This window comes from Nicotiana tabacum, chromosome 17 (assembly GCF_000715075.1).
Source record: "Nicotiana tabacum cultivar K326 chromosome 17, ASM71507v2, whole genome shotgun sequence".
Lineage (NCBI taxonomy): Eukaryota > Viridiplantae > Streptophyta > Magnoliopsida > Solanales > Solanaceae > Nicotiana > Nicotiana tabacum.
In genome coordinates, this window is record NC_134096.1 from 128,748,820 (window position 1) to 128,820,497 (window position 71,678).

The window sequence follows — 71,678 nt, forward strand, 5'->3', positions numbered from 1 at the left end:
TTTTTTTAACTTTTCTGTAAGGTTTGTTCTCTCTCTTAGATTGCTTCTTATTCAGACCATTGTTTTGTTTCTCTGTTTTGATGATTATTTTAAACATCTTGAGATAACTTTTTGCAGGCTATAATATACCTCTCAATTGGGTACACTGAAGAAGAAGCTAAAAAATTCTGGTGGGAGTTCAAAGGAATTAGAGAACATATGAAAAGATCACGCAATAAACAAGATGTACAACTTTTTGAGATCACGACAGATTTCGACAAATTTATGTGCATTGTTAAATCTCTCGGGGAAGATATCAAGCGGGCTAAAGCGAAAACCAACAAAAATAAATAAATGATATTCCGATTCAGTTACACCGCGATAAAGTATTTGTGTTCTCTTTTACCTTTCAGTTTGATTGTATAATGTTTATGTTCAACAACTCTTGCACTGCAGGTCATATCTGAGATTTCAGGCATATTGTGAATATATCTAACAAAAATCATCATTAATGTTTAAAGCTTCTTATCCAATCCAATTTCGAGTACCATCTTACCATTTTTCCCTCCCTTTGTTATATGTAGTGGTAGCATGCTTCTTCTACTTAGTAGCACATGGTTAATCTTTCACTAATAGTCTGTTTGGCCAAGTTTCTTCAAACCTAAAAGCACTCTTTTTTTTCCATTCAAAAAAGTACTTTTTTTTTAGGTTGTTTTTTTTTTAGGTTGAAGAGTTTGGCTAAGCTTTTGGAAGAAAAAAAGTGTTTTTGAGAAGAATGAGAAGCAGTTTTGGAGAAACAGAAAAAAGTAACATTCTTCCCAAAAGTACTTTTGAGAAAAGTACACTTATAAGCATTTTTTAAAAGTTTGGTCAAACATTATTACTACTCAAAAGTATTTTTCAAATTAATTAGTCAAACACAAATTGTTTCTCACCAAAAGTACTTTGAGAAAAACACTTTTGAGAAAAAACACTTCTCAAAATAAGCTGATTTTAGAAGCTTGGCCAAACATGCTATATAAGTTGTATATATAGACTTGTGAAAGTAAAAGCACAAATCATTAGCATTTAAAATAATATCAAGCAAAAAGTAATCGAAGAATTCAAACCCATATGACACCATTCAATCAGTAAGCAAAATAGCAAGTGAAAGAATAACACATAAAAAGATGAAAATAGAGAAGAAATTCACATCACCCTAATTTAAGTAGATAATGACTTTGAAGTCTGAATTTTTCATGTCATCCCTCTGCATGTTCCTAATTTTCACGGCAGATTTTCTGGCGGAGGGGCAACAAGAGCGCGCCTCAATCCTCTGCAGTGAAGGCATGCTCCCAAAACTCGAAGGTATCTCCTCAAGTATACCGCACCAACGCAACACCAATTGCTCGAGACAGGGAAATGAATCCACTGACATGTTCCAATGTTTGATCGAATTATGTTCGATCTTCAAGAACCTTAGATTAAGGAAACCCCCAACACCAACTGTCCATTTTCTCCCAATGAAGGCAGAAAGTAAGTTTAGCACCTCAAGGTTTGGTAATGCACCAATTCTTGAAATTTCATCCCACGAGAAGCCACAACAAGATAAAGTTAACTCTTTTAGGCTTTGAGGGAAGATCATGCTAATTCCACTCATTGGAAACTCGCTACGGTGATAGATAGCTAGTGTTTCAAGATATATTAGACACATGAGAGAGCTGAACAAAGAGCCCCAATGCTCCAAAGTCATAAGTTCAAGTTGGACTAAATTTGGTGCTCTGTTGCACATTTCACTTATATCATCCTCATTTACTAAAACTACTTTTGAAAAGCTCTCTAATTTCTCTAACTCGAAGACATCTTCTTTTTCTGCCCCAACACCGTTGAAATGAACTTCCCCTTCACTTTTATCGACATGCTTTAAGTTTATCATGTCCCACATAGACCCCGGAAGAGTTAAGGTGCCATTTTTTGGTCTCGCGGCTAAAGTTTCCAGGTTTGTAAGGTTCGATATGGCTGGTGGAATTTCGCAAAAATTTCCAAAAATTGACAAGTACCTTAAAGGAATCAAGGATGTTATGTCCTCGAGAGCTGAAGCCTCGATCTCAACGTTCTTCAAGTCCAGTACTGTAAGTGATGATTTGAACAAGTCTGAACTAAATGCTCCACTTGGTATGACTTTGTTCATTTCATTAGTGTGGGGATATAACCTCAAACTATGGATGCGCTGAGTCGGACGAAGCCACTTGATGAAGTGATGCAGTTTAGAGCAAACTAGGACCCGTTGTATACCACTAGATGAATTAGTAGTAGAAGATCTAACAATGAGAAAACATACCCAATTAATATAAAGGCAAGTCAAAATAAAACAAAATTAAAGGGTACTGCTGCATACCTATCAACTTTCAACAAAAAGTTCTCTTCTTTAGCTTTACTCAAACAAAAATCTAGTACCAAATCATGAAGACGAACAGATTTTATGCCACCAAGGGGAAATCTTTGCGCAACCATAACTAGATTACTTGCAATTAGATCAATCAAATAGTCCATCGCAATATGTTCTGCGATCTTCACCTCATTACTTTGTACAAAACCTTCAGCAACCCACATCCGTATCAACTTCTTAACTGATACTTCCTCATCTTCAAGAAACAAACCAAAGTAAAGAAAGCACGGCTTTAAATGATGTGGTAAATGCTTGTAATTTGACTCTATTATGTCCATGTACCACTCTGCCTCACCAGCCACTTTTGCACTTGCACTTAACCTTTTAGCAACTTTAGTCCAATAGCCTCTTTTCTTGTCCAATCTTGCAAGAAGACTACCTATTAAAATAATTGCAATTGGCAGTCCTGCACAATTTTTTGCTATCTCCTTCCCTATTTCCTCAAGTTCTTGAGGGCAGCTAATTTCTTCCTTAAATACTGTCTTCTGTAATAACAACCAACTTTTGTCTTCCGTGAGAAACGAAAGATGATGAGTATAGCAAAACATTTTTACAGAAGAAGAAAGCAGTTCGTGATCAAGCCTAGTAGTAACAATAATTCTACTCTTTTTGTTGTTATCTGGGAAAAAACTGACTAAGTCATCCCATATAGCAGTGCTCCATACATCATCTATAACTATTAAATATCTCCTTTTCTCAAGACATTTTTGTACTTGTAGGACTAATTCATCTTCACTCCTCTCAATCTCAACATGGCGTTCAAATTCATAGCCCAATAATTCAAGCAATAATCTTTTCTTGTCATAGATTTGAGAGACACAACACCATGAACGAACATCAAAGCGATTGACTATATTTTCATGGGTATATAACTTTTTGGCTAGAGTTGTCTTACCAAGTCCGGGTATGCCAATAATCGAGATAACGCCTAGTTGATCTGTTCCGCCAAGAATATTGTCCATCGCCACTTGTTCCTCTTTTTCAATGCCCACCATTGACAGTGATGACAACTCAATTGTGGTAGGTAACATCTTGGACTCAAATTAATGGACAAGTTGAATGCTACTGGAGATGAAGCTCAATATCTAGGAATGAGGGAAATCATACAAACAAAAAAGAAATTTTCAGGTAGAAAATACAAGAAGGTAATTAAAGGGGGAATTAAGATCAAAACACGGGGGTAGTTGGGGACAGAGAGGTAGCAAGTCAACTGTAGCTTAATTTCAAGATTTTAAATTAGAGCAAATGTAAAATATTCCAAGAAGTGTCGCCAGCTCATATTGTTTGGATTATTCACATGGTTATTGCACTACACGATCGTCCAATTATATAAGTTCAGACGAAATAGATTGAGTTTGTTTCACGCTTCAAGACTTGCTAAATTGTCAGATATTATGTGTTAGCAATTGAGTATGATGTTTGCATTTTGTTGCGGATGTTGATTTGGGTGCTGGAAGTGAATTGGAGATAGTTTGGGATTGATTTTGGAGCTTAGAAGTTGAACATGTGATGCCTATAAATAATATTATATTAACTTTATAAAATATATACATAAAATAACTAATTTAACGTGAAATAATGGGTTCACGCACTTTTATTTTGGGCTAAATCCGCCCCGACCACAAATGGGTCATGTCATAGCATGCCCATCGCGTAAAGCATGATTTTAGGTGAGAAATTTGGAAGCTAGCCAAGTCACAACGAGGCCTGACTAGCCGTCTGAGCAGGGCGCATGATAGGCGCGCCATGATCCCATCCTTCAACTCTCAAACAAGGGTACGAGAAGACTTATTCCAACTTCATCCGGATTAAAGAGTATTTTCAAGTGAAGTTGAAAAGGATTATTGGAAGTTGTAAGTAAACTTTGGAGGGTATTTAATTAAAGTTTAACAAAAAACTATTTAAGAGCGAGAGACAAAAAAAGTATTTAATTTAAAATTGTATATTTTAAAACTGTTATAAAATTTTGAATTATGGTGGATGTCCATAACCACCAAATGAGTAATGCTCACTACTCTTCTCCATTATCTCCATAACTTTCACTAATATAATACTTATGGAGTTATGATTGTAACTCCATAACCTCCCCATGATCTTCCTCTATGATCTCAAATGCTTAATGACATATTTCTTCATTTTTCATGTCTATATAAAGGCCTTGTAATAGATGGAAAGATCACGCTAATGAAGAAGAAATAAGAATTTCTCCTCTCTTTCTCTCTATAATGCTTAGCTTATTTTTTCTTGTTCTATATTGTTACTTTGAGCTATATTTCATAACACGTTATCAGTACGAGTCAGTCTCTATGGTTGCCTTCAAATTGAATTTGATTTTCTCCTTGAGATTGAACTGTTTGACGATGCTGCTCATTGAAGTAAATCAGGTGATATGTTCCTATATAACTTTATCCCCTTTTTGGTTTGCTAACTCTTTTTAAGTTGTATTTTTTCTTTTCGGAATAAGGTACTTATTTTTGAAATTGTGCATTTTTATGTGAAATCTGCTTTAAGTTTTATTTGTGATTATAATCGCTTCTATATAACCATACAAAGCAGAATGATCATTTGTTTCGTATATAAAGCAGAATCCAATCATAATATTTGGTTGATGCCTTAATGGTTTTAATTTATCAAACAGAAATTGCTTTAAGTTTTATTTGTGATTATAATCACTTCTATATAACCATACAAAGCAGAATGATCATTTGTTTCGTATATAAAGCAGAATCCAATCATAATATTTGGTTGATGCCTTAATGGTTTTAATTTATCAAACAGAAAGTGACCCCATTTTGGTATGATATGTTTATATATATATATATATATATATATATATATATATATATATATATATATATATTTACATGACTCTCTGACCAATAAAATTTTATGTATTGCCTACATGTTTTGTTTCTAACATTCACTAAGCATACGTTAGAGAATGTTTAATTATTTGCAAAGGAATTGATTGATACATTAGTTAGTTCTATTAGTTCATAAAGGATATTGCTAATATTGAGCTTAATAGCTATTGAGACACGTTAACCGGTAAGAATTAAGTCCAATTACCAAGTATTTTGTCACTATGAGTTTGACGTAACATTTAGTGTGATGATTAGTGCTTATTGAAACTTACTTTCTGAATTGTTTAAAACGGTTAGAAAATTTTCTTACCGTTCTAATATTTAAGATTACTTGTCTTCCCGGCTTCAATGCAATATTTGTTACATATTTTCTTGTTTTGACATATATATCTCTTTTAATTATGTTATTCATCTAGATTAATGTTTTCACTGCTTGTGAAGAAGAATAAAAAAAATAAAAAAATAAAAAAATTAAAATCTCCCGGTCACGGGCCACGAATGAAGATAACATTTGATTTTGATAAGTTTACATATAGTATATTAGTACACAAATATGTATTGGATCAAAAGTTTCATTGATAATATTTTTTATTATTTTTAATTCACTTATTTATTACAATATTGTTTACTATGTTGAACTTACTAAAGTTTGAATTTATGACTATGTAAAATTATGTTCCATTTCCTGAAGTGAACGAGATAATTTGTGATAAACGTTATATTAGGATAAGACGGTGGGTTCATTTCCCAGTGCACCATGAGGGTAAGACATCGGGAGCAAGTCCTGATGCTCCATGATGATAAGAGTTGGGTTTGAGTCTCAATTCATTATGGCCTAACATGCCTTTATATGGGTAAGGCATTGAGTTTGAGTCACAATGCACCATATTGATGATATAACGATGACTAAAAAAATAATATACTTTTCATGAAAAGGCATGAAGTGCGTCCCACTTGATTTTCTCCATTCTTGAAGTGAATGTGGTAGCGGCGCATAATAAGTCTAAATGAAGACAAGTGGTTAACCAATGAACATGGGCGTTCCAAAGAACAAAATAATAATAGTCATCACTATGATTATAAAAGGAGAACAATAAGGGTTCTGATCACGCCCAACTATGCCTTGTAAAAAGGACTAAGCGGTCGCTGCAAATATAATCTGGTTCAAGTCCGGAATCGAATCCCACAGGAAACTAACCTATTTACTACAACTTTTAACAATGCTAATGATAAGCTCAGACAATTTACGGATGCAAGATTTTTAATAGAGCATAAGTGGAATTTATTTATCTAATGAAAAATGATAACAAAATTAGCAATAATCAAGAATAAGGTTGAATTCAAAGGTAAAAGGATCTAGGGCTATTGATTTCCCCAATTGTCGGACTAATTCCTGATACATTAGCTATAATCTCGCCGTAATACTCTATGAGGATTATGAGTTCCGGGCTACCATAATTATCTCTCGATCAATTACGATAATTTACTAGAAGCATTCTCTCGAACTACTCAAGTTAACAATTTATACAACTCAGAATTATCCCATCAAAGCTTTGTTATCTCTAACCCCGCTTTTAAATTCAAGTAATTAATCTCTTAACTTACCCGAAAGTGGTATTGTTCAACAACAATCTAACCAAGTGTTCTTTCTCAAGCAACATAAGGTAACTAGACACGATTAATCAAAGGCCCTTTCAATTAATCACAACACAACACATAGTTGAACAATCATAGAATAAGAACGACTTAATTATATCTAAACATAGTCAAAACTTCATCCAATAATTGGTTCCATCAACACTAGATGATGGGTTTAGATATTCATACTAATGGATAAAAATTCACTATAACAATTCATAATCAACAATGGAAGTAAGAAGAAGAAGATGAAAACTCTTAGAAAATTCTCCGTCTTCTCTCTCTTGTTCTTGCCTCCAAAATCTCCTAGATACCGCTCTCCTTCTCTTCTGTATGAATTAGGCTTCATATAGGTTTAGGTTAGTTGCCTTAGAAATTACATAATTGCCCCTGAGTTGTTGGCCTCCGTCCGCCCGTCCGCGGCCGTGAATTTCAGCCAGTGTTCTGCCTCCAATGCGCGGTCCAATTCGCGGTCAACTTCGCAGCCGCGCACCTGGAAGGGACCTCCCCGCTTGCTTTTCTCGCTCCTATTTGACCGGGCTAACCTTCGATTGTCCTTTCACACTCCATATTGACTCCAAAACACTCTATAGCTTCCTCCTAGCTCGGAGTGGCTCCTGCAAAGCATAAAATTCTTAATTAGAATATTTTTATTTTCTTTTAGCATTCAAATATCAATAAAGTGCGGCTAAATTAGAGTATAAATAGTGTCTAAATTGTATAAATATAGCCTACTATCAACACCCCACACTTAAACCATTGCTCGTCCCCAAGCAATCAAACCACACTCTACATAGGCCTAACTTCACTTAGCGACTTACCTAACTCGTCACACCAAGAATATTTTACATAGTTTGAGTATACATTAGTGTAACATCTACATCTCAAGAGTAGGCTCCCGCGAGCCACGCAATATTCCTAACCGGCTTACATACTCTATTTAGAGGTCCAGATTTACCTCTCCTTCGTGAAACAAGTGTCTGCTCACTATAAAAGAGACTCATTCCACAATCAATAAAATTCACGCACACTGAGGAACTTCAAAATAAACAAAATTCAACCACCATCAGAAATGATATTCTTGTGCCACAGAAAACGCTCCATAGGCTTGCCCGTAGTGTACTACTCTACTAATTGAGCTTGTTCAGTCTAGGATCAAGTAGGACTTTATTTGGCTGTAATGTAGGTTACAGGTCGGATAGGATATATTTGGATATAATAGTGACTACACCTCCCCCAAGCACTTTAATACTTATATTTTATAATCAAGCCCATGCTTAAGTTAAACCAACATTTCCACCTTCAACACCACGTAAATTACCCCACACTTCTTTGAGCACAATCACCTTAAAATCCACCACAGAATATTACTAATCAACATGATACACTATTAACACATGATACATTTTTTTATCTTTTTTTTTTTTAGAATAAGGTGCACCTTTCTCCTGATTTCCCTAGTTCCACTCAAAAGCCCCACCAACTACCCCACACTTTATCCTTTATAGATTCATAGTAATTCAAGTGCTTACGAGAGGTAAAGGGTTCAAAAAGATGGTCAATTCAGATAAGGGATAAAGCTTGTAATGTGGTTGCCAAGGAAACAGGATTACAGGCTCAACGGGGTTAACTACGGTACATAACAAATAGGTGGGTGGAATATGTATATATATGGTTCAACAAAGAAATACCTATATCACTTCCCAGACTAAACAAGACTATTATTTCGTTTTGCAGACATACAGGGCAAGTTCTAGGCATCAAATGTAGTGCACAGAACACAACAAGCCTCACACACACACATGGCACATGACTCACTCCAAATCGGATCATCAAACACTTAGATAAGAGTACTTAAGCCAAATTAAGAACATACAGTTTAAGGCATTCTTACAAGAGTCAACAAATGAGCCTAAGCGTCACACTAAATACCCGCTATATTCAAGGCATTATGAAGTTAAGAGATCATATTCTAATCCTACCCATAGCCCATAAGTTCCTAACTAAAAAATAAAAACTAACTACACCTGGTTCAAATGAAACCCTTGAAAAAGAACCGTGGTTTAAAGAAAAACCAAGGGGGAATTGATACACTACTACAAAAGAAAATGCATGCTCACCGCACCATTTTTTAATTTTAACAAAAAAAAAAAAAATCTTTCAACTTTAGTCCCTCAAGAAACCCGTTGAATGGTATCTATCGTCGGGATAAGTCAAAACTATTCTACATACTACATACAACATACAACAAAGTATCCCCCACCCCACACTTAAAAAGATGGCATGTCCCCATGTCATACAAAATAAAGTAATGCGAGGTAAAGGAGCTTCCCTGGTGGATCAGTCTTGATCGGAGACAGTGTCAGGGTCGAGATGACACGCCCTTCCTAGCACACGCAGCCAGCCCATGATTTTCTTCTCTGACTTCGCATTTTGGGTGGCCAATGCATCAACTCTAACCCCCAATTCCGTGATGGAAGTGTGCAGCCCTGCCATATCCTGTTCTAAGGCTGTCATCCGTGTACTCCGTCTGACCTAAGATGGTCTTTCAGCCATTGTAGCTTGTTCCTGTGGGGGTGATGCAGGTCCAACCTCTTTTTGCCCTTCATCGCCTTCCTCCGGTGCATTAGAATCGTCACTATGAGTTGCCCCAGGTGCCACCGGGTCTTTCCCGATGGTCACTTTATCTGCCCGAAACTTTGCTTCTTTCTTCACCATGCCATCCGCATTTGGGTTCTCAGGCACCTTTGCTGCCCGGCACAATCTAGTGACCAGAGAGGGGAAAAAGAACCCATATCTCTTCAGTGGTGAACGGACAAATACCTCAGACTGAATAACCTTGGCCACATCAAAATCGTGGCCATTCACGAAGCACCAGATCAAGGCAGCTCTCGGACCATTTACCTCTGTGGTGTTGTGGGATGGTAGCAAGCGATTGTTGATGATGTGTAACCAGCACTTTCCTTCAAAAGTGAGTGAGGCAGAGTGTAGCTTCGATCCCGGCACAACCCATACTACCTCTTTGTCTGGTAAACAGATAGTTCTGAAAAACATGTTCCATGCGATGGGTTCTCGCTTGTAAGTATCATAGAAATCCTCCTCCCCATTGAATACAGGCAATCGATACACTCTCCTGATGGCTTCTATCTAGGCATCCACCCTCGTGTGTCGTACAATGCATATTCTATCTTCATGTTCGGGGCAGTTGGCAGAGAACTCCCGGACAAGCATCAAGTTACCCTCCTCCGGCTCTTCGAAAAAGTTGTCCAATCTGTGCCTGATCAACTCCCGATACATATTAGGGCACTTATCCTAGAGGGATGCCCTATCAATACCCCTTTCCGGTACAGGTTTTTTAGTGGCCTTCAAACTGAAATGGTCTTGGGCAGCTCTGGAGACAAATCCGGTACGATCAAACTGCGCTGCACTGGCTGGTGCCCGTGCCCGGGATGAACCTCCATGACCACTTGACGAGGCTCCGGTGGTGCGTCTCTTCTTTGAAGGTGTCATGGTACCTACACAACAAACACTACTGTCAGTAATCGGCAGAATATGGGAACCAATGGCGGTTACTGAGACTTCACTCGCACAATTGGTCACAATTTACATTCAAACTCATTGTGGCAATTCAACAAACACTTAAGGTGCATATACACCCCAAGTTACCCAAAGCCCCAATTAAACTTCCATTCCTCACAAGCTCAACAATGTTTTCCCCCAATTCAACCAAATCTATTAGCCTCACATGCCACATATATACTATAATCCTAAACCAAGTCAAGAGTATCCATGATTCTACTATCCTACACATACAATAGCAAAGGAAAAGAATGGGGAAAATAAAAATTTGAAAACAAAAAAAAATACTAAGAAAGAGGAATAGAATCATGTTATTTACTTAGAGATCTTGGGAGGAACAGAGATTGGGGATTGGTTGAGTGGAGAAGAGGATGAAGGAGAAGAAGCTTTGTTGATGAGAGAAATTTTGAGGGAGAGGGAGAGGGGCGTGTGGTTTGTTTTAGGGGAAGGGGGAAGGGTTTTAGATTTTGTTAAGGGGGAGGGAAAGAAGAAGTGGGGGAGTGGGCGGTTGGGGGAGGGGGGGATTAAGTAAAAAAAACTACTTAATAGGAAAGAAAAGAAGAGAAGAGAAAATAAAAAATAAAAAATAATAATAACAAATTCTGAACCTAGTACCGCCTCATCCGCGGTCGATCGCGTCCAATCCGCGGTCGTGGATGAGAAACAGTGAGGGGGACAAAATCTGCGCTCGACTCTGCAGTCCAATCCGCGGGTGCAGACGGGGAGGCAGTGGTTTGTGTAAAATCCGCGGCGTACTCCGCGGTCCAATCCGTGATCGCGGATATCGATCTGCAGCAAATTTTTGTCTTTTTCGCACTTTTACCTATCTCCGGGTTAATTTCGTCCCCCGAATCCTGTCGATGCGCATAATTTTATCCCTGCACATTAGTAGATCGGTCAATGTCATTTCAAATCAATTACAAAAACAAGAGTAAAGAAAAATAATAGCTTGCCTCCTAAAAAGCGCCTGAGTTAACGTCGCGGCACGACGATTTACAACAAACCATGGGTTGCCTCCCAGGAAGCGTCTGATTTAACGTCGCGGCATGACGCAGGCTTTCATTATTACTCTTCGCTCACGTATTGGGGCTCTTCCAAATAAATCACCACTCTATCCCCCTTTTCTTCGACCATTCCAAGGTAATGTTTCAATATTTGCCCATTCACTGTGAACTTATTTGTCCCATCTTCGAATTCAATTTCTACATCTCCACTTGAGAACACTTGCACCACTCTGAAGGGTCCTGACCATCGGGACTTCAACTTACCCGGAAACAATCTCAATCTTGAGTTGTATAACAACACTAGATCTCCGGGTTTGATGTTCCGATCTAGAATGTGCTTATCATGCATCATTTTCATCCTTTCTTTGTACAATCTTGCATTGTCAAATGCATGGAACCTGAATTCCTCGAGTTCATGTAACTCAGTGACTCTGCTGGTGCTTGCGGTCTCTATATCCAAATTAAACTTCCGCAGTGCCCAAAGGGCTTTATGTTCGAGCTCTACCGGAAGATGGCATATTTTTCCAAATACCAACTTGTATGGTGACATACCAATTGGAGTTTTAAATGTTGTGCGGTACGCCCATAATGCATCATCGAGCTTCTTTGCCCAATCAGTCCTTGACGCATTCACTGTCTTGGTCAGGACACTTTTGATTTCTCTGTTGGACACTTCAACTTGCCCGCTCGTCTGTGGGTGGTAAGGTGTGGCTACCTTATGGCGAACTCCATACTTTTCCAACAGCCGTGTGAATGCTCTATTGCAAAAATGGGTTCCACCATCACTGATTATAGCTCTCGGGGTGCCAAAACGTGTGAAAATGTTTTTCTTTAGGAAGATTGTCACCCTTTTTGCATCATTGGTTGGGAGATCCACCGCTTCGACCCATTTGGAGACATAGTCAACTGCTACCAATATGTATTTGTTACCATACGAGTTGACGAAAGGCCCCATAAAGTCAATCCCCTGCATGTCAAAAACCTCCACCTCTTGAATTGTGGTGAACAGAATTGTGGGCATCCTTGAACAGAGTTGGCCAATACAACCCCGATTCCAATACTTTCGCTGTTGTCCGGATTCCTCCAAAGTGTCCACCATATGGTGAAGCATGGCAAGCCTGCAAAACAGAAGGTTGATCTTTCTCGGGGATACACCTCCGGATCATGTTATCTACACATATTCTAAAAAGTAGAGGTTCATCCCAATAATAAGATTGACAATCGCGAAAGAACTTTTTCTTTTGAATTAAAGAGAGTTCATAAGGTACAATACCGCTTGCTAAATAGTTAGCAATATCAGCATATCATGGCGTCTCCTCCATTGTCACAGTGAGTAACTGTTCATTCGGGAATGTCTCTATTATATCTTCAACCTCCATCTTCTTTTCAGCTCCTTCCAACCTTGAGAGGTGGTCTGGCACTTGATTGTTCATCCCTTTTCTATCATGGATTTCCAGATCAAATTCTTGTAGCAAAAGAACCCAATGGATTAACCTTGGCTTTGACTCCTTCTTTGCTATCAAGTACCTAATTATTGCATGGTCAGTATAAACAATAACTTTTGAACCAATTAAGTACGACCTGAATTTGTCGAAGGCAAACACTACAGCCAATATTTCCTTTTCCGTTACGGTGTAAATGAGTTGTGCACTGCTGGGCGTCCTGCTTGCATAGTAAATTGGGTGCATCATCTTGTCTTTTCGCTGCCCCAAGACTGCTCCTATAGCATAATCACTGGCCTCGCACATGAGCTCGAAGGTTGCTCCCACTTGGGTGCAACAATAATGGGTGCAGTTACCAGTCTCTTCTTCAGCTCCTCAAATGCCAACCTGCAATCATTAGAAAACACAAAGGGCTGATCCTTTTCAAGAAGTTTACATAAAGGGTTAGCAATCTTGGAAAAATCTTTTATGAATCGCATGTAGAACCCGGCGTGCCCAAGGAAACTTCTCACTGCCTTGACCGAAGTGGGTGGTGGCAATTTTTTAATTAACATCAACCTTAGCATGGTCGACCTCAATTCCCTTACTGGACACTCGATGCCCCAAAACTATTCCTTCATGTACCATAAAATGGAACTTTTCCCAATTCAACACCAAATTTGTCTCCACACATCTTTTGAGCACTCTTCTTAAATTGTGAAGACAATCTTCGAATGAATCCCCCACCACGGAGAAATCATCCATAAACACCTCCATAATGTCTTCAACCATATCAGTGAAAATGGCTAACATGCACCGCTGGAATGTAGCCGGCGCATTGCAAAGTCCAAAAGGCTTTCTCTGAAAGGCAAAGATACCATACGGACAAGTGAAGGATATTTTCTCTCTGTCTTCAGGGGCTATTGAGATCTGGTTGTACCCCGAATATCCATCCAAGAAACAGAAGTGAGACCGCCCAGATAACCTGTCCAACATTTGATCAATAAAAGGCAAGGGGAAATGGTCCTTCCGGGTGGCTGTGTTCAATTTCCGATAGTCCATGCAAATTCGCCACCCCGTGACTGTACGAGTCGAGATCAACTCATTATTCTTATTTTGTACGACCGTCATTCCTCCCTTTTTCGGCACACACTGAACAGGGCTGATCCAGTTGCTGTCAGAGATGGGGAAGATGATACCCGCATCCAGCCACTTGATCACTTCCTTCTTCCACCTCTTTCATATTCGGGTTCAGCCGTCGTTGATGCTCTCTGGAAGGTTTGTGCCCCTCTTCTAAGAGAATCTTGTGCATACAAAAGGCTAGGCTGATACCCTTTATGTCTGCCATGGTCCAACCAATTGTAGTCTTATATTCTTGTAACACCTGCAAGAGTTGCTTTACCTACACAGCTAGCAAACCAGATGATATAATAATAGGCAAAGTAGAATTAGGCCCTCAAAAAACATAACTGAGGTGAGCTGGAAGCGGTTTCAGGTCCAACTGTGGTGGCTCCTCTATTGATGGTTTTGCAGGTGGTATTACTCTTTCTTCTAAGTGTAGGGGCTCTAAATGAGGTTCCCTTTTCCAGAATCCTTGACCCTCGAGAGCCACGACCCACTCTGCCAAACCTTCACCATCCATCTCTTCCAAATTCATCAAACATGCCTATAGCGGATCCCTGACATTAAGGGTCATATCCTCCTCTTGCAGTATCACATCCACGGCCTCCACTAGCGAGAAATTTGCAAATTCGCTGGGTCTCCTCATGGATTGTTGAACGTTGAATATTATTTCTTCATTGTTCAACCTCATTTTCAACTCTACAGTCTCACAATCAATCAATGCTCTCCCAGTGGCTAAGAACGGCCTTCCCAGAATGATGGGTATCTCTTCATCCACTTGACAGTCAAGAATAATGAAGTCTGCAGGGAATACAAACTTCCCCACTTGAACAAGCACATCATCAAGAATTCCTGTCAGTCTTTTGACTGTGCGATCAGCCAGTTGCAACAACATTGAGGTCGGTCTAGCTCTGCCAATGCCCAGTTTTGTATAAATTGCCAAGGGCATCATGTTTATACTGGCCCCCAAGTCACACAATGCTTTAGCAAAAACATAACTCCCAATGGTGCATGGGATAGTGAAACTACCTGGATCAAACACTTTTTGAGCCATAGGTCTTGTCACTACCGCGCTGCAGGTCTGCATCAGAGTTACAGTGGACAGGTCCTGGAAGTCAAATTTTCGCGACATCAGATCCTTCATCATTTTTGCATACCCATGGCATTTCCCTCAAAGCATCCATCAGTGGAATATTCAATTGAATTTGTCGAAGCATTTCCATGAATTTCATGTATTGATCATCTTTCTTTTGCTTTGCCAATCTTTGAAGGAATGGTGCAGGAGTCAACCTCTGCCCACTGCTTGGTGTCTTTTCTTTGTTTGAAGCTTTTTCTACCACCCATTCTCAGAGTTGTTCACCTTCCTTCTCCTTACCCTTGTCAACCTGTGCTTGTTCAATTACAACCTCGGTGAACTCTGCTGACTCATCTACCTCTAATGTAACTGGAGTAGTTGGCGTAGTCTCTCTCCTAGATTGAGCTACTCCTAGCTCTCTGTCTAAATCTCTTCCATTCTTGAGACTCACTGTCATTAGCTGATTTGGGTTATGTTCCTTTGGGTTAATATTTGTATCTGCAGGCAATGTTCCTTGTGGGCGATTGTTCAAGGCCATAGACAGTTGTCCCAATTGAGTTTCAATGCCTTTGATTGTCGAATCATGTGCTGCTAACTTTTCTTGCATCTTACCATTTGTCCCAATGAGTTGTTGCAGCATGTCCCTGATTTCTATCATGTTGATGTCCTGCTGCTGATGAGGTGGTTGGTAGGCTAACCGTTGCTGGTGCTGCTGATTATAGCCATGTTGCCTTTGATAACGCACGACTTGGCCTTGTGGTCGTGCGCTTCCTGGATTAGGGTTGTGTTGTGGTTGGTTTGGTCTATACTGCTGGTTTGGTACTAGTCCCCATTGCTGCCCACCTTGCCTTTAACCTCCGAAATTGTTGACATAATTCATGTCTTCTCTGAAGCCCTGGTTGTCATTCTCTCCACTCCACGAGCATACATATGACTGGTTTATGCAAGGAGTGCACAAGCCTCCATTTGTTGTATCAATAATGTGCACTTGCTTTGTACCCATCTCATCAATTTTCTTTGTCAGTAAGCTCATCTGGGTCATGAGAGTGGCTATGTTCTCTGCATTGGAATTGTTTGGGTCAATAGCAACAGAATGCACTATTGATGTAAGTGTCGTACCTCTAGTCATCCAGCTTGAATTTTGAGCCATCTTGTCGAGAAGAATCTTGCACTCTGTGAACGTTTTGCTCAAAAATGCACCCCCAGCTGAAGTATCTACATTGGCCTTCAAACTATCCGCCAAACCCATGTAGAATCTCTGTCCCAGCATCTGATCTGGAATGCCATGGTGTTGACACTTCACTAGCATACCCTTAAACCTCTCCCAAGTTTCTTGTAAGGTCTCAGTCGGTTTCTGCCTGAACTGCAATATCTCATCAATTTGCCTTGCAATCTTGTTGGGAGAATAGAACTTGTTTAAGAACTGCTTGACTAATTCTTCCCAAGTAGAAATGGAGTTTATTGGGAGCGAATTCAGCCAAGTTTGAGCCTCTCCAGTCACTGAGAATGGGAACAGTAATAGCTTAATTGCTTCAGGAGTCACATTCAGTTGTCTTTGAGTCACACAAATTGATATGAAGTTCTTCAGATGTTGTTGTGGGTCTTCGATGTATAACCCGGAGAACAGTCCCTTATTCTGCAACAGGTGTAGCATGTTGTTGGTAATCTGGAATGTCTCCACTTGTATCTGAGGAACAGCAATGGCAGTGGCCAGGTTATCAGCAGTTGGTTGTGCCTAATCATAAAGAGTAGCTTCCGGCACAAGAGGTGCCACCACTCCATTGCTTGGGTCAACATGATCATTCCGATTATTTCCGTTGATGTCGTCCACGTTGTCCATTTTACTTTTGAGTTGGTCTTTTTGTTTTAACTGTTTGTTATTCTTATTGGCCCGATTCAATGCCCTGAATGCTTTCTCGGGGTGTGAGAGTCCTTCAAAAAGTTCACCAGTCCTCAAAGAGCTTCTAGGCATACACCTGAGTCACAGAAGAGTTCAAACGTGAGAATTTCAATGGAAAATTTTTAACACCGTAGGAAATTGATCTAAACTAAGAATTCGAGCAATTCTTCTAAGTTGTAATAAATAACACTGTTAGATCCCCGTAAACGGTGCCAAAATTTGATTACGCCCAACTATGCCTTGTAAAAAGGACTAAGCGGTCGCTGCAAATATAATCTGGTTCAAGTCCGGAGTCGAATCCCACAGAAAACTAATCTATTTACTACAACTTTTAACAATGATACTGTTAAGCTCAGACAATTTCTGGATGTAAGATTTTTAATAGAGCATAAGTGAAATTTATTTATCTAATGAAAAATGACAACAAAATTAGCAATAATCAAGAATAAGGTTGAATTCAAAGGTAAAAGGATCTAGGGCTATTGATTTTCCCAATTGCCGGACTAATTCCTGATACGTTAGCTATAATCTCGCCGTAATACTCTATGAGGATTATGAGTTCCGGGCTACCGTGATTATCTCTCGATCAATTATGATAATTTACTAGCAGCATTCCCTCGAACTACTCTAGTTAACAATTTATGCAACTCAGAATTATGCCACCAAAGCTTCGTTATCTCTAACCCCGCTTTTAAATTCAAGTAATTAATCTCTTAACTTACCCGAAAGTGGTGTTGTTCAACAACAATCTAACCAAGTGTTCTTTTTCAAGCAACACAAGGTAACTAGACACTATTAATCAAGGGCCCTTTCAATTAATCACAACACAACGCATAGTTGAACAATCATAGAATAAGAACGGCTCAATTATATCTAAACATAGTCAAAAATTCATCCAACAATTGGTTCCATAAACCCTAAATGATGGGTTTAGCTATTCATACTAATGGATAAAAATTCACTATAACAATTCATAATCAACAATGAAAGTAAGAAGAAGAAGATGAAAACTCTTAAGAAATTCTCCCTCTTCTCTCTCTTGTTCTTGCCTCCAAAATCTCCTAGATACCGCTCTCCTTCTCTTCTGTGCAAATTAGGATTCATATAGGTTTAGGTTTAGTCATCTTGGAAATTACATAATTGCCCCTGAGTTGTTGGCCTCCGTCAGCCCGTCCGCGACCGCGGATTGGGCCGCGAATTTTAGCTAGTGTTCTGCCTCTAGTGCGCGATCCAATTCGCGGTCCACTCTGCAGCCACGCACCTGGAGGGGACCTCCCCTCTTGTTTTTCTCGCTCCTATTCGACCGGGCTAACCTTCGATTGTCCTTCCACACTCCATATTAACTCCAAAACACTCTTTGGCTTCCTCCTAGCTCAGAGTAGTTCCTGCAAAGCATAAAATTCTTAATTAGAATATTTTATTATCTTTTAGCATTCAAATATCGATAAAGTGCGACTAAATTAGAGTATAAATAGTGTCTAAATTGCATAAATATAGCCTACTATTAAGTTCTCAAAATAGTCCTTCAAAATGTGAAGGCAATGTTTACCATCAAATTGGTATGAAAAAATAATAAAGTACGTTGCTGACTATGATCCATTCCTTAAAGAGAATGTGACTTGTGATAAGCATTGGGAATGCGGACCAATTCCTAAAGGTGAATGTGGCAATATGTGATAAAAGTAATGAATAAAGACATGCAATGCATGATTGGATGAATACCACACAATTCACCTCTAATGGAGGTTTGAGTGAAATAAAGACAATAAATATTATTGTGGTTATATGAATATGTCATTGGTCGCGTATATGTGATACGCCAAAATATTTTGGCATACCTTATAAAAGTTATTAAAAGCAAAATTAAAGCAAGAAATGATTTTGCTTATGATGATTTTGACCATAATATTATGATATAATTTTCTTTGTAAATGAGACATTCACCATATGGATGGTGTCATAAAAGATCTTATAGTATAAAATTGTACTACCCGGATGAGTAAAATTGTTCATGACATTAATATTATAGTAAGTCTCAAAAGAAACTTTTTGAGTTTCAAATGTACAAGCCAAAGTGGTTGGCATATTTAGACTATAAATGAAAGGAAGATTGAATATCTTCAAATTACTATAATCATACCGGATAAATATAAAAAATTATCCGACTTTTCTTCTATTTGTACTACACAAGTATAAACATGATGATGGAATCACATGGCACAAGTAAACTAGAGGTTTACTGAAATAAATATTAGTTGGCATGACCGGTTGGCCATCCCGGTTCAATTATGATGCGAAAATTAATTGAGAATTCACATTGGCATATATTGAAGAAATAGAAGATTCTTCTAGAATTCTCTTATGTTGTATATTCTCATAATATACCAGTTAAGGTTGAGATTGAATCCCTTGATTTATGAAACAAATAAAAGGTGATAAATATATGGGCCCAGTCACCTGCCATGTGGACCGTTTATTATTATATGATTTTAATAGATGCATCTTTTGTATGATCACATGTGCACTTATTATCAACTTGCAGTTTGACTTTTGTAAGGTTGCTTGCTCAAATTATTATAGCACAATTCCAGAATATAAATATAGTGATTTATCTTGACAATGCTGATTTAAATCTAAGTTGGTTTAGCAGAAATTGTATGCCTCCAATTATAGCTAAACCATTGGTTATGAGAACAAAACTCTCAAAACGAAATTTGGTATGAGATGTATTATTTAATATACAGTAGCACTTGTACACATCTAGCCAAGTTACGAAAATTTCTCCCTATCACAATCGGTTCAGGGTCAGGAACTAAATAATATTCATCTAGAAATATGGATGTCTTATATGATTTAATTATGCCACCACAATGCACAAAGATGGGTTCCCAAAGAAGGTTGGAAAATGTGTTGGTGATCCCAATATTAGGGGGAGAAAATGGATAGCTGAGAAAGTGATACGTGAAATGAATTATTATGAATACATATAAATCCTCGTACAAAAAAATATGAACTTGAAGTTCAAGTGATAATTCATTTGCAAATTAGTGTCAGCCGCATTTGCTGACCCAAAGCTAAATGTCATATTTCAGCTGCTAATGCTCCAAATAGAATAAAGTCCATGAGGGACAGAGTCTATGGCACGCAAGAAGCGTAACATGCCAATCGGTTCCAAAGATAAAACTCCTTGAAGAATCAGAGGAGCAAATGATAAAGATGGTCATACTAAGAGGGCAAGTGCTCTATAAGAGCACCACGACATAACACTTTATAAGACCTCATAGGAGAGGCTCAAGTACCTGAAATTATTAAGATCTCAATAAGTTATGTCTTTATTGGGTAATAATGGAACCGACATAAAATGATCATCGACTATATTGTTAATATAATGTGGTGCTCAATATTATTAATATTGACGAGGATCTTGAGCTCAAATCTGTCATGAAATTTGGACAGATAAATGATTGGCCAAATAAAAAATACGCAATGAAAATTGACTTCACTTGAAAAATGTGAAGTTGGACGTATAGTCCCAACAACTGAAAGTATAAAGCCAATGTTGGTATAAATATGTTCTTGTGCGAAAAAATGTCAAGTCGATAGACATAAAGACGACTTGTGACACAAGAAGATTTGTAAATATCCTGACATTGCTTATATGGAGACATGTTCTCCTGTGGTGGATGTAGTCATTTCAAGTTTTAATCTGGCAATACGTGAATAACTTGATATGCGTATAATGGAAATCATTGAAAGATTTAAATTGTTCTGAAGCATATTAAGGTTCCCAAGAAATTTATTAAATAAAACTTCAGCAATTGGTGCACTAATGTATCTTGCTAAAACTATGAGAATAACAATATACTAGCAAGATATAGTTTTATTCCTATATGAAGATATTGGAATACTATTAGGATTATATTGCAAAAGGAATCCTTGATATAGATTTGTTTATTCTAACAAATATTGCCAAAGTTTTGTTGGTTATGCAAATGTAGGCATTTTTTGAAGTTCATTCTTCAAACAATCTATTTGTATGCGAGGGTACTGCCATATTATTATTTCACAAGGAAATCAATTGTTGATACTTATTCAACAATGTCAATATACTAGGAACTGATAAATCAAGTCACTCAACACACAACTGGTGTGTGACTTTACTTTGAAGAGAAGACTCAAATAATAGTGACGATGATATTTTCTTATCTCAATTGAAAGAAGGATATATTGAAGGAGACAGAATAAATCATATATTTCATCAAAGTTCTTTATCAGACACAATCTTCACCGAACGGTAAAATAGATGTTCAATGAATTTGTTCTCTTGATAATTTGGTGATTCTATTCAACGAAGCATGATCAACCTCAACATTTGAGAAGTTGGTATACATGATCGGAACACATCATCTAGGTGAAATAAATTGATGTTTTCATCAGGGGAGGCAAATACGTGATATACTCTTTTTCCCTTAGCTACGGTTTTATCTCACTGGGTTTTCCTGGCAAGGTTTTTAATGAGGCAGTAAGCAATGCGTATTACATGATATGTGTACTTTTTTTCCTTCATTGTGATTTTTTTCCATAGAGTTTTTTCCTAGCAAGGTTTTAATCTACGGAAAAGGGCCAAAAATACCCTTGAACTATTTAAAATAGCTCAAAAATACCCTCCATTTATTTTTGGTACCAAAAATACCCATGCCGTCTATATTTTGGACCACAATGCCTTAAACCATTAGTCTTGCCATTGAAGGTGATATGACAGTCCAACTGGATTAGATTTGCTTACATGGCCATCCACCTAAGCAATCGAGCATGGCAAAATTATTTTTTCGGAAAAAATATTTTTTCGAATTTTTAAAAAAAAAAATACAAAATCAACACTTATTCTGAAAAAAGTAAAATAATTTTCCGGAATTTTTTTACTTTTTTCACAATAAGTATTGATTTTGTATTTTAATAAAAAAATTCCGAAATAAATATTTTTTCCGGAATTTTTTTAATTTTTTCGGAATAAGTGTTGATTTTGTATTTTAATAAAAATTTCCGACATAAATAATTTTTTTGATTTTTTTTACTTTTTTCAGAATAAGTGTTGATTTTGTATTTTAATAAAAATTTCCGAAAAAAATAATTTTTCCGTAATTTTTTTACTTTTTTCGGAATAAGTGTTAATTTTGTATTTTAATAAAAAATTCCGAAATAAATAATTTTTTCGGAATTTTTTACCTTTTTCGGAATAAGTGTTGATTTTGTATTTTTAAAAAAATTCCAGAAAAATAATTTTTCTGAAAAAATAAATTTTGCCATGTTGGATTGCTTAGGTGGATGGTCATGTAAGCAAATCTAACCCAGTTGGACTGCCATGTCACCTTAAATAGCAAGACTAACGGTTTAAGGGCATTTATGGTCCAAAATATAGACGATAGAGATATTTTTGGTACCAAAAACAAACTGAGGGCATTTTTGAGCTATTTCAAATAGTTCAAGGGCATTTTGGCTCTTTCCCGTTTAATCTATGGACATCCAAGGGGGAGTGTTATAAAATCTTGAATTATGGTGGATATCCATAACCACCAAAGAAGTAATGCTCACTACTCTTCTTATCATCTCCATAACTTTCACTACTATAATACTTATGGAGTTATGATTGTAACTCCATAACCTTCCCATGATCTTACTACATGATCTCAAATACTTAATAACATATTCAATGACATATTTGTTCACTTTTTATGCCTATATAAATGTCTTATAATAGATGAAAAGATCACACAATTGAAGAAGAAATAAAAATTTCTCATCTCTCTGTATCTCTTAGCTTATTTTTTATTATTTTATATTATTACTTTGAGCTATATTTCATAACAAAAATTATGTTTTTAGTTGTTCGAACATGGACAAAAACATGAAAATTCTTATAAAATGAAAAGAAAATTACGTTTAGCATAATTTAATTGGACCTATGCTCAGCACGAACTACCCGTAACTAGGACTATTAGATTAAAGATCCAACTATCAATAATATAAGGTCCGTCGTGGATCGTCAGTCACTATGGAATTATTTGGGTAACTAGCCAAGGTTTTATGGGACAAAGGTACCATCTCATTATTTGGGGAAGTTTCCTTTTCTGATTCTTTTGTTTTAAATTTCCTATCCTGATTTATTCCTCACAATGACTTTCCGTTCTTCCTTCTGTCAACAACCAAATCAACTGCTGTTTCTCCTTGACCCAAAAGCTACGGTTTCTATTTTTGTTTCTTTACTAAACTAGGGTTTCTCTCCCTATCCCTATCCCTCTCCAAGATTGATCTCTTCCAGTTTCTTCACATTTTTGCCCTCACATTTATAGGGCATTCTGCACCTTTGGCTTTGTGAACATTATTGTTGAGCCAATTTTTTTCCAAAATTGCCCTGAATATGGTGCAATGCTGGGTAATTGAGGTCAAATAACTTGTTTTATTCTGTATTGCTGTAGTGAATCATTTGCAGATTGTATTTGCTTTCGGCTCAGTCTCGCATTTATGATTTGTTGTGTTTACCAATTGAGAACTTGGTGTTTCTGACAGATATTAATGATGAAGTGGTGGAGTTTTTAGGGGATATTGTGTATGCTTATTAGGTTTGTAATTAGAATGATGAAGAGGTTGAAAAATGAGGCTTCAAGTGTGAGGAGGTTCAAATTGTCATATATTTTGCTAGGTTTAGCTGCATTTTACTTGATCCTCATCTGCGTGAAGTTCCCAGAGTTTCTCGAGAGCGCTACAGCTTTGAGTGGTGATGCTGCTGCTGCGGATGTGGCTCTAGATGTCGAGGATGATGGTGGAGAATCATCGACTTCTGGATTTCATAATAATTTAAACCAATATGTACTAGTGACACCGCGAGAAGAGGAAAATGAAAATGGAGCGTTGCCCCATAAAAAGCCTCGTAAGCTTCACTATGGTCGAATTACTGCAGCTATTATGAAACGACAGAATATGGAGCGAAATCTTTCTGTTTTGGATAGAATGGCTGATGAAGCTTGGACTTTAGGCTCGAAAGCCTGGGAAGAATTAGATAAATATGAGGAAAAGGGGATTGAGATGAATTCAATACTCGAGGGGAAGCCCGAGTCATGTCCTTCATGGGTTTCTACTAGTGGAGCACAACTTGCTAAAACAGATCAACTTATGTTCCTACCATGCGGGCTTGCAGCAGGTTCTTCTATAACGCTTATTGGTACTCCTCATTATGCTCATCATGAGTATGTACCACAGCTTTCCAAAACAAGGGCTGGCGATGCATTAGTCTTGGTTTCCCAATTTATGATTGAATTACAGGGTTTAAAGTCCGTTGTTGGCGAGGATCCACCAAAGATTTTGCATCTGAATCCTAGAATTAGAGGAGATTGGAGCCATAGACCAGTGATCGAGCACAATACTTGCTATAGAATGCAATGGGGAACGGCTCAAAGGTGTGATGGTTTACCTTCCAAGTATGATGATGACATGCTCGGTATGACACTTTCTAACATTATGCTTGTTGGATTTTTGTCTCTCTATATCTTCAGCTATTCCGTGGGGGGTGGGGGGAGTGAAACTACTAAGGGAAATGGTATTTTTGAAAATAAAGAGATTTCTATTGGTTGTAGACTCAAACCTGAAAGTTCTTTGACAACAAAGTTCTTGTTTGAAATATGATGTAGACTGGAATTCAGGCTCAAATAATCCCAAACCAACCAATTAGTACAAGATATAGCAGTTGTAGACTCAAACCAACCTCAAAACTTCACATTTGGAACTTAGTAACCCAAGCAAGGGTGTGTGCATTCGTCACGCGCAAGAGTAAATGTGGCAGGGAATTTCCAAAGGTGTTGGCAGTTGCGGTTGCACACTAGGCTACATTTTGACCCATTGAGCTCCCGAATTTGGACTCAGGTGCATGCAGCTGGTGACACATTGCCCGGTCCCACAACCTTGATAAATCTGCAGTCCAGAATTTTGGCCTGCGGTCACAACCATGTCGTACAATTGCATTTCCTCTTGAAATTGTGTCACCCTTCAATTCTTACTGCAGGCCAGTCGTGCGATCACATTTCCTCTTGAAATTGTGTCACCCTTCAATTCTTCCCAAAAAGGGCCTTGATCTTCACTGGGATCTCCCATAGCTTCCAATGCTCCTTAGGCACTATGTCTGGTGTGAACCCCCTAGACATGCTGCTATCACCCCTCCTCTTCTTTTGAAGACTAGGTCATGAGCTCTTCTTTATCAAGTGCTGCTGCTCACATATTGAAAATGTACTCCCCATGGACTTTACAATTGTGACAGTTAAGGCAAAATTAGGCTTATTGTCAAGCAAATTATATTGCAACATCCAATATTAAATCACAAGATTGTGCGGATAATTGAAAACCTACCTGAAATTATAGAAATGTCGAGCTAGTTTGATTAACAAGCTGATCATAGGGGTTAGGTTGTCGAGAAGGCGAGAACCACTTTCACATGTTGACCCACTAACAACTGCACGTAACATTTTCGTCCTGAAAACTACAATTGTATATCATTTTACCCCAACTTCCTCAGTATAGTTTTGTTGAATTAATTTAGGCTGCTAAATGCTTAATTTTTGGTTTTAAATTAGTTTCCTGGACATCACTTCTGTTTCTTTTATTCATTTATATCTTGGCCGGATTGTTTTCACCTTATGATATATATATTTCACTTGAGAATGCTGATAAACCTCTTTTGCTTCCTTTTCCTACTTATGTCGAACAAGTTTTAGTTGTGGGATTCTTGATTTTATAGCTTTACATCAATCAAATACCATAAATTTAGAAATTCATTTTCATGACAGTTGATGGGTATTTAAGATGTGACAAGTGGATGCGGAATGACATTGTTGATACTCGAGAGTCGAAAATATTCTCATGGTTTGATCGATTCATTGGACGTGCAAAGAAACCAGAGGTGACATGGCCTTTCCCGTTTGTGGAGGGTAGGATGTTTATTCTGACTATTCGTGCTGGTATTGATGGCTACCATATCAATGTAGGTGGCCGGCACGTGACGTCATTTCCTTATCGAACTGTAAGCTACTTGCGCTCTTCCAAACAATTTTGCAGGTTTTCTTGGTAGACATGTGAGTGTTCTGCTTACTGAGCATGTCTGTAGTGAAGGAGTGCATTTTTAAGACGTTGCACTTGAAATTGACTTGAGACTTAACACATTTTAGAGTCTTGGACTGCGTTCCAATCATGATCACCATTGAATATCCACTGCATACATTTTCCTTATACACAAGGGCACATTGGATATCAAACTACTATTCAAATCTTTTACCCATACAAATATTACCATACAAAATGAACGGTAGACACAAACGTGTCCTAGTATTTGATCCCTTTTCTGAAACCCTTAACCAGTTTACCGAATTTGTAATCCTTGCAATTAATATGATCACCAGATTTTCTGGAATTAATGTTTTAGTTTCCTCACTCATGTTATTACCCTACTATACTTGTGAGCCTTCAATAAATGTTCCCTATTCTTTCAGGGCTTTACACTGGAAGATGCTACAGGGTTGGCAATCAGAGGTGATGTAGATATACATTCGGTTTATGCTACATCTCTACCAACCTCTCATCCAAGTTTTTCGCCCCAAAGAGTGTTGGACTTCTCAGAGAAGTGGAAATCTCTTCCTTTGCCCCAGAATCGCATTCAAATTTTTATTGGGGTGCTTTCTGCCACCAATCACTTTGCTGAGCGTATGGCAATCAGGAAAACGTGGATGCAGGCTTCAGCAATTAAAACCTCAGATATAGCAGTCCGCTTCTTTGTTGCATTGGTAAGTCGCCCACCTCACCAAATAAAAGATAGATTTGGCTCAACTGCATGTTAAGCATAACTGTCGATCCACCCAAATAAGTTTGGACCTCAAAGGCTCAAATGCAGCCAATTATTCCTCGTAATTACAACATTTTAAACTCCAATAAACTTTAATTTCGATGAGGTGATTAATGGAGATTGTCAAATAATAGGTTTAAGGAATACGCTGTTTATTGAACTGCTTTCTTGATAAGTTGATTATTGGAATTAGCAAAACCAGACAAGTGTCTATGAGTTGAAAATCATTAATTTGTTGGATCATCTTTTTTCAGGCCAAATTTGTAAAAAACATGTCTGGAAGTCCATTATTTTTGTCAAGTCTTTTTACATATTTGGCCCAAAAAAGAAGAAATACACAGTTGGAACAAATAGCCATTGTACCTAATGAAGAAATTGAAAAACAAAGTTGAAGTAAAGCATGCATGGGATATTAATATAAGAAGTAAGTAGAAATACACAATTGGAACAAATAAATCACTCTATATGACTATGTGCGAATTAACAGTTGAAAAATACCCTACTTGGAAGCTGATTTTTCAATTTTTATTCACTCCCACGTGCCTAAAAGAGAGTGTACTTTGCCACATCAGCATCCAGGGGATGAAGGCTATCAAACTGCCAAGTTAAGGGAGGTAATTAGGACAAAAAATATTGCCTGAATAAACGGTGCCAAGTTTAGGGAGTCCTGGGGTGATGATCTATGCTGACCTTTCTAGGTGCTGAATCTTAGGTGAAAATGCTAAATGTGGCTAAATATGCACAAACATATATTAGTGGTTAACAAGGTCTGGCAGACTACCAGTGACAAATGCCGAAGTTATAGAGAGGGAAAATGTATAGAAAAGAAGAGAACAATGGAGAATCATGGTAGCCCAATTGGTTAACTACCTGAACTTCCACCTTGCTGGTCGGGTTCGATTCTCCACCTTGTAATCCTCTCCCCTCAATGTAAAAAAGAAAAAAAGAAAAAAGAAAAGAACATTTATCAAAATGCACTCTTTGGTTAAACTTTACATGTATTCCATATTTTACTAACATGTGTGACTGTAGTGGATTGATTACCCATTCTAGAACATCCAACTTTTTGAATAAAGAAAATAGAATTTGATGAGGGCAATTTTTCTCACCTGATCAGGAGGCACACTTAGTGAATGCTTTTAGAACATTTGATTATATGAATGATTGGTCTGAGTGGCATGATTGTGTTTGTTTACATGCAAAGCATGTTGAGTATTTTACTTCCGTAATTAATGACTTTGTGTGTGACTAACATTGTTTAATGAGAAGAGCCTATAGAAAACTCAAGTGGAAGCAACGTATGGTGATGCTTAAGCATAAGGGAAGAGAGATAATTTGACATTAATTTCCAACAAACTTTGGGATATTCGCCTTGTATAAGGACAAAGCACCAAACTTATTCCAATTAAAAGGACTGCAAAATTTAATAAGTTCCTAGTTGCATTTAGGTGGATACCGTGGATTATTAGTATATTGCTATCAACTTCACCTTTTTTCAGGTGGATCACAGGACTGTTAAGTGTTATCTCAAGTTGACTACTGTATTCACAACTCATAAGTAGCCGAATAATAGATATCAGCTAAGACAGCCCCCGTGTATTTAACCTACTAGGAAGATCCTCATGGCTTCCCTGGAGCATACTGCATGCTAGTTACATAGTTTTTCTCATCTTTTGGGAGGAATTGACTTGCCCTACACATGGTGTTCACTAGGAAGTAGTAATGCCATTTTTGTTCTCGGACTTCTGAGATGCTTTCATTGGAATATTTTTTATAGATAAATTGTCAGTTGAAAGTAGTATTGCTTTTGAGTAAAGGAGAAAACACGAACAGGAAAAAGGTTGTGCTATTGTCTTCAGTACGACTTTATGTTTAGGTTCCCTTTTACCAACTTATTATTTATAGAACTTCTGCTATCATCTTTGCAAATAGCCAGTTTGGAGTTGAATCCCAATGCATTTGCTTATTTATGTATTAAAATTAACTTTGTAGAATCCACGAAAGGAGTTGAATGCTATATTGAAGAAGGAAGCAGATTACTTTGGGGACATTGTGATTGTCCCCTTTATCGACAGATACGAGCTAGTGGTCCTAAAAACTATTGCCATCTGCGAGTATGGGGTGAGTTCTGCACTTCCGCTCCATCTTCCTCTTCTTTCCTGAACTGCTTAGTCACATCCTAATATCCATCGACATGGCCCACAATATCTCTTGAAGGTTCAGAATGTGACAGCTACATATATCATGAAATGTGACGACGATAATTTCGTGAGGATAGATGCAGTCCTTAGAGAAATTCAACGTGTTCCTCCTAGACGATCTCTTTACATGGGTAATCTTAATCTCTTGCATCGACCACTTCGAACTGGAAAATGGGCGGTATCATTTGAGGTACAGAGATTTAAATGATAATTGGAGTATAAATTCAAAATTCATGGCTATTGTTTGTTGATTTCTTATAGACACTGATTTAATTTCAAAATATGGACTTGTGCAATAGGAGTGGCCAGAAGATGTATATCCCCCTTATGCTAATGGGCCAGGACATATAATATCAAGTGATATTGCCAAACATATCATTTCTCAATATCGGAACCGAAGCTTAAGGGTTTGTCACAGCTGAATTCTTTATTTTTTTTCCTAAATCATAAACATGATAAAAGTGTCAGTACTGAAATACGCATTTCCCCATCAAATTGACAGCTTTTCAAAATGGAGGATGTGAGCATGGGTATGTGGGTTGAGAAGTACAATAGTTCCGCTCCTGTACAGTACTCTCACAACTGGAAGTTTTGTCAATATGGATGTATGGAAGATTATTTCACGGCTCATTATCAGTCTCCACGACAGATGTTCTGTCTGTGGAACAATTTGCTCAAGGGTAAGGCTCATTGCTGCAATTTTTAGATTGATGAGAGCAATTGATGGGCGTCCTCCCCCAATTTGAATTGAAGCTTCTGACTCCCTAACTGGAGATCTTCCGCCAAGAAGTGAAGTTGTGCAGTTTTATCTGTTCAGATTACTGTTTTAGTTCAACAAATGATTTAACACCGAGCTTTGGTCATTCCCATGGATTTGTACATCTGGTTATTTACTGTGTACTACTAGTCTTTGTATAGGATTCGTGCCTCCTTGTACCATGAACGAACATACAGAGATCTAATGTTTTCCCCTTAACGCTTTGTATGAAGCTTTTACTCTGGGAATTCCAAGAAGTACTTTTTACTCCTTGAAATTTGCTTACTCTTCATAGTTCATACCTTTGCAGCCTTTGGTCTTCATCTCTTTAACTATTTGCATTTTGCACCCATACGCTTATTAAAAGTTATAAATGTTCACCAAAAAACTTAATAGTATTTCTTTTGTGTAGACTGGTTTACAGAATGAGAGTTGAAAAGAAGAGATGGCCGTGACTCGTGAGCGATCAATGCACGCGTAATAGTGCTCGTGTCAATTATATCACAATTTGTAATAAAAATAATTAAGTTTTTTAACTTTATAGTTCTAAAACATTTGTTTAATTACTGCTAGCCAATTAAAGTTAAAATATCTTTATGAACGCTTATACTATTTCATTAACTTAATACTTGAAGTTGTCCTCGGCGTAATTTATCCACACTAAAGTTGTCCACACTTGATGTTGTACGTATTATTTTTACCTGGGTAGTGATAAACTTGAGGTAAGAATGTAATATAAATTAATTATGATTAAGTTCACCATGTTTTTATTATTAGAATAATATAAGCGTGGGATGTGATTAGTTTGAACTTTGTTGAAATACATAAATACCCTTGAAGATATTCAAAGATACACACATTAGGGCAGTAAGTGAACTAAATAAGTATGCTTAAATTGAATTAAAAAAGTATGCTTAGAGTGTAAGGACTAGTTTGAACCGGTTTGAAATCAAGTGGAATTGTGGAAATGGGTGACTAAGCCGGTCTGACACCCGGTCCGAATTTGTATTTTACGGTTCAAGGACAACCCGACAGAATAGAGTCGCATTATCCTAAGCCCTTCCTAAACCCAAGCAAAGGACAAAGGATAAGGAGTTATTTATAGCATTTGCGAATCCCCTAGTTCATCAGCAATGGCTTCTGTATTGTCTACTTCCTTGTATCAAGGTACAGTTTTACTCGTGGAACTTTTGCAGCTTTAATTGTTCTGTTTTCCTGCTGGTATAAAATTTTAATTTTTGCATTTGCAGATAGAGGACTGAGGACTATGGTCTCTACTGATGGATTTGTTCCTAGCTTTTGCTGCCCATATCGAAAGGTATTTTTAGATTTCCTTTTCTTTTTGGCTTTTCTCTTTAGGTGTTACACATCTTTATCAAGTTTGTTAATCATCAGTGAAAATTTTCATAAATTTCTGTTTTTTCTCTTGAAGGTTTATACTATTTACCTATTACTACCTCTTATTGTTAGATGATAGGGTAGAAGCAGAACTTTTGAAAAATTGTTTGTCTCTAGGAGTTCAATTTATTAATAGGAGTATGTATGTATGTATGTATTGTGCTGGGACCCACCCAGACATTGTTTACAGGTACTATCCCTGTTTCGATATGGCAGTTCAAACTTGTCTCCAGCAGTCCATTCCAAAAGGCTCCTTTAGCTCCTTGTATTAAGTGTGAGAATAAAGAAAAGGATCAGGCTTCTCAGGGCTCCTTTGAGCAGGTTTCTGTTGAGCGTTACCCTTATCACAGTTATATGGACTCCACGTCTGGGCAGCTTGAACCAGCGTCTGGAGCTCGTGCTAGTATTCCTGGGCAGGAGTACTGGCCAGAAGGCACAGCCAGTCGAGTTCGAGCAGCCAGGGCTCCTGAACCCACTGGTACTTCAACTGGAACCCCATCTTATGGAAAAAACCCTGGAAGTAGAAGAAAGAAGTACAAGGCATCTGCTGCCGCTTCCAAGCCTTCAGAAATCAATATAATTTCTGATGATTCGGCAGAGAGTCCAGATAATTTACCAGAAGAGCCAAAGGATCTTTCCTCAGAGTATGTCATTTATCAGCCTGAACAAGAAGAAGAGGAGCTGACAGGCTATGAGCTGGATAAAAGACTTGGACGGCCCCACCCTTTTATTGATCCAAAGACAAAGAAGAAAATAGAGAAGCCACTTACTAGTGAGGAACTATGGTGGAATTGGAGAAAGCCTGAAAAAGAGCAATGGTCTAGGTGGCAGAGGCGGCGTCCTGATGTCGAAACGGTCAGTACCTTAAATAAGTATTATTAAGAAGTTTAAATTGTTTTTAAAGTATGTAATCAGTGTAGTTTAATTGTGCCAAATCAAGGTTGACTGTCAATGCTGCTCATGCTAGTTACTGGATGAGGATACATTGTAAAATAGTTAAATACAAATCTAAACTGGATAAAATGATATCTTTGGAGAGAGACTTATTAAGGTGAATATAAAGAATACAGTGACCACTTTAACCTCATGGTTCTCAAGCAATTTCACTTTGATATCATCAGTTTTAGAGATTCTTATTCTTTTTTCTGAAACAGGTGTTTCTTAAAGCTATGGCGGAGACAGGACAGGTAAAGCTCTATGGTGACCATCCTACGTTGACAGAGACTGCACTCTACAGAGCAAGGAGACATCTATATAAGAAGGAAAGGTAGAATCAGCAACTTTCTTAAAATAATATTGCATCACATGCTCGGTTCTACAAATTATAGTCTTGTACTGAAACGTTAAAGCATTGACCTTGTTCATTTGGTATTAAATTTATTCATTAGCTTGTATACTGTTGTACTAGGAAGTGTTCGAATTTATTCTTTGGAGAGCTTATTATTGTTATTACAATGAGTCTAGCAACGATTCATTGTGCCGTCTCTTTTGTCATATTGGTTTTGTAAATTACAAATAGCTTTAACATAAATAAATTGTAAAGAGTTGGTCATATTTGGGATCAACTACATGTCATTTCTCTTACTTCTTGCCTTCATCTAATGTTTTCAAAAGCTATTGGTTCTGCAAGCACTCCAAAGCTGGTCTTAGGGTTCTCTTTGGAAGTCAAGTCTTGACTTCAGTTGGTTTTTATTTTATTTTTTGTTACTATTTTATATACATGATATCTGGACCACCTTGCGCGCACCTTGACTGGTGCACTGGCCTATATATCCAGCATATGAGCACATGTTGCCTAGGTAATCGTGTCTACTAAGGTTAGAACGGATGGGCTTACACCAAGTGTGTAGTTACGATTTGAACTTGGGATCTCCGGGTCATTGCTCCCATGCCTTAACCACTAGGCCATGCCCTCGGAGACCCGTTTTGATTTTATATTTTCGGAAACTTGCTTCTTATACTGTTCTGTCCTTCTATTCCACAGATTTTGATTTGCTAAATGACTTGGTAATCTAGTTTTCCAGTTCAAGATGAAACCAGAATACACTTTCTGTTTGGAAGTAAGATCTAATAAGTGGGTTTTGCAGGCTACAGGCTGAAAAAGAGAAACTGGAAAAGATTGGCCCTATTGCATACTACTCAGAGTGGGTCCAAGCTTGGAAGAAAGACACTTCACGAGAAGCCATTCAAAAGCATTTTGAAGAGACTGGTGAAGATGAGAACACTCAACTCATTGAAATGTTCTGCCATCAAACAGATCGTGAATACCGCATAATGATGGGAACTGATATCCGTATTCCTCGTGATCCATTGGCCATGAGAATGCGGGAGGATCAAATAAAACAAAGTATCTCCTTTCCTCTGGCTGAACTATGCTACCTTTCTGCTTTTTCTTGTGGGTATTCATGTATGCAGCTGGGTTTAGAAGTGAAGGTGGCTTAGAAGTTGGCAAGTCATTTTTTTTCCAGTGTAGTTATAGGGCTATTTATCTTTATTATTTCAGGATATTACCATTAAGAGTGCTGTCAAATTATTATTTCTTAACAAAAATATCTGAACATAGCCTGAAATGGTTGAGGTACAAAAAGAATACGTCTCTTCTGTATTGGAATTATAAGTTAGTTTAACAATTAAGCAACTTTTCTTCTGGTTTGTTTGAGTTTTCTGTTCCACTTTTGACTGGAAATCAACAATTTGCTTTTTTCTTCTTCTCTTTTTGTGCAGTTTGGGGTGGAGATCCAGTTTACCCAACCATTAATTACATTCAGGATCCAGATGAAGTGATTGATTACAGGGGTCCAGACTTCCATGAACCAACACCAAATATGTTGGCCTATCTGAAAGAGGTTTGGTCAAGCAACTTGCTGTTCAGTACCCTACATGGTCTTCCTGCCTAGTTAACTTTGTTGACCTTATTTCTGGTCTTTTTCACATATGCAGTGAATGCAGTTACATGCTGCATTTATCATCAAAAGCTATAAAATTAAAACATAATGATGGGTTTCATGTTTAAGCAAATGGAAATAAAGATACTCTGTGCTAAATGTTGTTCATGTTCTTGCCTTCACGCGAGATGTTGCATTTTTTACTTTGTAAAGGTACTGATGCTCAATCTCTCAAATAGATAAAAAGATAAAAGCTGTTATTTTCAGTTGGTGCTGATGGTTATCCAAAATAGTTACTGCTAACTTCCTAGTAATTAGTAAATACAGATACAACAAGGCAGGTCATCACTAGATGAATGTATTAAAATGGAGATAGTAAGATGGATGTGCAGCTTTATGATTACATCTGACTGAGGTTGCAAGTAGCACTCATATAAGAGATAAAATGAGATGTTGTTGTATGAGATGGTTTGACTTTTACATAGACCTCCAGATGCACTGGTAGGTGGTGAATGTGTTAAACTGGATGAAATAGACCTAAATTTACAGGGAGAAATTCTTTCAAGAGTCCTAAAAACCAATCAGAATCAATGCGGATTTAGCATGAATACAATGGAAGTAAAGGATCCATGTAGGCCATACTAACTTGTTGCTATTAAGGATTAGTTGTTGTTGCGCCACTTACATAAGATCTGGTGCTTATTCTAATTAGAGATTTGTAATTCCTGTAGAACTAAGTATGAGATATATGCTAGTGTTAGAGAACCCTTATGTTGCCTTAAAGATAAGGCAATGGATCTTTATTGTGTGGGATAGAAAGCAGATAAATTTTCAAATGACGATGGTTTTGGGGCCAGATGGCGAGCACATTGACTAATTTGCCAGCAGCTTGCTACAGCCACCAATTTTAGGGCAGATGAGCTCACACTGAGTGTTGTAATTAGGATTCAAACCCTGGATCTCTAAGTTGTTTTTTCTATACCTCAACCACTTACCCATCCCTTGGGAACATACAAAGGACTCATATAGCCGATCCCAACTAATTAACTATTAAGGCTTAGTTGATCAATTGAGACTTGAGGGATATGCAATTTGTGAAATTCTTTTATGAGCAAACATTAGGTGTGTATAGCTAATGTGGAATGTGAATAATATCTCTTCTAAATGTGTTATTTCTACTTTTGGAGATAAGGAAAATTTTCAATTTAGGGAAATGGTCTAGTAAATTATGATGGATGAAAAATGAAGGTAAGTTGAAGAAATTGAGATGGATGAAGTGCAACTAGTCAACCCAAATCTTGCCGATAGTTCCACTTTATGAAGATTTGACTTTACTGGGCTTTATGAATGGGATGAACCTAATCAAAAGAAGTCTAGTTTGGGTTGCTGATGGGAGATGGTTACTACCTATATGGTGTAGATACATTGTAGCATACTTTTTTAACTGTCATGTTAACTCAAATAACAAAAGAAGTCTAGTTTGGGTTGCTGATGGGAGATGGTTACTACCTATATGGTGTAGATAAATTGTAGCATACTTTTTTAACTGTCATGATAACTTATATAACAAAAAGCTACAGGTATAGTTGTTGTTAGCTGTGTGTAGAGTTGATATACCTATTTTATTAGCCTATCATTTGCTGATTATATTCTGGCTTTATGGGAACATTTTGTTATCAGCATGGCAAAATAATATCAAGAGAGGAGCTAGAGAAAATTCTGGCCAAAGAGAAGACAGAAGAAATTGAGGTAATTACTTACTATAGTGCTTTACTGACTCGTTTCATCTCTGAGGTTGGCGTATAAGGCATTATTCCTTGCAGTTGCGTTTGTTGTTTTATTGCAATGCTGCAAATGAATTGGCATACATGTAAAAGCTTCAAATGAGTAGTTTATCTTTTGGTCGTTTCTAGAATTTACTTTTTAGGATGTACGAGCAAAACTACTCTGGATCCCACGCATAAATATGTCGCAGATAGTTTGGGCATAAAATCGTCAAATTTGACGATTTTATGGCATGTTGTTTGTCTACTTCATTCGTCATTCTTTACATATGCATCAAATAATCTTACAATCATCAACAATCAGATATTGCTTTCTATTAGTAGTCTCAGTCTCCTTTAGTTTGAGCCTATACAGTAAAAAGTACTTTCTTCTCTGCAACAGGTGGCGGAAATTGATGAAGCCATGGCACGAGCTGTTGACATTGGTGAAAATGATGTGAGATCATTCTTATCCTTACTTTGCTTCAATTTGGTCTTTCATGAACTTTGTTCTGCTTTATGCAGAACTTTTGAATTTACTATTTTGCTACGTTGGCATTATATACCAATTATTAGTTTATGTTAAGTAACTTCTCTTGGTGGTTCAGGACGAAGAAGAAGGAAGTGATGCTGAAGTTGAGGAGGGGGATGAGAAAATTACCCGAAATTGGAGTGTTTTGAAAAGTAATCCTGAGCTTCGCAAATCAAAGGTAATTTGCTTTGTAGTGACTATCTTCTTTTTTTGTGTTTCCTTTCTGATCATATGGCTCAATTTGTTGACACCATTGAAAGGGTGATTGGTTTTGTTATATACTGTTATACAGTTGGTTACCAATTTGGTTTTACTTGATGTCTAACTTACCAAAAACTGCTTTATTCTTTTGTGCTATACATCTTCTCCTACATTGTTTATAGCAAATCATTCCCTCAAAGAATTCCGTGTGCTCAGAGATGCTGGAAAGAAAAAAAATTATACTACAGGATGAACCAGTCCTGCAGACCCACCTCCCTCTAGAACAAAAGAAAATGATGCTTGATGTATTGAATGGATAAAAAATTGAAGGGAATCGTGGAGCAATTACATGGGGTTGGTAATGCCAAAATAGAACCTGCCCACAAAACGGAAGAAGAATAACTCTGTAGAAAATGATTAGAAAAAAACTGTGTAGAAGTATCCAAATGACGAATAATTCGAACCATTAGAAACTAGGCTTCAAGGTCCACAATTTTTCTCCAGGAGTCATGATCAAAATCTTTCAATATTAAAAGTTGTGCAATTTTTTAGTTGGATCATGTTTCACTTGTTAGTATAGACACAAATTTCCAACTTTTAAAGTTTCGAGTCACTCCATTTCATCTCCTTTTCACTCTAATGTATTCCTAATATGTCTTCCCCTAAGTAGAAGAGTAAACCCCTAAAGGGTAAGGTGTTCTAAAATTGCTTGGCCATTGATGGTGCCTGTTATTGCCTTTGAGTGATTATTTTGAGTCTAAAAAAAAGTTTAAAATCCCAACAAGCAGGTTTTATTTAAGCTCACGTCTTAGTTTGAGCTCGTGCTCAGCACGGACGTTTTCGCACTAATATGCTAAGAAAGAAGTGTCTAACTATGATTAAAGTACATGGTCAACTTGTCTTGTCTACATCATGAGTCAATAGTCATTTCTATCTTCAGTATTAATCCATGGAAGAATATGACCAGAGGAAATGAGTATTATGTTCTACAATGTGCTTCAGAATATGTTGCAATCCTAATTCCATTTAAACTAACGAACTGCCATAGAGCAGTGCATTCTTGTTTTTATATTTCTCTCGTCTTTATCTATCCACCCTTTGTCTCTTTGAAATTTACGAAGAAACGAATAACAAACATTGGTAGAAGTTCATCCCTATTATCATCTTCTTAATGTATTTTGTATTTGGAGCTTCACAACAGCATGCACTTCATGACGTTGCAGGAAAAACCCAAAAAGAAAGACATGTCTCTGGAAGAAGCTGTAGATGATTCTGAGAATTTAACGGACTTCCTCATGGACTTTGATGAGGATGAGTGACTGATGGATGCCAGGCTATTAAGGTGAGTTCATTCGTCTTGAAAGTGGAAGCAGAGGTACATTTAACAAAAACTTCCTTAGGTGAATGCATCAATGTTATGTGCATTTACTGCATATACATTCAAATAACCTTTTGTTTCAACTTGATGAGGCATTACGCAAATCTTTTTGTTTAATTGTAGAATTCTGTTACAATTGTTTGGATTTGTCTGGTTAAAGGAATAACCGGGGTTCCCTTTCAAGCATCTTTTGATGCTTTATTGTTCCTGGACCTATCTCTCCACTAAGAGACATTATACTCATCATTTTACTGTCCCTCTGTTCTTGTTATGCTTCTGGAGTTTGGCGCTTTCCTGTCTGCTGTGCTATTCTAGAAGAGCTATAACGTTGGAGCTAGTTGGAGATTATTGGATTGGGGTGCAAACATCCTGTTTCAAAGTGATTGGAAAAGTGAAAATTCAGAATGTAATTTTAAGCAACCTTTTTCTTTTAGCACCTTCTCGTTGAGCTGGTTTAGAAAGCCACTCTTCTGATTTAGCCCTTATGTGGCAATCAGGAGCATGAGGAGTTTGATTTAGAGTTCGGTTGCATATTGTGGAGGTTACATTTTTTGCAAAACTGTGCGGATTGTTTTATCAATGATAGAGAATTCATTTCTACCTTGCAGGATGAGCAAATGATTTTTATCCCCGTCAATCTGATGATGCCAGCAGCATCTTGCCCTGTGATGAAGTCGGCGAACATATATTGAATTATTGATAAGATCTGGCAGTAAGGCCAACGTACGGCAAAACATTTATTCGTTGATGTTGCTGTGATAGCTAAAACAGCATTCAGTGAAGGACTTCGTCCCAGAAGAGTAGATTTTTTATAGAAAGCTTTGGGTAGGTTTTTGTGAATGCAACTCTGATTATCCAGTGTAAAGCAAATGACGAGTGGAGAATGATAGTACAGTAGCTTGTATCCAGAGCACAAGATGTGAAAAACTTCCGCAGCTATGATTGGTATATTAACCTGAAATTAGCAGCAGATATTATCTTCTTTAATATAAAAACTCAGATGTCTTGTATTCGTTTCAAGTTGAACAAAGGAGCGTACATTCGTATTTATGGTTCAGGATTACAGCTGCTTTTATAGTAATTTCCGGATAGTCCATTCCAAGAAATTAGTTCTGTGTTCACGTTTCATAAAGTGTTTTAACAGTTTATTTCCAAAATTACTCGGCCAAAAAAAAAAAAAAAAATCTGCGCCACATGGCTTGTTTCGAAAAGGCGGGGAAGTAGAAGGAGCATTATGATTTATATCCTATGTTATTATTTTTGTATTCATTTCCCATGTGCAACAAGTTTAAAAACAAATGTGAAGTAAAATTGGACGGGTTAATGTAGACAATTGATTTTATTGGGCTGAGTAACTGCGCGAACTTGCCAAGGGTCTTTCGGAAACAACCTCTCTATCCTTCCGGGGTAAGGGTAAGGTCTGCGTACACTCTACCCTTCTCATACCCCACTTATGGGATTTTATTGGGTTGTTGTTGTTGTTGAGTAACTGAGCGAACTCAAACCTATATATTGGAGAAATCTTCAAACATTGGATGTGAGAAAATTTGCCTGCTGGATTCAATGAGCTGCAACACCTAAGACATCTTCTGCAGAAGCCAACAGCAAAGACTTTTGCCAATCTTTAGAGACAATGAGGAACTTGAGAGGTCTTTGACAGTATTAAGTAAAGAGTCAATTTGAGCAAAACATACAAATGAAATCGCTCCCCGGACCCGCGTGTACAATAGACCCTTGTGGTTCGGCCCTTCTCCCGACCTCGCACATAGTGGGAGCTTAGTGCACCGGGCTGCTCTTCTATACAAATGAAATCGCTCACAAAGTACTTACAGAAACTCAAAGTCCAACTTCATATGATAAACTTGCCGGAATGGTCTGCTTCTAACTTGATTGCCTTCACACGTACAGAAGATCTATTTCCTATACTTATAAAGCTTTCAAGGTAGCTATTCTAATATTAGCATCTTCAACCAACATAAACAACACTGTTAACGTCACTCCTGGAGTGTTTCTGTTACACTTACACACTTTGCTCACACTAGTAGAAGAAAGATATCGGAGAAGGGAAGAAGAGGAAAGAAGAAGAGAAGAATTTAGAGAGGAAATTTAGATAGATTCTCATTCATAACAATCATTGTACTACAAGGGAATATAAATAATGACTAGCTCTGCCAAATCCATTACCTAGGGATCCGGGAAAATGACATTTGGCAGCTTGTGACATCACCTCTCCTCTAACAAACTTAAGGACTCAAAAGGCTGGAATTTAAATTACATTGGACTAATTTGTTACTAATAAACTATGGGACTAAAGCGTAAACTCTTATCAACTGACTTAATTATCACTACCCATTCTTGTGACAAATCCCGCCCCTTATAGAATCTTGTCCTCAATGTTCAAAACGTGGAAACTGAGATTTGATGAAGCTATAATCTTCCCAAGTTGACTCTTCCGGAAGCAAGTTGGACCATTTAATCAAAACTTGTGTCACTGCCTGGTTACCTCTCTTGATCATTCTTCTTCCTAAAACAGCAACTGGTTCAGTCATAGGAGCACCATCAGGAGTACATACAGGAGGATCAACACAGCAACTATATTAGTGCCTATTTTCCTTTTGAGTTGTGAAACATGAAAAACTTGATGGATTTTTGCCGTGGAAGGAAGTTGTAACTCATAAGCAGCATTGCCAATCTTCTTAATCACCTGATATAGACCATAAAACTTGGATGAGAGTTTGAGGCTTTTACGAATTGCCACAGAAGACTGCCTATAGGGCTGAAGCTTAAGATAAACTCAATCTCCCACTAAAATTTCTCTGTCAGTTCTATGTTTATCTACTTGTTGCTTCATTCTGTTTTGAGCTTTTCTGAGACTTTCCTGTAGCACTTTAGTCATTATTTGCCTCTCCTTTAGCCATTGGTCTACAAAATCAACTTTGCTTTGAGCTACTAATTCAAATGTCAATTGTGGAGGTTCATAACCATAAACAACCTGAAATGGGGTCATTTGCAATGCAGAGTGGAAGGATGTGTTGTACCAGAACTCAGCTAAAGAGAGCCATTGGTTCCATGCCTTTGGTTTGTGACTTGTCATGCATCTGAGATATGTTTAAAGGCATCTATTTAGTCTGTCTGATTGACCATCTATTCGGGGGTGATAAGCTGAACTCATATGTAATTCAGTCTTAAGCAATTTAAAAAGCTCCCTCCAGAAGATGCTTGTGAACACTTTATCTTTGTCAGACACTATGCTTTGGGGAAGACCATGCAGCTTATATACTTGATCTAGGAAGGCCTTTGCAACTTGGACTGCATTGAATGGATGAAGGAGTGGAATAAAGTGTGCATATTTGTTGAACCTGTCAATCACCACCAGAATAGTGTCATTGCCTTCTGATTTTGGAAGCCCTTCAATAAAATCCATAGAAATATGTTTCCAATGGTGGTCTGGGACTGACAAGAGTTGTAGTAATCCTGGAGGTACTATGTTCTCAGTCTTGTTTCTTTGACAAGTATCACACTCTTGAACTAGTCTTTGGATATCTGATTGCATAGATGGCCAATAGAATAGTGACCTCAACCTTTTATAAGTTGCTAGTACTCCAGAATGACCACCTAGGGCTGATGAGTGCATTGCCTTGATTAGCTGTTGCCGCATGTTACCCTTGCTTCCTATCCATAGCTTGCTCAGATGCCTCAACAGTCCATTCACCAATTGATTGATTGATTGCACTTTCACTGGGGGTTTGTGTAAGTTCATAAATGAGCTGGTTCACTTCCTCATCTCCTTGATAACTTTCTAACACTTCTTGATCCCAAGTTGGCTTAATGCTAGTGATAGCATTACAGTGCCCTGAGATTTTTCTAGACAAGGCATCAGCAGCTGAATTCTCACTTCCCTTTCTATATTGGATGTCGAAGTTTAGCCCAAGTAACTTGGTTAATCCCTTGTGTTGCATAATAGTATAGATCATCTGGTCCTTTAGGAATTTGAGACTGAAATGGTTAGTCTTGACTGTGAAGAAGTTTTGCTGCAAGTAGTGTCTCCACTTGTCTATTGCTAGAAATAAAGCCAGCAATTTCTTCTTATAAGTTGATAGTCCCTGGTGTTTAGGACTGAGGGCTTGACTCAAATAGGCTATTGGTGGTGATCTTGCATGAGAATGGCTCCAATAACTGAACCACTAGCATCAACTTCTAATGTAAAGGGCATAGAAAAGTCAGGTAAGGCCAATACTGGAGCCTTAACCATTGTATCTTTGAGCTTTTCAAATGCAATCGTAGCTTCTTCAGTCCATACAAAATTGCCCTTTTTGAGTAGTGAAGTCAATGGCTTGCTAATGACTCCATATCCCAATATGAATCTCCTGTAATAGCCAGTGAGCCCTAGGAACCCCCTTAGATTCTTGATGCATGTTGGTCTAGGCCATTGAAGCATTGTTTGGATCTTAGCATGTTCTGTTTGCACTCCATTTCCTGAAATGATGTGGCTAAGGTAGTCCACTTGTGGTTGACAAAAAGAGCATTTGGATCTCTTGGCATATAGTTGGTGTTGTCTCAGTAGTTAAAGCACCTTTTCTAAATGCCTCAAGTGGCTGCCCAGGTCTTGACTGTAGAATAAGATATCATCAAAAAAATACCAAGATGAACTTCCTAAGGTACTCCCCAAACACCTGGTGCATTAGTGCCTGGAATGTAGCATGTGCATTAGTCAGCCCAAAGGGCATGAGCTTGAATTGCCATAGCCCATGATGTGTTCTGAATGCAGTCTCGAACTCATCAGATTCATTCATCCTCACTTGATGATAACCAGGCCTAAGATCAATCTTAGAAAACAGAACTGCCCCTTTGAGTTCATCTAGTAAGTCTTCTATTACTTGGATGGGATATTTATTCTTGACAGTCATTGCATTCAACTTTCTGTAGTCAATGCATAACCTCCATGTGGATTCCTTCTTCTTGACCAAGAGAGCTGTTGAGGCAAAACAAGATTGGCTAGGCACCACAGTCCTAACCTTGAGCATTTATGTAATCATTTGTTCAATTGTGTCCTTTTAGTCATGGAAGTATTTGTAAGGCCTTAGACAGAAAGGGTGAGCTTTTGGCATTAAGGTGATGGTGTGGTCACAGCTTCTTTTAGGAGGCAGGGCCTTTGGTTCCTCAAAGACATCAGCATACTTCTACAACAGCTCTAAAACTGGTGTAGGCACCTCTACTTTTGGAGTTTGCTTGGATAGGTCATACAATTGCACCAGACAACAACTGCTCCCTTGCTGCAACAATTTTGCTGAATCTTCCTCAACATCAGACCACACTTCAGCACTATCAGCATTTCCCTTGAGTGTGATGAGTTTGCCCCCTTTTTGGAATGTCACACTAAGAGGCCTTGTGTTGAGGATAACAGGAGTGAACTGATCCAGCCAATTCATCCCTAGCACCATGTCATAGCCACCAAGGTGTAATATCCTCATGGGAAATTGAAATTCTTCTCCCTACATAGTCCATTTGAACTTAGGGCACCATTCTTTACTGAACATTTGTTGCCCATTTTCCACAACTAATCTCATGGGTTGTGTTGTAGGGTATATCATTCCTACCATACTTTTAGCTACTCTTGGGCTAATGAAACTATGAGTGGAACCACTGTCCACTAGGATCAATAGAGATAAATTCTTCACCCTTCCTTGTATCTTGATGGTAGAAAGTGAAGTAGTCATACCCAAAGTTACATTCATAGATAGCTCAGCATGCTCTTCTTCTACCACAGCCACAGCCTCTCCCAAAGGCTCAGCTACTTCACTTGCATCATGATACTCTTCCTCCTGCTCCACTCAACTAGCTCCAGTAATTACATTCAAGGTTTTTGGTTTACATTGATGGCCAGATTAGTACCTCTCATGACACCCGAAGCATATATTCCTTTCTCTCATATGGTCGTAAGTTAAGTTTTTTGGTTGGTTGGTGCCTGCAGCACCAGAAGGGCCTACCTGATTGTTTTAGTTGTTAGGTGTTGGAAGAGTATTTTTGGTGGGGTAGGTGAGTCTGAGGGGGTTCATTATAAGTGGGGGGAAGAGGGTTCTGAGGGTATGTGATTCTTGGAGTGGTGGGTGAATAGTTTTTGGTGGTAGTTTGAGAGGGTCGATATAAGTATTTTTGTAGGGCTTTTAAAGCATCCTCTTGTAGTTTGGCTACTTCATAAGTATCCAAAAGGGTTATAGGGTTATGGATCCTAACCAAATGCTTGATTTCAGGTCTCAATCCATTCATAAAACTAGCTACAAAATGCAGCTCATTCAGGTGAGGGTTGATCATCATCATGTGGATTCTTAACTCCTCAAATTTCTCTTGATATTCCTCTATGCTTCATTCTTGCCTCAACTTTCTAAACTTATCAATGATATCTAGAGGTATGATATGACCAAACCTCCTACAGATATCCATACAGAATAAAGGCCAAGCTACTACCTCCCCCCTCTGTCAATAATAATTAAACATCAAACCAGTTGCCAACCTTATCTTTTAAGTGCATGGCAATGTAAGTTATTTTCTGATGGTCAGGTACCTTGTAGATTTCGAAATACCTGTCACATCTCATTATCCAAGCTCTGGGGTTGGTTCCATCAAATTCTGAAAATATGAGCTTGCCTTTTGGGGTCTCTGTTGTTGGTAGTTGCAGGGGTTGATTCCCAGCTTCCATGACTCCCACTGGAGTAGGTAAAATTAGGGGTTGAGGATTTCTCTGTACAGGAGCAGGTGGAAAGGCTATACCTCGAGCATCAGTAGCAGAAGGAGGTGTGAGTGGAGTTGTAGAGTGTAATGGTTGTCGAACACTCCCTTCACTGGTTGTTCCTCCTATGGACAAGGAAACTCTTTGAGCATATGAAGATCCAGTCATAGGTGACGGTGTTTCTGGTCCACGCTCCCTCAATAGCTGTTGAAGAATCAGCTCGAGCTTCCTCTGAGTTTATGCATTCTGAGCTTGAGTATAATCCATTTTGTCAACTCTAGTCGATGCAACCTTGATACTTGTGGTTAATTGATGTACCTGAGTATCCAATTTTTAGATGATATCCTCAATACCTTTGAATTTCTGTTCAGCCATGGTAGTCAGAGGACCGCTTCTTTGATACCAAATGTTGCACTCATACATTTTGCTCACACCAGTAGAAGAAAGATATCAGAGAGGGAAAGAAGAGAAGAATTTAAAGAGGAAAATTAGATAGATTCTCATTCATACCAATCATTGTAGTACAAGGGAATATAAATAACGACTAGCTCTGCCAAATCTGTTACCTAGGGATCCGGAAAAATGACATTTGGCAGCTTGTGACATCACCTCTGGTCTAACAAACTTAAGGACTCAAAAGGCTGAAATTTAAATTACATTTGACTAATTTATTACTAATAAAATTATGGGACTAAAGCGTAAATTCTTATCAACTAACTTAACTACCACTATTCATTCTTGTGACAGTTTCCTAAGCTCAAAATATTGAGGATTCTTGGCATGGAAAATTGGAGTAGTCGGATGCCTATTGAGAAGGGTTATATGCCAGAAATTCAGTTTCTTCTTATAGGATGATTGTCCAAAGCTAACAAGCCTACCAGATGGCTTCGATCGTCTAACTAGCTTTCATGATCTCACCCTTATGGGCATGTCAATTGTTTTATCCTATAAATTGCATAACAGGGATCAGTGGAAAATCAGCCATGTCAAGAAAGTTCAATCATATCAGAAATCAATGGCCAAATCGTCAAGAAACAATTCAAGATTTCTCCCATCAACTAGTATTCAAATGGATACTGATATATCTGTTTCTTTTTTCACATTCTATTATATAATGCAAACAACGATTTACCAGAGTCTTGGGATTGACGTGAGAGTTTACATTGCATTATTGCCCTCCAATATTGTATATTTGAAAGAGGTTGTTTCTTTCATGGTTCATTGCATTTCCCACCAAGCCATTTTTCTCTGTTCAAACGGTCAAAATGTAAGAGTAGAAAGTGTTCATTCATATCATGGAAGAAAGAAACAGAATTCCTAAACAAATGTATATTTCAACGTTCTGTTTTCGCTTATGTTCGTCACTTTCATTTAAGTTATGCACGTTCCCCTCGTATCTTCTATAATTGCTGGGATTTTGCCTAGATATATTTTACTACTATGCTTTAAATACTACCAAATGCTCGTGTTAAAATATTATTGGCATTTTTGTACTTTTGCCCTTCAATGCAAAACTAATGCATTGCCTACGGGATAAATTCCTAAACTTTTCTTCTAAACATGTTATTTTTAGTAGGGCTTTGTATTCATTTCCAAAATAGTACTATGTGATTGGCAAATTGGCTACTTGGAGAAGCATTGAAATAGTTAAATTAAAATGGCCATGCCATCAATTCAAAATAAAACTTTTCAAGATTTTCTCCTTTTAGGTGATTTTTGCTTTCAGAGAAGAATTGCAAGCAAAAGGCGAAGATCGAGTTACATTATTGATGTCGCATTCTAAAACTATTCCCCTTCATCACAAAATGATAACTTTGATATGGATTTTGTCTTTATTACGAGCCACGGTTGAGTTTCTTTAATACATGCCGAATCATTTATTTATCTTACAATAAAAGAAAAAGACCAACAACCAGGGGTGTGTTGGTAGGAACGAAAATATTTTCCTAGAAAATGTTTTCTGGAAAATGAGTGGTTTTAACACTTATTTTTCTATGTTTGGTTGGTGAGTGAAAAATATTTTCCGAAAAATATTTTCTAGTATTTTTTTAGAGAGTAGAAAATATTTTTTACAAAAAAAAAAAATTATGCTACTTTCCTTACCCTCCCCCTTCCCCCAAATCCCCATGTTCCCTGTGCTTCCCCCCCCCCCCCCCCAAACCCTAAATACTCAATCTTTTCAAGACTCTATTTTCTTCAAAAATTTAATTATTCTTTTAAAAATTCACACAAACCCAAAAGGGACTACGTGTTGCTTTACTTTTTCACTCAAAAATAACGTTGAAATATGTGCTACATAACTAAAAAAATACTTTTTTTTTGTTGAAAAAGAAAGTACTCTTTCTACAATTTGAAAAAAATATTTATTTTGTTAAAATGAAAGAAAATACTTTTTCTATATCATGAAAAAAAATAATCATTTTGTTAAAATGGAAGAAAATATTTTTTATTGCATTATTTTGTTGAAGCGAAAGAAAATATTTTTTCTACATCATAAAAAGAAAGTATTTTTTTTGTTGAAATGAAAAAAAATACTTTTTTACATCATTAAAAGAAAATACTCATTTTGTTGAAATGAAAGAAAATACTTTTTACTAAATTATTTTGTTTAAATAAAAAATATATATTTTCTACATCATAAAAAGAAAGTGTTTTTTGTTGAAATGAAAGACGATATTTTTTACTACATCATTTTGTTGAAATGAAAGAATATACTTTTTCTACATCATGAACAGAAAGTACTTTTTTGTTGAAATGAAAAAGATACTTTTTACTACATCATTTTGTTGAAATGAAAGAAAATATTTTTTCAACATCATGAAAATTAAGTACTTTTTGTTGTTGAAATGAAAGAAGATACTTTTTACTACGCCCCCATTTGGCCATAGATTTTGTCAAATTTTTTCCATTTTGTTTTTGGCAAATACCTGCTTGTTTATAGATTTTATCCATATTTTGGTAAATTTTCAAATCCCAAAACCAGCTCAATAACTATTTTTGGCCCAAAATATTATTGTTTGGTTTTTTAAAAAAAATCAAAAATTATCCCAAACTTTTGTATTTTATAAAAAAAAAATCACTTTATGTTATTATGACCCAACTAATCCATATCTATCCACATTTTCCTCATTAAACTCAAGCGGCTTTGCCCTTCTCTATAAACAGAAGAAAACTTTCGCCAAAGTTGATGTGTCAATCTGTGGCAATGCAGCCGCAAAGAGAAAATCTGAAAGTGATTTGCTAAAATCTGCTAATGTTTGTATAAATTTTCTTCAAATTTGTTTCGCTTGATTTGTATGAATTTTCTTCAGATTTGTTTCGTTTGTTTTGTATGAATGTTCTTCAGTGTTGTTGGATATTTTTGATAGTTTTTAAAACTTATAGGTATAAGTCACATTTCATGTTTTTCAAAAAAAAAAGTGTAAATATGTTTTGAAAAACTATGTCCAAACAAATTTTCATCTTCAAACCAAACTTCACCCAAATCAGATTTTTTAAAACAAATTTGGAAATCTATGGCCAAACACTAGCTACATCATTTTGTTGAAATAAAAGAAAATATATTTTCAATATCATGAAAAAAATACTTTTTTGGTTGAAAAGGAGGATATTTTTTACTACATTTTGTTAAAATAAAAAAATATATTTTTTCAACATCATGAAAAGAAAGTATTTTTTTGTTGAAATGAAAGAAAATATTTTTTACTACATCATTTTGTTGAAATAAAAGAAAATATTTTTTTTATATCATAAAAAAAAATACTCATTTTGTTGAAATGAAAAAAAAAATAAACTATCTACAACATGGAAAGAAATTATTCTTAATAATAATTCTATTTAGGGTGAGGGTAAGACAGGATTGGGGGAGGTGGGTTAGGAGTGGGACATGTGTCCGGGAGGGTTAGTGCGGTTGGGGAATAGGGTGGGGGAAGGTTGAAGAGTTTTGGAACATGTTTTCTCTTCTCTTGACAGGGAAAACATTTTCCTCCAATTTATTGTTGGAAAATGAGTTCACGAGGAAAAACATTTTCTCCTTACCACCAAACACATCCCAGATGACAAATTCTTTAACTAAGCAACCAGATGACAATTTATTGTTGATCAAGATAATTTCGACAACGGTTTGGCATTGGGCAGCAGAGCAGCCAAAACCCGAAAGGGCTGTACAAAAAGTTGATTTAAGTAGACTCAAGCACATGTATCTTGTGGAAAACAATTCAAATGACACCAAACTTGATGCCAATTGAACTATAAAAGGATGTAGTGACCCTATCCATTTCAAATTCATAAAAGCAAATCGTTGATCATAAATCAGTTTTCCTAACAAAAAAGCTAGGTGCAACAGTACCGGGTACACAGATGTTAAATTTAACACAGCACATAAGATTGGTATCTCTAAACAAAGAGAAACATGGTCCAACCTGCTAAATTTATCTAAGCTCAACGAAAGACTTTAAGCAGCTGTAGCTGATTGAGCAGCCAGCCTCTTGCGAGCCTCTTCAATGATAGATAACTTGATACCTTTTCCTTTAGGAAGAGATACCCACGGCTTAGTACCTTTACCAAGGGTGAACACATTTCCCAAGCGGGTAGCAAACTCATGCCCCAGGGCATCCTGAATGTGAACGGTCTCAAAGCTACCCTTATGCTTCTCCCTGTTCTTAATAACTCCAACACGTCCCCTGTTTCTACCACCAGTCACCATGACCACATTTCCAACATCAAATTTGATGAAGTCAACAATTTTATTGGATTCTAAGTCCAGCTTAATGGTGTCATTGGCCTTGATGAGGGGATCTGGGTAGCGAATTGTTCTTCCATCATAAGTGTTGAGATATGGAATCCCCTTCTGTCCAAACTGCACCGATCTAACCTTACAAAGTTTGAACTGCAAAGAGCAGAAAACAATGTGACTAATCTAACAACACAGCATCCCAAAGAAACAATAAAAACAGGAAACAGGTACAGATATGCTAAACGTTTATGATTATTTACACAGATGGCCAGTAAAAAAATCAAGAGCATGAAAATCTGACCTTGGCTTCCTCATCCCTGAGTGAGTGGAGACGGAAGCGACCCTTAGTATCATAAAGCAGTCGGAAGTTCTCATTTGTCTTTGGAATGGAAACAACATCTATATAAAAGAAATTATCAGCATTATTAATATGCCAAGGGATTCAACAAACATCGCTGCAATGAAACGATACAAGGAAACGAATGAGGCATGAAGCAAAAGGATTTTAAGTGAAAAACTTGATGACGAAGTGATCAACATTTGTCTTTGAAACTGTGAAAGCAAGTGCATATAGATGAATCAACATTATTATTTCAACAAGGAACTGAATAAAACTTAGCACTACAGAAAACAACAAAACCATAAACCAAAATGTTTTTAAATGAAAAAATATCTAATGGATGTGTTCTTACCCATGAAACCAGCAGGGTAAGTCTTATCAGTCCTAACTTTCCCATCAACCATAACTTGTCGTTGCATCAAAATTGAGATGACCTCACCGTATGTCAAAGCATATTTCAGTCTGTTCCTGAGGATAATAATTAATGGCAAACACTCCCTTGATTTATGTGGACCAGAAGAAGGCTTGGGAGCCTGTAGAGGAGAACAAAGAGAATTGTAAGGTCAAGAAGCAGGAAACTATCCAGTGTTATTCAAAAAAAAGACTATTAAGCAACTATATTTGACTTACAAAGGCCCCACCAAGCTTATCAAGCATCCAATGCTTCGGCGCATTGAGCCTCTTCAAATGTTTCTTCAAACCTCTTGCCTATACATAAATAAGAAACGATCAAGTTTATATCAGTATCATGTTTCCAAAAACTAAATCCAAAAAGTTTACGACTTATATGGATTAAATTTAGAAGAACGAAGTAAATTTCGCACGATAGGGGGAGCTGTTCCTCAGCTTTATATTAAAACAATCCATGTTATACAAAGCACGTGCAATCTTTTACACATAGGTAAGAACACATTCTACAATACATAAAACAAATAAATTGAACTATAAGCTACTAATTACTACACAAATTGCACTGTCCGTAATTAAGATAAAGGGCATTTGACTTTGCAACAGAAAAATACAATTAAGAAAATCTGACCCATTAATTCTGTTACCATTCTAAAAAAATAATTAATCTCTATTGGAGGCACGAAATAATGCAATCGGCATTATTAGCATACACGAGCTATAAAATTAACCAGTGTAACTTGGGATCAACACCATGCACTACTGAGTGAATACAACATATAGAATAAAAAAGAATATCGTCTTTGATGCATAATCACACAGCAAACAAGTAGCAAATGTAAAACTGATACAATTAACAAAAGCAATGAGGACTGAGATACAAATGATCTATCAGAAAACAAGTAATAAGCTAAAATAACATAGGCGAGATGATCTAAAGAAGAGAAAAACGTACCATTTTGGCGTTTCTCCGATTTGAACAGCTGCCGGGAGAGGTTGGCTGCCGCCGATAACTGAGTCTTAAACCCTAAGTAGAAGATAAAATGCCTTTTAAATACTTCAGCACATGCCCTCGTTAGTGCCCCTATTTTTGGGCCAAGTAAGTTGGGCTGTCTTCTGATTGGGCTTATTTCGTTTCCACTTTTTTATTTTGGGATCTTTACACAGATAGCCAATCATATTCATTACTTACTTTTTCTAGCCATATGTATATGTTATACATGATTATACACAATATATATATATATATAGTAATTCTCCTCAAAAGTATTTTTTTTAAAAAGTACCTTTTAGAAAATACCACTTACAGCTTGTTTGGCCAAGCTTATAGGAGGTTACTTTTTAAAAACTTTAAGGTGTTTGGCAAATTTTAAAAAAAGTATTTTTTAAAATCAAATAAACATTTTTTTTACTTTTGGAATAAGCTACAAATTCTAATTTCTTCCCGTTGATACTCAATTTTGCCCTCATATTTATAAAATATTATATATACTCTCAAAAGATCAGTTTGCATCATTACCCAATTTACAAGAGTCATATAAGTATTTTCTATAATTTTTCATAATTTTTAAAGCTTTAAAATTGATTTTCTTACATTTAAATTGTTCAAATATTTATTAATTGCCCGTTAAAATTACTTTTTGATGACTTAATCATCCAAAATTATTAATTTCACCCACATGTATGTTTTATAATATTTTACTTCATTTCATATAATTATATTTGTATTTTTTGAGCCATTTACATAATTTTTCGAAAATAGCCTATATTTTATACATAATTATTGTCACGGCCCAAATCGATGGGTCGTGATGAGTGCCCAAGTTCTACCTATCGAACACCCCTAAGCATATATCTAAGATATAAACATGAAATATGGGTAGGTCATGCATAACTTCTCGAAATAAACTACTGATTCATATGAACAACATACGTGAAAAAACATGTTGTATCGTACAACTATATAGAGGATGGGACTGGGCCCCGTCATACCCATATGTATACAAAAGTATCGTACCAAAACTCAATAGCAGCTCCGGATCAAATAGAGCACACCAACTCTCGCTGAGCAAAGATCCTAATATGGGGGTCGTCAGCCTGTCTACCTACACCTACAGGCATGAAACGCAGCCCCCATGCAATAGGGGCGTCAATACGAATAATGTACCGAGTATGTAAGGCATAAAAATTAGTATATAACATACATGAAAGAAACATGGAGTAAAAGACTCAACCTGGAAGTCTAAATAGATATGTGAATCATGAAATATTTATAATGTCATGCATATGCGTATAAATGTCATATCATGCATAGGTATATGCATACATAACATCACCAAGCCTCTTAGGGCATCTCATCATATCATCTTCGCCTCTATGGGCGAAATCATAAATGTATACCAGCTGATCAGGTTGTGGTGCGTATATAACGCCATAACATTTCTCCATACCCCATATATATATACTATACGTGCATATAGTGCCATCTCGTCATGGGTCAGTATACATGTATAAATGTATGCAATGCATAATGAAGTAAGTCAATAATATCTCTCGGAATGTCATGAGACCCATGAACAGACAATATGAAAGTAGGACATATTGGGAATCGAAAACATAGGAACCCCTAGTACTTTTACGAATAGAGTCATTTATGAAAGTTCAGCAAAAAAAGAATGGATAGCCTTAACATACCTCAAGTCGTCAATGCAACTCAACAACAAGCTTATGACAACTAGCGCGCCAACCTTATAACAAAGAAATACGTGTACAACTTAGTTGGCGGTGGTATATCACGTATCTCAAATGATAACTCGATTCTAAAATAAAACGGGCAGCATTTTCCCTGATTTCACTACTCCCTCAAGCTTACTATAGGCGAGATACAAACACAACACAATCAGCAACTCAAAAAAAAAATCCAACTACAATTCGGGACCTTCAATACAACAAAAACCCTAAATATACCATAACATACCCAATTAATAAGTTATCAATTAGCCTGAAATTGCAACGACGAACGACCAACCTACTACCCTACCACATGTGACATTTCTCCATGCCCTTCATCCTTCCAAACTCTATAAATCAGCAGCGCAATAGGCCAACACGATTGGACTACAAAACAGTCCACTAAAAGTGAAATAAATCGAACTCACGGCTTCCGATCACCGTCCCGTGAGTTCTAAATATTAGGAAACCAATTTATCAATATTCCTTGATATTTAAACACTTAAATACAGAAATTAGACGTTTCTTAACTATGAAGTACCTTACAAAACTCGAACTACAAAGAAAAACGAGAGGCGGTCTAATGATACTTACGTCGTAGGGATCGTTCTGATGTTATCGCTTATCGATTCGTACCCGAGATGTTAGTATTCTTTGAAACCCTACTAAAGAGCTCAAGGATAGGTTTTATGATGTTCACTGGTTGGGTTCTGTGTAAAAATAAAGAGAGAGACGAGTTAAGACCTATATATCAACTTTTGAAAAGTCAAAGAGGTGCTAACTTGGCACCCTCTCATTGGCCCATCTTCCGATGCTTATATCTTTTTATCCAGATGTCATATGAATGAACGGTTAAGAGGGTTGGAAACTACATCCCAAGACCTTAAATTTTGTATATAACATGTCCCAAAAAGACCTCATATAGTATACGAAATTTATTTCTCAAAAAGCTCTGCTACAAGGCAAATACTTAGTCGGTTTTTTCGCAACTTAAATATGATTTTTTCCAAACTTTATATTTTCTATCCAAACATCATATATAGTCATATTATGATTTTAAACATATTTAAATCTTGATTAACAAGTCTCATATTCATTATACGTCACTTTGGAACGCACAAGGTGTAACAATTATATTTATTACATTATTTATGTTAGAATAGTATTTTATATTTTTATAATGTTAAGCTATTATTTTCCAGTTTTTTACTGCATAAATAATGTCTTTATTATTTATTAATCACTTTTTATAAATTATGTTTTAATAAATTTTGTATATTTAATTTTATATCCCAATGAAGGGCTAATTTTCGGACCAAACAAAATCAAATCACTGGCCCAGAGGACCCAAATCCTTAGTCTAACTGACTTTGGCCAAACTAAACGACCCTTCTCCTAAACCTGGCCGGGACCCGTTAAAATGACCCGCTCCGCTTTCTTTTAAATCCTGGACGTTGATCTCTCAAGGTCAACAACCCATAATCACCCCTTCGCTTATAATTAACCAAACCCACCTGAAACCCTACTCTAAGACCGCCACCCCAAATCCTCTTTTCTCCTCTTCTGTCAAAATTTAGCCGCAACCCCAAAATTTCCTCCGAATCCGATCAACTCATGGATTCTTGCCATGATTTACTCACTTTTTATGGATTATCTCGTTGTTTCTTACAAGTCTATGGTATTGCATAGTACTTGCCCCATTTTTGGCAAGTACCAATCTTCCGAATCAAGGGAAATCGGACTCACTGATGATTTTTCGTCTATATACATTCATGGCAAGATTATATGGGTCTGTTTTACCTAGATTCTTCGGCCAAGCTGAGATTCTGGGCAAAACTAGGGTTTGCCTGTTTTTCTCCTAATTTGGTTCTAAATCAATTTTTCACGCTCTTCTTCCCTTGTTTACGTTTGTTTGATTATATTTCCTTGTTTGTTCATTCAATTTTTACTGCTATATAAACCCCCTTCCCCTTCCAAGTCTTAACGACTATTACTTGACTACTGTTACTATTACTATTACTCTCTCACTCTCACTCATTCTACTATTCTAAAACTTGAGACCTTGGCAGGCTAAAAGCCAAGGCCGCCGAAATTCGATTATTGCTCATTTCTCAGTGTGAGCACTGCCCGATGTTTACTTGAAACCCTTGAAAATTCTGACGCACTGAGATTCTAGGAGTCCTGATGTTCTCTCCTCACTACTGCTAATTGAGTTGCTGCTGGAACATTATTTTATCATTCTCTTGTTCGTTAATTTGCAACTGGTGAGTACCTTGACTCTTGCAATTCTATTCTCTTTACTTGTGATCATTCTCTGAACATCCATGTTGTTCGAACTTTGTGAACCAATATGATTTCAATATAGTGTTATTTTTATTTTTATTTTTGCAATCCAATCCACCGTGAAGTTAGTCTATGGTCCTCTATTTTTTAGCACTTAAACTTGCCTAAATCTTAAACTTGGACATCTACTCATTATGTGTAACTTCTGACCATCTTGAACTTGCTTGGCCTACTATGTTTATTTATGCATGAGTCTCCTATGTTTGTTACTTGACCATATTCATGCCTTGCTTTGGATTCATGTGTTAAAACTCCTAGGACACTAATCCAAGCCCAGAAATTGTCTGAGTGTACTTCTCCACACTAAGTCATTCATGCACAAATTACTACTTGCTCACTTTCTTAAAATGATCACGTCTATGTGAATTCTTAGCTCTTCAGACAAGCATGTTTATCTACCATATTGTTATATAGACCCAATGCTTATTAGTGCTAGGTTTGCTCTAGTTTAATACTTAAGAAAATCTTTGATATGTATAATCGAACATGTTATATGCGATCAACTTGCATTCTCATAATCAAGTACTTGTTTGATGATTAGTTGTCGTACTGAGTTTGTGATACTGTAGACCTTGAATTTTTCTAATAAACTTTCTTATTAGCACTTCTGCTTGCCATGAACTGACCTGCCATTCTTAGCTAAGTTTTGCCTTGCACCCTTATGCTGAGGTCTTCTTGTGAAGACTAATGTTGGTATCTGCCTCTCAAGCATGTCATTGCTACTTGTTAATCTCCTTCGAATCAAATCATGACCCTGCCTGATTTGAACTCTCATGCTTGGTCTCTTTGCTTTATAAATTATTGTTTTGCTAGACTCATGTAGTTAACCATGTGTATCCTAAGAAGCTTGTCACTTTGAACTTGTTTGCTAATCTGAAAGCCCCTTGATGGTAGGCTATAATTATGTATTTTAGTCGCTTATTGCACTCTAATTTAGTGCACTTTAATTGAGTTTGAGCTTTATTCACTAGTGTTTTACACTAATTGTGTATTTTATGCCTTGTACGAGTGATTATGAGCTTTGTAGATATTATGGAATGAATTTAAGTTATTCTGGAGCTTTGAAGTATGAATAAAAGCCCAAGGATATAGTTGGGATCGTGTTCGGAGATCAACGGACAATAATGCACTTAACGATAGAAACGAAGAATTGAGCAGGAGGCCACCCACGTGTGCGATCGCGCACTGGGCGCGCAAGTAGAGCAGTACACTGATCAAGGTGCGCGACCAGTGTGCGAACGCGCACGTCCAACTCCGGAAACTCCTCCCAGGCCTATTTTTGTAATTTAGGAGATGACTCTTTTGGATCTATATGAAGCCTAAGTTGCCTAAAAATAGTGCATCTGAACCTTTAGGGGAGAAATTTGGATCTAGAGTGGCAAAATAGGAATTGGAAGAACACAAGCACAAGGAGTCCATTATTCCTTCCTCGCTCAAGATACGGGTTTGGATTGAATTTATATTTTTTTATACTTTAGTTCCAATTGTGAAGAACTTCTCCATGTCTATGAAGTAGATCCTTTTGGTTTTTGACTAGATTTTGTGTATTGATGATTGTTTGTGGATCATAACTCTATTTTTATGTATTTGAATCATTTTTGGAAGATTTAATTGATGCATCTATATTCACCTGTTCTTGTAATCGAAAGAGGCATAACTTATGTTATCTTTACATTATATTATTGGTTAAGTTTATAGATTATTCTAAGTAATCGAAAGAGGCTGGTTGAATCATTGATTAAACCTAGTTAGGAAAATAATCGAAAGAGGTTTTCCCAAAGAACGATCCACTACGCATTCTTGCATATCTTCACAGTGCTTGAACAGGTTCATCTCGTGAGGTTAAGACTTAATCGAGGGAGGAGTTCTTGCTGAACGTTTGAACTAATAATAAAGTGAATTAGAGAGATTCACTTGGTCGTTGAAAGTGAATTATCTAGAGTTAGATCCCGAATAATTATCTTGCATCTATCTTGTTAATACCCTATTTTATCCCACTGATAACCTTAGTTGTTTATTCTTTGTTTCGATAGTCACTAGTCAATAACTCTAGATTCTTAATTAATTTCAATCCTTAGGCATATAAATCTCAATTGTTGATCCTCCTAGATAATAATCAAGTTGGAAGCTACGGGAATACTTTTTAAATCCAATCCCTGCGGATACGATAATACACTATACTATATTTGACTAGCAGTACAATTTAAGTGTGTGTATTGCACTCGTCAAATTTTAGCGTCGTTGTCGGGGATTGATAATCAATAGTGTTTGAAATAGTTTGTAGTGTTAATTCAGAAATTTAATTTAATTTTTTTACTTTTACTTTTAATTCTTTCTTCACGGGTTTCTTACTTATGTGCAGGATACAAGTTGATTTCTCTTGTGTATGACGCGATCCTCTTCAAGGGAATTGATACCCTACAAATCAGAGTTGGAAAGACGCATGCGACAACTGAGAAAAGAAAGAGACTTAACAGGAGAATCCTTGGTTCAACCTTTGAATCAAGATAACATGGCTTATATCTCGTGTAGACAAGATTAATTCATGACAGGGAAAAAAATTAACTTTAAATTTGTTTGACCGTGAGGTCCGAGAGTCCATACCAATAGAAAAGTGTAAATTGTGTTCGAACACTTTTTAACTTAGGAAAAATTCATTTATTATGAGATAAATTTTATTTTTTAATGAGTAGTTTGAATATAAGTTCTTTATAAATAGTTCAGAAAGAAAATAATTGTGAGTTGGATTGACATCATTAATTTTGAATTTTCTCTAGTGAACATGAGCTTAAATTTAAAATCGGATTTTTAGCTTGGATTTTCTTATAGCTTGTTTGGATAGTTGTTATGGATCGTTTCATAATGTATCGTATAGTATAATATTGTATTGTATTGTATTGTACTGTATCGTTTTGATATATACAATGTTTGGATAGATTTTATTGTTTGTCGTCGTTTCATGATGTCATGCACCAATAATCTGAAGAAAAAACATGCAATTTTATAAAGAAAATGCAAGGTATAAGGTAGAATTATTATATAAAAAAGTAGGGTAAATGATAAAATATGATTATTTAATAATAGGAAAGGGCAAGATGAGAAGAAAAAATAAAAGGTAACGATTCGACCACACCAAATCAGTCGTTCCATAAAGTGACACATTTCGTCGTTACGTAACGACGAATTTAACGATACGACACAATAAATTTAAGTAATAAAAATAAATATTATATTTAAAGTAACAATCATTTTATTAGATAAATTTTAAGTGGGGAAAAGAAGACAGTTATGAAGATACTTATTTTGGATGGATCGGAATAATAGGTAGCACGAACCAAATGAGTTCTGTCTATTGGAATGGATGAAAAAATTGGAATAAACAAACATAATATAAGGAACAAAATAAACAAAGAAATGAGATAATATCAAATTATGTTTCTTCGAGTGAGATCAAAGAGTCTATCCCAAATGTGATTTACGTAATTTATTTCAAACCTTTTTATTTATTTCAAATGCTCTTTTTGAATCTCTCTTAATAACCTAAATGGTGAATTAAATTAGTGTATGATTTAATTCAAATATAGATTGAGTCGTTCACTAATTATTTCGCAAAATGCAAACATATTCACCAATTTTGATACAAATAACTTTGAAATTACTTAAAATAAAAAAAATCAATAAATATAAAATAAATAATAAGTATAGCAAATTTTATCCGAAATTATTATCCTTTCCCTTCACCGAACCACGTGAGTGTCAACGGGCTTTTTCAATGCGCATTGACCCGTCTATTTGAGTAATAAAATTCATACTGTTCATCCTTCAGACGCTAATCAAAAATTACCAAGAGAAAACACAGACGACAAAACCCTAAACACAGAGAGATGCCGAAGCCAAAACGGTTGGTATGGAGAATCAAGCAGAAAAATCAGAAAGCGTCAACCTCTTCCTCCAAACCACCACCACCGCCATCGCCGCCGTGGGTGGAACTCCCTCGAGAAATCACGGCCGACATCCTTCACCGGTTGGGAGCGATTGAGATATTGCAAAATGCACAGAGAGTTTTTAGTACGTGGTGGAAGGTGTGCCATGACCCTATCATGTGGCGGGACATTGACATGGGAAGCGACATTGATGTGGACATAGGTGATGATGTCTTGGACGAGTTGTGTCGCGTCGCTGTGAATCGCAGCCAGGGTCAGTTGCACAAAATTAACATCGAGCATTTTGGCAATGACTATTTGCTCAAATATATAGCGGAGAGGTATGAATTGGAACTGAAAATTTACTCTTTCCAGTATTTAAAATTTATTTAATACCTTTTGCAAGCATTTTGGCATATAGTAGGAGTATTGAAATGTGTAGGAGTTGGTAGAGACACGGTTGTAATTTGTTTTTAAAAAAAAATCAAAATTTTATTTTGAAACAGGACAAAATTCGCTCATAAACCTATTAATCAACTTGAATCTCAACACACCCAATTATCTATTGTTTTCATATAAACCACATTAAGTAAAATTTACAACTTCACGATAATGTTGCTGCACTAACATGCTTATTGATGGAAGATGTCGAGTCTTCAAAAGGATCTGGCTTTTAATTTTTTTTGAGATTTATGTGGGAAAATATCTTTTTCATGCCAAATTTAGTTATGTGCTTCTGTTTGGAGTTGGTGAATAATAAGACTTAAGATGTGATAGAAGTTGGTTCACATGTTTTTTTTTTTTTTTTGATGAAGTAGATAATTTCATTAAATGACATCAAGAAGATGCATAGCAAAAATATACAGCAAAAGTGTGTCTGCTCATATACAAAAACTTACTGAATAACTAAGGAGCATACACAATCCAAAAAAGATTCAAAGCAAGTTACAGGGGCCTGGTCGAACCAAGTAAATAGATTGATTAGACAAGTTGCTTTAAGAGAGCGATTAGGAGTTGAAATCCCATCAAAACATCTGCGATTTCTCTCTTTCCAGATGCACCAAAAAATAGTAGAAGGCACCATTTGCCAATTTTTTTTGTTGGAATTCCCAACTCTCAATGAGAACCAACTCTCATAAGCATCCTTGATACTGTAAGGCATGACCCAGGTACAAAAACTTCACATGTTGTTTCTGTCTCAGCTTTTGAGTATAAAGTGCTCAATCTTAGAAACATCTCTCTCTTTTTTTTAATTGTTGCACAATTGACTTTTGACTTGCTGAAATACGTAGATTTCTTTGAAATATAATCGTCTTTTATTGTGGATGTGCTAAATTTTGTGCATATAAAGAGCACCCTTTGTCGCTGCAGCACTATGGGGAACGAGCCACATTAATTCTTCAAACATGTTTATAATCTTCTGTAACTCTGTTGTGACATAATATGACTTCTGTACTGCTAAATGGTCAGGCTTTGGCTAAAATGTATCTTTCGCCTGCCTTTTGGGCATTACCATGCTGAATCATCTATTTTTATATGACATCGCTTCTGGCACCATGAGACACCAGATATATCTTTTTTATAAAAAATAAATAAAGCAAGGGTGGGAAAAACTGCATGTTAGGGGATATATTATGTGTAATTTCCATGGAAAATTCAATGAGTAAGCAAATATTGTCTAGATCAGTTGACCTAGCAAAAATTTAACATAAGATGTACTATGTGTGTGCTAAGTTCATGGATGATGGATGTCACTTGCGGGAAACTCCTTGCCGAGGGCCTGTGCACCCCCGGGATTAGTCGGGTCTCAAACTCTCAAAGAGACTTGGACACCCGGTGCAAATCAAAAAGTTCATGGATGACATGATTCATGGAAAATTTCAGATACCATTGAATATGCATTAGGGATATATTATGTTTAATTTACATGGAAAATTCAATGTAAGCAAATGTTGTCTAGATTAGTTGACCTGGTAAAAATCTAACATAAGTTGTACTATGTGTATACTAAGTTCATGTCTTTTGATCTAATCTTGTGCGCTTCTGAACAGATCAAGTCAGCTAAGGCATCTAAGACTTGTCACCCGTGATGAAATTTCAGATGGAGGTTTGGCTGCAGTTGCCAAGAACTTCCCGTTGTTGGAGGAGTTGCACATTTACTTAGCTGTTATTAGTAAAGCTGATATAGAGGCTATCGGTTGTTCTTGCTTGCAGCTTAAGTCATTTACATTGAACAACATTGGATTCAGAGGATTTAGAAGTTCATATTATTATGTCAATGATGAAGCTCTGGCTATTGCTGGAAATATGCCTGAATTGCGACACCTTGCACTTTTTGGGAATGACTTGACAAATGAAGGCCTGTGTGCCATTCTTGATGGCTGCCCGCAGCTCGAATCACTTGACTTACGCCACTGTTATAGTATTGATCTTGAAGGGGATTTAGGAAAGAGATGTCGCCAACAGATTAAGAATCTTAAGCGCCCTCGTGATTCCACGTCTGGTTATGAATTTAGAGCTCAGATTTGTGATTATAGTTCTTCCAATGATGAATACAAATCTGGGTTGTCTGAAGCTGACCTCTCGGACTATATCTATGATTATGAGTATGATGACTTTGATTACGACGACTTCACTAACCCATTTAGCAGCGAGTATCTTGATGAGGATGGTTTCTTTTACTTTGCTACTTGAAATTTGTTAATGGTAAGAACATAGTTCTATTTAATGCTTTTTTTTTTATTACTAGCATTGTTTCACCCTTCTTTCCTTCTCGTCCCCAGGAAAGGTGGGGGAGAGGGGTAAGCCTCAGCTAAAAACAATGTGTCAGGCCCCTGATGGTGCAGTTCAGCAAGAGGGCGTGCTCAGATCCACCTGGTCTTGTGGAAATCTTTGGGAGGAACGACAAAATTAGCTATTTGCTTGAAAATCAACAGTTCCATTGTTGTATTGCAAGTTATTGTTTGCTGGGTAAACCTCGATTCAATTGTTCAGCAGGTTCTAGGTCGCTCTTTGAATTGCCATTCGTGTCATATTTTGCTGTTCTAATAGCAGTTGAAGTGTTCAGGTTTGCACATTGTTGGCAGCAGATTCTAATCGTAGTTATTAAGGAAGGCCTTAATCCTCTAACCTTAGCACTTGGCTGCCCTTAGAACTACCAGATAACTACTGTGTTCTCTCCTTTTTTTTATTTGGTTCATAACCCCTTCACATTGGTAGATTTCTTAGTCTTTTGTTTGAATATATATAAAAGCCACTTCAAATTATATTCCGTGTAATTTCTTTTTGTTTTTGTTTTTTATCAACTCGCAGATACTTGTTAGAGCCACAATATGGGCTTGGCCCAGCCCAACCCATGATTTAATAGGGTTGGGCTAAGTTTTTTGGAGCCCATTTAAAATGAAACTTTTAAGCCCGCCCCAAGTAAGCTTGTGGCACATGAAGCTGTGCCGGCCTGACTCAGCTTGTGGGCTCAAACGTATTTAATTATAAATATAAAAAAATATAAGGACCTAAAAACAACAAGAAGAGTAGTCAAATCTCAAACTAGTAATACTTTTTATGTAAATATAAGTATTTTTGTTCTTTAAATTTTAGCCCCTTTTTAATATTTAACTAATTAACATTGCATAAAATTACAGAATTTAGATAAAAATAAAAAAGTTAAGATATCTTGGTGAAGATGATTTATTAGTGTTGGATATGCCATGAGTACGTTGAAAATATTTTTGAGTAGTTTATTTTAAGTATTGATTTTTAATGAATGAAATATTGTCCTCCTTCTTTGTTTTTCATAGTAATCTTTTGGAACATTGTCAAAAGTTATTAAGTTTTGCAGAACTTTATAAAAATGGTGGGCAGACCCTTGGGGGCCTTGACCTACATAAGGCTGACCATTTTAAAGCCACTGGCCTAACCCAACCCGTCAAATGCTAAAGCCCACATGGGCTAGACTGGGATGGACTAGGCCAACCCATATTGACATTTCTAATACTTGTCCACCTTAACAACAACAACTAACGTGCTTACAAGGATTTTGAATTATATATATTCAAACTAAGAGTTCAACAAATGAGTGGAAGGCATATTGGTCGAGCAAAAATATCAAAAGTGCCTCTACTAAGCCAAAGTTGGGGGCTCATTCTCAAGTAAAGGAGTGGTTTGTTGCATATGAAGATTATTGGAGAAACACTATCTCCTTCGTAAGGGAATTGTCATGGTGCCTCTAACCTCATAATCCCAGCCATTTGTTTTCACTTTGTTCGTCTAACGAACACGATCTACTTATAGTTCGTCTATCTTCACCTTACTCTTAGATCTCTTCAAGCTCCACATAATCGATTGGTGATTATCAACAAATTATGCTTTCCTTTTTCATCCACAATCTCAATATCTGCAACACATTGATCATATCATATCACCGTCAATATTCTTTCTTTTGGACCATATTTGTTTTCTTCCAATTCAGATTCATTTGAGTTACCAAGAATCAAGTGTGATTGACCATAGTCGACGCATCAAAAGTTGTGCGGCTTATGGGCTTGCTTTTACTCACTAGTGATAGAGACATTTAAAGCACTTAATCATATTGCTTTCACTCACTAGTTAAATAAACTTTTAAAGCACTTAATCATGATCCTAAGATCTTTAAATATAGCGAGAAGGGTATAAGTTTCGTTCAAAGGTTTTCTGATAGACTTAGACTAAGAATGATCTTAATAGAGATGATATCCCCTCGTTTTCTTTAGTCAATGCATGTCGTAAAAGTGAACAATATAGGAAAATTTTTACTTTGTGTTTACCCTAAAAATCAGATAACAATTGAATTTATACGCGGTTTTAAAGATACATGATATAACTTGATACAAATTAAGGAAACAGATTGTAATTGAAATTGACGATAAAAGAATAAATGCAAATCGAATAGCCTTGACCTTCGAGTTCGATCACCCTTGAACCAAACGATGTCTCAACTGATGTATGAACAGAATAACAAGATGATAAAAATTAGAAAATGACAGTATATTGCTTTATGTTGCGTAATGTGATTTGTGTTACAAATGATCAGACCTTCTTTATATACTAGGGGAATCCTACTCTTTATACAATTCTATACAAGGTAAAAATTCTCATGATTTGCTAATCAAACGGCCTATCCTTGATACGTGTCGAGATTTTTGTCGTGATCTACAACTGATCGCGGATATTTCGTCCTTTTGTTATTCGGCTCGGCAAATTTTCCCCGATCTCGTCTGATCTCGATTTTGTTCGATGACATGGTCTCGAGCTTAACGATATAACTTCGCACCTCGGTTCGATATAAATCGAGGTCGAACTTTAACCTACCATATTTCAGTCTCGATTAGTCACACAAGAGGCGAACTCGGTTTTGACCGTATACAGATAGTCCCCTCGTTTCTCGGAGAGAAAATGACAAGAAACGATATGAACTTCTGAATCCCCTCTCGATGGGCCATGCCGTAAGCGGCAAACAGATACCGAAACATCCCGTTGGTCCAGTTACCAAGGCATTAAATGACTGCCAGATGCTGGTAAGCCACTACGGGTTTTGAACCGTCATTAGCAAGCTATAAATACCCTAACTTTCATTTATTCAAACTTTACGTTCAAAGCTCCTCATATTCTTATTCTTCAAAAATCCCTTTGCTCTCCAACTCTTGCACCCAAATTTCTTGAACTTTTAGCAAACCGCTAAACATACCTTCCTAATTTCCTTTTATTCTGTTCTACAATGGCAAAAACTTCTAAGATTGTCCCGCAAAATGAGGCAGCCTCTTCATCACGACCCACCGGCGACGGGGTTGCAGCGGAACCACACCATCAGGAGTTTGTTCATGCAGGGTGCCCGACTGTTACCGATTTTAAGATTGAAAAAACTTTCTCGGTACTGGGTCGATGCGAGCCGGTCTCGAGGTACATATGTATGATCACCGATGATCTCCTTACCAAGGTTAAAGAAGATTGTAACTAGGCCAATAAACATGTGGTGGTGCCTTCACCCGAGGAGTCAATCATTACCCATGTGGAGGTTTTTTTAAATTGTTTTGTCACGCCCCAACCTCGGAGAGCGCGACCGGCGCTCAACCGAGTGAACTCGGTCGAGCAAGCCTATTAGACCTTCCCTACCCGACTCATTCATGATCCGAAAAGAGGACGCGTTATCATCTGCTAAATAGGGGAGAGATCAGATATACATGCATAAACGTTGTTAGTCCATTTTTCATTATATATATTATGCCATAGTTAAGTTTTCAAAATACAACTTAGTCTAGTGACCACTCCGATACCCATACACGACCCACATAAACGCCTACGGAACCTCTAATGATACAAAAGACCAACATGACAATGCCGACAACAAGTCCCCGGCTATACCTCAAAATATGAAAACTTATACAAAAGAAGAACTACATGACCCCAGGAGGAAATTGGGCTCACCAAGACTGTTGTGATGAGTGTGAGGGAGAGCACCACTATCTGCGATCAACGCTATCTGCGATGGAACCACCTACATCCATTCAAAGATGTAACGCCGCCGGCAAAAGGGACGTTAGTAATGTCGAATAGTACTAGTATGTAAGGCAAACACCAATCTTAGTAGAATGAACAGTGAAACAGAGAGAAGGCAGTCATAATAATCAATAAGTGCTTCACAGAAATACACAGAAAAACCAAGTAAGGATCACATAGTTTTCGATTCAATCTTTACATCTTTTTAGGTTAATAATCTTTAGTGCCAAATGCCACAACCCACAATGCCACAGTATTTTTATACGGAGTCCGGTCTCGGCCCGACCGACTAAGCCATCTCAAGTGAGACATATCCATATCCACAATGTAAATCAATAATTCCAACACAAATGCCGCCATGTGTACAGCATGGCGTCCGATCTCGGCCCGATCGGCTAAGCCATCTTACTTGAGACATAACCTCTTTCAATTGTTCACTCTATTCACATTTATTTCCCATCTTCATTACATGGCGCAAACAACCTCATTTATTAAGTAGTTCTTGGCACTTGGGCACATTTTACAATTCAAGTCTTTCCCTTTTTATTCATTCAAGTAACATCATCATTCATGTCGATAAGTACCATCACACAAGGCATTGCACGCATAAGGGAAGGAGCTTGAAAATCATAATTACGTTCTCAAATAGCATGATGACACGGTGAACATCTAGAACAATTGGGGAGCATGAATCTTTCAATCCAACACACTAAGGCAAACAATTCTAATATGATCAAGTCAGAACTTACACCAATTATTCGGACGCCAGGATTTCGATTCTAAGAAGAAGATAGTTAGCCATATATACCTCAATTGCGCTTCTTTAGACTCTACAATTATCCGGAACCCTTATCAACCTCAATCTATTTTAGCCATATACAAATTGAACCGCAAATTAGGAAAACGTTCATGGTTCTAGCTCACTTTTTTCCCCACACTCTTTATCACACATGCATGCAAGATAAACCACCCTCATACCCATGAAGTATCACCCTAGTACCCCACTATAGCTATGTTTGAAATTAAGAGCTGGGGTGATGAAGTTTTACCTTTTAGGATGAAGAATTTGGTGCTCTACTTGAATATTTCCAAAGCTGTGATGATGGTTGAAGTTCGATTTGATGAAAAATTAGGCCCTCCCTCTAGAACCCTCTCTCTCACTCTAGAAATATCAGAAATGAGCTTCAAAATAGACTAAAGGGGTGTTTTAACGGAATGGGGGTCGTATTTTAAATTAAGAAAAAGGGTGCCCCGACACAGGTATGCGGTCGCATATACGACCGCATAATGGTTATGCGGTCCGCAAAGTGACCGCAGAAATGTCCCTTAGGGGTCTAAACTTTCGGCCCAGATATGCGACCAGTACGCGGTCCACATACTTGTTCTGCGGTCGCATAATGCACCGCAGAACTCCCTCCACAGAAACCCAATAAGAATTATGCGACTAATATGCGGTCCGTATAGTGATTATGATGTCGCATAATCGAACGCAAAACTAACCTCAAATTGGCCAAACTTTCTGCTTCACTCTGCGACCATTTTGCGATCCGCATAGTGATTATGCGGCCGCATAATGGGCCGGATGAACGCTTTCTTCTGCTAAACATTTTCCTCTAAGTTCGTAGGGTACTGTTCAATCCAAAAAGTCCGAACATTTCTACTATAATAACGCAAGAATCTATCTTGGCACCACGAAACCCCGAGTTTTTGGTTAAAATTTGCACGGGGCCTTACATACTCCCTCACTTAAGATCATTCGTCCTCGAATGAGGATCAAGGTTCACTTAACCCAGCTTCAGTTATACCACATACCATCAGCCCCAAATTTGCCTAACTTCTTAGCTTCCTGAAAATATTGCCATAGTTTCCTTTGTATTTAGGCCTATCCACCTGCCAGAGAACCCCCGAAACACACCTTAGCAACATAAATACAATTAAATGACACAAAAAATGCGAAATAACACCAACCGAAGCCTCATAGGGGACATATAACTAGAAATGAGTGTCTTTATATAAGCCGAACAAGTAATACAAAAATTTAGGGGGGACAACTTTATAGAGCTATTACATGGCTATTCAAACAAATAGGGGTACTTCTTTTTCATTTCATTCTCGGCTTCCCAAGTAGGTTCTTCGACTTGCTGGTTTCGCAATAATACCTTTACAGATGCAATTTGTTTGTTCCTCAACTTTCGAACCTGTCTATCAAGGATAGCAGCCGGAATCTCTTCATATGACAATTATTCACTAACCTCGATGGTCTCAACCGGCACAATAGTGGACAGATCTCCAACTACCTTCTTCAACATGGACACATGGAATACCGGGTGCACTAATGACATCTCAGGTGGTAGCTCAAGCTTGTACGCCACCTAACCTATCCTTTGAATGATTCTGTATGGCCCAATATACCTCGGACTTAATTTCCCTTTCTTTCCATACCGCATGATCCCCTTCATGGGAGATACCGTCAAGAACACCCAATCGTCTTCCTTGAACTCTAAGTCTCTGTGACGAACATTCTAATAGGATTTTTGACGACTCTGAGCAGTTTTCAACCTCTCTTTTACGATCTTAACCTTTTCCATAGCTTGATGCACAAGGTCTAGTCGTATTAGTTCAGCTTCTCCAACCTCGAACCACCCAATCGACGATCTACATCTTCTACCATACAAGGCCTCAAATGACGCCATCTGAATACTAGCATGAAAGCTGTTGTTATAAGGAAATTCTATGAGTGGCAAATGATCATCCCAGCTACCCTTCAAGTCAAGCACACAAGCACGCAACATGTCCTAAAGCGTCTGAATATTCCGCTCTGCTTGCCCGTCAGTCTGTCGATGGAAAGCCGTGCTAAGATTTACATGCGTACCCAAACCTTGCTGAAATTCCTTCCATAAATTAGCTGTGAACTGGGCCCCTCGGTCGGAAATGATGGAAACTGGAGTGTTGTGAAGCCTGACTATCTCCTTGATATACAATTGAGCACACTGTTCCGCAGTGTTGGTGGATTTAACCGGCAAAAAGTGAGCTGATTTCGTGAGTCAATCCACGATCACCCAAATTGAGTCAAACTTACGCGGAGTGCACGGTAACCCTACCACAAAATCCATATTGATCATTTACCATTTCCACATTGGAATTTCTATACTCTGTGCTAACCTAGTGGGCCTTTGATGCTCGACCTTCACCTGTTGGCAGGTTGAACATTTTGCCACAAAGTCTACCACACCCATCTTCATGTCATTCCACCAGTAAACTTCCTTGAGGTCATGATACATTTTCGTCGAACCTGGGTGCATGGAATATCTAGAAGTATGAGCTTCTGCCATGATTCTTTCCCGAAGACCATCTACGTTTGGAACACATAAACGTCCTTGGTACCGTAATGTACCGTCATCCATGCCAAGAGAAAAAATCGTAGTCTTATGTTTATGAATCCCTCCCTTCAGCGACACCAACACTGGATCATTGTATTGCTTCTCATTGACCTCTGTCACAAGCGATGATTCCGCCCTATTCTGCACAATCACCCCCCTTCATTAGAGTCCGCAAGACGAACTCCCAAACTGGCCAACTGGTGAACCTCCCGGGCCAAGGGCCTTTGACATGCCTCAAAGTGAGCCAAACTACCCATAGATTTCCGACTAAGAGCATCCGCCACCACATTAGCCTTCCTCGGACGATACAAAATGTTGATGTCATAATCTTTGAGCAACTCAAGCCACCTTCTCTGCCTTAAGTTCAATTACTTCTGTTTGAAAATGTATTGAATACTCTTGTGGTCCGTGAATACATCTACATGAACTCCATACAAATAATGACGCCAAATTTTTAATATAAAAACCACCGCCGCAAGCTCTAAATCATGAGTTGGACAGTTATTTTCATGATTCTTAAGTTGCCTTGAATCTTATTCTATGACCTTAACATGTTGCATTAATACACACCCAAGACCGATCCTTGAAGCATCGCAATACACCACAAACCTCTCGGTACCCTCTGGCAGGGCCAATACTGGCGCCGAAGTCAATCTTGATTTCAATTCCTGGAAGCTCCTTTCACAAGCATCGGACCACTGGAACTTAACCGCCTTCTGCATCAATTTAGTCAATGGAGAGGCAAGAGTGGAGAACCCCTCCACGAACCTCCTATAATACCCGACCAAACCCAAGAAACTGCGAATCTCTGTTGGAGTAGTAGGTCTAGGACAATCCTTCACCGCTGCAATCTTTTGAGGATCAACCTTAATTCTTTCTCCGAAGACGACATAACCCAGGAATGTAACAGATTCAAGCCAAAATTCACATTTCAATAACTTTGCATACAATTGGTGTTGATGAAGAGTCTGCATAACTGCCCTGAGGTGGTCGGCGTGATCCTCTCGACTTCGTGAATATACAAGGATGTCGTCAATGAATACTATCACAAAGGAGTCAAGAAACGGCTTGAAGACTCGATTCATAAGATCCATGAAAGCTGTCGGGGCATTTGTTAGCCCGAAAGACATTACCTTCAATTGATGGTACCCGGACCGCAAATCAATTTTGGAGAAGCACTTAGCACCTTGTAATTGATCAAACAAATCATCTATTCTAGGCGATGGGTATTTGTTTTTGATTGTGACTTTGTTGAGTTGCCAGTAATCAATACACATCCGCAACGATCCATCTTTATTTCTGACAAAGAGAACCGGTGCGCCCCAAGGTGACACACTCGGTCGGATGAAACCTTTCTCTAGCAAATCCCTTAATTGTTCCTTTAGCTCTTTTAATTCTGTCGGCGCCATTCTATAAGGTGGAATGGATATAGGTTACATGCCTGGCATCACATCAATTCCAAAATCAACCTCCCCGTCTGGAGAAATTCCAGGGAGCTCATCCAGAAAGACATCGGGGAAATCATTCACAATTGGTACAGATTCAAGGGTAGGCACCTCAGCAGTGGTGTCCGTAACTCGGACCAAATGATAAATACACACTTCCTGATCATCTTTGTGGCCTTAAGGTAAGAAATAAACCTACCTTTTGGCATAGCCTTATTCCCCTCCCACTCAACAATTGGCTCGTTAGGAAACTCAAGCCTCATAATTCTGGTTCGGCAGTCGAGTTTGGCAAAACATGAATAGAGCCAGTCCATTTCTATTATTACATCAGAATCAATCATCCACAGCTCAATGAGATCAGCCATGGTATCCCGACCACGTACCGTGACAACACAATCTCTATAAACCCGTGCAGCCGTAATAAACTCGCCAACTGGAGTAGATATAGAGAACGTCTCATGAAGTTGTTCCGGTTCTATTCCGAAGCGCGTAGCAACATAAGGAGTAACTGTCACGACCCAAAACTAACCCCTGTCATGATGGCGCTTATTGTGGAACTAAACAAGCCGACTCATTTCCAAAACAAACTGATATTTTCATTTTAAAGATAATTTCAAAGTTATTTAACATAAAAACCTTCGTAAAGGAGTTCCAATCAAAATAGAAGTGCAGAAGGAAAAGCCCGACATCGGGGTGTCACTAGTCATGAGCATCTACTACAATCTGTCTAACAATATCAAGACTAACTCAGCCTGAAAAATAGCTAAATACAACTAGAGGAAGATAAGAGGGAGAAGAGCAGGGGTTGCGATCGCCAAACAGCTACCTTGCTATCTCCAAGAAAATCTGCAACCAGAACACTCAATAACCGCTCCTGTGTCCAGCTACACCTGAATCTGCACACAAGGTGCAGGGAGTAACGTGAGTACGCCAACTCAGTAAGTAACAACAATAAATAAAGACTGAGCAGTAGTGACGAGCAGTAAAGCATATAACGTTCATATCATGAAATCTCAGTAAAGTACAACATGCTTTAAAAATCAGTGTTTGAATCAAATCATCTCGTTTAAATCCGGTTCCAGTAAAAATTATTTCAAGATATTTTTCT

General features: G+C 37.4%; 7 protein-coding genes across 8 annotated transcripts in view; 4 read left to right on the forward strand and 3 right to left on the reverse strand.

The window, feature by feature from the left end:
* Positions 1 to 491, forward strand: part of LOC107822941 (uncharacterized) — a 5,978-nt gene extending 5,487 nt beyond the window's left edge. Inside the window, exon 4 of the mRNA XM_016649529.2 lies at positions 118 to 491. Coding sequence (XP_016505015.1) covers positions 118 to 333 — 216 coding nt within the window. The 3' untranslated portion in view covers positions 334 to 491. The remainder of the gene's footprint in view (positions 1 to 117) is intronic.
* Positions 492 to 1,086: 595 nt separating this feature from the next.
* LOC107822940 (putative late blight resistance protein homolog R1B-16) lies at positions 1,087 to 3,604 on the reverse strand. Its single transcript, XM_016649527.2, has 2 exons — positions 2,357 to 3,604; positions 1,087 to 2,279 (listed from the first exon to the last, which is right to left on the reverse strand). Exons 1-2 carry the CDS (start codon positions 3,436 to 3,438, stop codon positions 1,178 to 1,180), a joined length of 2,184 nt encoding a protein of 727 aa, XP_016505013.1. The 5' UTR covers positions 3,439 to 3,604; the 3' UTR covers positions 1,087 to 1,177.
* Positions 3,605 to 14,579: 10,975 nt separating this feature from the next.
* Positions 14,580 to 14,987, reverse strand: LOC107822939 (uncharacterized). Its single transcript, XM_016649526.2, has one exon. The coding sequence runs from the start codon at positions 14,985 to 14,987 to the stop codon at positions 14,580 to 14,582; it is 408 nt and encodes a 135-aa protein (XP_016505012.2).
* An 8,072-nt stretch (positions 14,988 to 23,059) lies between these two features.
* LOC107822936 (hydroxyproline O-galactosyltransferase GALT2) lies at positions 23,060 to 30,128 on the forward strand. Of its 2 annotated transcripts, none has more exons than XM_075235059.1 (7): positions 23,060 to 24,505; positions 25,845 to 26,077; positions 26,544 to 26,834; positions 28,886 to 29,014; positions 29,111 to 29,284; positions 29,394 to 29,501; positions 29,597 to 30,128. In XM_075235059.1, exons 1-7 carry the CDS (start codon positions 23,620 to 23,622, stop codon positions 29,798 to 29,800), a joined length of 2,025 nt encoding a protein of 674 aa, XP_075091160.1. In that variant the 5' UTR covers positions 23,060 to 23,619; the 3' UTR covers positions 29,801 to 30,128. The 2 variants fall into 2 exon arrangements, with proteins under 2 accessions (XP_075091160.1, XP_075091161.1); XM_075235060.1 differs by having other exon boundaries at positions 29,117 to 29,284.
* Positions 30,129 to 30,761: 633 nt separating this feature from the next.
* Positions 30,762 to 39,003, forward strand: LOC107778483 (protein PLASTID TRANSCRIPTIONALLY ACTIVE 12, chloroplastic). Its single transcript, XM_016598750.2, has 11 exons — positions 30,762 to 31,018; positions 31,102 to 31,169; positions 31,427 to 32,104; positions 32,404 to 32,516; positions 33,337 to 33,596; positions 33,974 to 34,095; positions 35,815 to 35,883; positions 36,301 to 36,354; positions 36,506 to 36,607; positions 37,854 to 37,972; positions 38,617 to 39,003. The coding sequence occupies exons 1-10, from the start codon at positions 30,985 to 30,987 to the stop codon at positions 37,947 to 37,949; spliced, it is 1,596 nt and encodes a 531-aa protein (XP_016454236.1). The 5' UTR covers positions 30,762 to 30,984; the 3' UTR covers positions 37,950 to 37,972; positions 38,617 to 39,003.
* A 9,938-nt stretch (positions 39,004 to 48,941) lies between these two features.
* On the reverse strand, positions 48,942 to 51,274 carry LOC107778484 (small ribosomal subunit protein eS4-like). Its single transcript, XM_016598751.2, has 5 exons — positions 51,174 to 51,274; positions 50,441 to 50,518; positions 50,163 to 50,343; positions 49,772 to 49,869; positions 48,942 to 49,623 (listed from the first exon to the last, which is right to left on the reverse strand). Exons 1-5 carry the CDS (start codon positions 51,174 to 51,176, stop codon positions 49,189 to 49,191), a joined length of 795 nt encoding a protein of 264 aa, XP_016454237.1. The 5' UTR covers positions 51,177 to 51,274; the 3' UTR covers positions 48,942 to 49,188.
* A 7,817-nt stretch (positions 51,275 to 59,091) lies between these two features.
* Positions 59,092 to 62,513, forward strand: LOC107778485 (F-box protein SKIP19-like). Its single transcript, XM_016598752.2, has 3 exons — positions 59,092 to 59,555; positions 61,266 to 61,920; positions 61,998 to 62,513. Exons 1-2 carry the CDS (start codon positions 59,176 to 59,178, stop codon positions 61,906 to 61,908), a joined length of 1,023 nt encoding a protein of 340 aa, XP_016454238.1. The 5' UTR covers positions 59,092 to 59,175; the 3' UTR covers positions 61,909 to 61,920; positions 61,998 to 62,513.
* The last annotated feature ends 9,165 nt before the right edge of the window (positions 62,514 to 71,678 follow it).

Bases quoted from the DNA above. Each gene is read 5' to 3' on its own strand.
- LOC107822940 (XM_016649527.2), bottom strand. From the start codon at position 3,438: ATGTTACCTACCACAATTGAGTTGTCATCACTGTCAATGGTGGGCATT. The intron at 2,280-2,356 runs GTATGCAGCAGT...TCTCATTGTTAG, and splicing joins TTTTTGTTGAAAGTTGATAG to ATCTTCTACTACTAATTCAT.
- LOC107822939 (XM_016649526.2), bottom strand. From the start codon at position 14,987: ATGATGCCCTTGGCAATTTATACAAAACTGGGCATTGGCAGAGCTAGA.
- LOC107822936 (XM_075235059.1), top strand. From the start codon at position 23,620: ATGCTTATTAGGTTTGTAATTAGAATGATGAAGAGGTTGAAAAATGAG. The intron at 26,078-26,543 runs GTAAGCTACTTG...CTATTCTTTCAG, and splicing joins CGTCATTTCCTTATCGAACT to GGCTTTACACTGGAAGATGC. The intron at 29,015-29,110 runs GTGAGTTCTGCA...TATCTCTTGAAG, and splicing joins TTGCCATCTGCGAGTATGGG to GTTCAGAATGTGACAGCTAC.
- LOC107778483 (XM_016598750.2), top strand. From the start codon at position 30,985: ATGGCTTCTGTATTGTCTACTTCCTTGTATCAAG. The intron at 31,019-31,101 runs GTACAGTTTTAC...TTGCATTTGCAG, and splicing joins GTCTACTTCCTTGTATCAAG to ATAGAGGACTGAGGACTATG. The intron at 36,608-37,853 runs GTAATTTGCTTT...ATGACGTTGCAG, and splicing joins CTGAGCTTCGCAAATCAAAG to GAAAAACCCAAAAAGAAAGA.
- LOC107778484 (XM_016598751.2), bottom strand. The intron at 50,344-50,440 runs GTAAGTCAAATA...TCTCCTCTACAG, and splicing joins ATAAGCTTGGTGGGGCCTTT to GCTCCCAAGCCTTCTTCTGG. The intron at 49,870-50,162 runs GTAAGAACACAT...TCTTTTATATAG, and splicing joins TTACCCTGCTGGTTTCATGG to ATGTTGTTTCCATTCCAAAG.
- LOC107778485 (XM_016598752.2), top strand. From the start codon at position 59,176: ATGCCGAAGCCAAAACGGTTGGTATGGAGAATCAAGCAGAAAAATCAG. The intron at 59,556-61,265 runs GTATGAATTGGA...GCTTCTGAACAG, and splicing joins CTCAAATATATAGCGGAGAG to ATCAAGTCAGCTAAGGCATC.